Consider the following 72,089-nt stretch of genomic DNA (forward strand, 5'->3'; position numbering starts at 1 on the left):
GTGAGTTATCATAAATCGAATCTAACTGTGATATATTGATTTTGGAAGAAGAACCATTCATACTTGTAATGAAAAGTCTAATAACTGAGTTAACAACAAACGAACAAACGAAATTTAATTTTGCACAAAGTATTAAAAACGAATGATTGATGTTTGACAAATTGTATTGCATTTATAACAATGACGTATTTTGTGAAATAAAATCCCTAAAAAAATTCTTCTTTGATTGCTTTATCATGATGCCAGGAATAAAATGGTGGAGCAAATTTATTAGATTCATCATAATAATTTTCCATTAAAAAGAGTGGAAGATCAAGTTGATATGATAATCATCTTATAAATAGTGGTAGACGTAGCAAACTCGAATTTTCATTTATGATTTCCCTTAGATTATTGAACAGATAAAGTACATTAGTATTATATTATAAAGATTTAGTTGATTCATCGTTAAAAAAAATATGAATTTCCCTTACAATTCAAATTGCCATTTATGATCAAATATTTTTATGAGCCAAATAATGGGAAACACGATTTTTAGTACAAAATATTGTGTTCGGAATTTTGTTGATTTAATGGGCAACTTTTAAAAACCTCATGAAATCATAATAATTTTTTAATAATTTATAATGATTTACCATAATTTTAAATTGAATAGTTGTTGGTTGACTCGAATAAAATATAGTCAGTAACTTTATAATACAATAAAATAGCATAAATAAAAAAAAGTTATTGTAACATAATCGAAAAATGAAAAAAAATCACTAATGAAAAATACTCACTCGAAATTAATACTATAATTTCTAGTATTATTTTATTTTAATGATCATTAAAACAACCAAATTGTGTTACTGTTGAATCTTACAAAATGTTATTAGTAATTGTTTGATAAATATTTCAACAACACTGTATTCGTAGATAGTATAACATCTCCTTGGTTTATGTTGATTTCTTGAAATGGAACCCTTTCAGCTTTATGAGTTTTATTAAGATTACAATGAAGAATGTGTAGTGCCATATATTCTAAATCTAAAATAATTCTAGAATCCTTGATCGTAGAAAATACATATTAAGTCATATACCATTTATAAGTATTTAAGTCTTATCCATTGTGACATCTGTGCAAAATTGGTAGAATCTCAAATTACTTGAATGAAACATTGTTAACACCATACTTTCGTGATCTAAAAAATTTGAGTCTTCCACTTTAGGATGTCAAATCTTTAACCGTGTAGGTGAAAATGATTCATCTAGAGAACCATATTCATTCTCCATTCGGCCAAAAAAATAAGATGTCTGGTTTTAAGGGAATGATTTAGTGTCTATGAAATATGTTGTAGTACAATGAAATATATGTAGGATATTTATAGTGCTAGATTATAATTTTAACAATATTTACTCAATTTGATTACCTAATATTAAAAGAATCAATTAGTACAATAACTTATTGCAAGAATCACTCCACTACCTAAAATAAACATATTATTATTTATATTCATGATTCTTACAATAATTTTTTGCAATAAGCACTCCACTACCTATAATAAATGTATTCCATTTTAGTTACATAGTAACATATTGTCATCTATATTAGGAAAGTTTAGTCCAATATATTTTTTCTTACAATCAATCTTAGGAATATAATATTTTTTATTCAAAAAAAGGTAATATTATGAACCTTTTTTTAGGATGTTGTTTTGGATGATGCATTTAGTGGAATAATAAATTGGGACAATTTATTGGGATAATAAATATGAAACCTTCATTAAAAAAAGTTTGCATTGCATAGGGAGATCTCAATTTGTATATATTATGTCTTTAAAACGTAAAGTGACCAAAAAATATAAAAAAAAATTATAACAAAGCGATTTTCAACACATATACATTCAATTAAAAACACCATAATATAAAAATAAAATAGTTCATAATTAGACTTACTTAACTAAAACAATTATTAATAAGAAAAACTCCCTTGAAAGAAAGGCTCCTCTTCCCCCGTTGGAAACCCTACCATCCCCGGCCGCCCCCCGCTGCGGCGGCCATCGCTCCTTAGCATGGCTGAGGAGATTGCAACCATAGTTTCAAAACTAAAAATTGATGACGAAGAAGAAGTTATCCTTGAACTTGATGCTCTAAACCCTAACGAGGATCGCAAACTGTCCTTAGTTATTTTTGGGAGATTGTTGACAGAGAGATCCTTTAATATTGAAGCGTTTAAACGTACCATCACTGGTGTCTGGGCGCCCTCTCATGGCCTTGTCATTCGGGTCCTCAGCCCTAATTTTTTTGCTTTCCAATTCTTTCATTGGAGGGACATGAATAAAGTCCTCGAATGTCGGCCATGGTGTTTTGATAATATGTTGATATTATTGAAGGAAGCGGATGGCGATGAACAACCCGATCAGGTAATAATTAACCACTCTCCCTTTTGGGTTCGGATTAAAAATCTTCCTTTTAACTATCGTTCTGATGAGATAGTTCGTGCCCTAATCGGGAACATGGGGGAAGTTTTGGAGATAGAGGAGGATGTATTGGGTATTGGTAGATACAGAAGGATTAAAGTGATGTTTGATGTCACTAAACCGCTGCGCAGGTTCCGTAAACTAAAAGACAAAAAAGGCCGAGAATTTCAGGTCGACTTTGCGTATGAACGTCTCCCATATTTTTGCTTCGCTTGTGGTGTCATGGGTCATTCTGAGAGAAACTGGCATATTGTTCCGGAAGAGGATAAGCAGGAAGGCCTTGGGTGGAGTTCGGTTCTGAGGGCAACCCCTCGAAAAGGTAGACAGAAAGAGATTGAGGAGAACGAAAAGTTTCGGACCAGCAAGAAGGTGCTATTTCCAGATTCTAAATCCGATGGAGGGTTTTTAATAAAGCCTGCTACAACCCCTGAACTCTTGGAGCCGGCATTGACATTGGATCCTGTGCCTCCTCAAACAGCTTTAATGAAGCATAAATCCTTGGATCAGGTAGAAGCTGTTAATGATGGTAGCATTAATAACCCATTATTACCTTTACAAAAAGCGGTTGGGGGAAATGCTTTTCCCTTGGAGTCTGTGCCTTTTGATGTCCCAGCTGGAGTGAGTATAGTTGCGACCCAGGTGGAGATTTTTGATGAGAGTAGCAATAAAAGCCAATCATTTCCTTTACTTACTGGTTGTGCCCCCCCCCCCCCGCCAGTTATGTCTAATGATGATACCTTCATTTTTTCGAGCTCCAAAAAACCTGTAGCTACTGTGGGAGTAAAAGCAAAATCTTGGAAGCGTTTAGCTCGTGGATCCCTAGAGGAGAAAGGTGGGTCTGATTCCATGGACACTGATTGTGAAGTTTCGAATAAGCGTTCTAATTTCTGTGACTTGATTGTTGATGATGTTGGGGGTATGATGAAGCGCTAGAAGTCGAGTTCCCCTAGCTTTTCAGATGCTATCTCTGAGGCGGTGGTTGGTGATGACCAACCCCGCCGAGCATTATGAATACTTTGTGTTGGAATTGTCGAGGGGTGGGCAACCCTCGAACAATTCACCAGCTAAAGCGTTGGAGTCATTCTCTTGCCCCCGACATTATCTTCTTGTCGGAAACCATGATAAAAAAGAAAGAAGCTGAAGATATCAAAATAAGACTGGGGTTTAAGCATGCTTTTGCAATGGCTAGTGTTGGAAAGGCGGGCGGTCTTTGTATGTACTGGAGAGAGGATGTGTCTATTAGTCTTGTTTCTTATTCCCAAAACCACATTTGTGGGGATGTTGGGACTGGTGATGCTAAGTGGCGATTTGTTGGTGTTTATGGCTGGCCAAAGGAAGAAGATAAGCATAAAACATGGAGTTTACTTCGGTATCTTTGTGATATTCTCCTTTCCCGATTTTAATAGGTGGTGATTTTAATGAAATAATGAGTTATAGTGAGAAGGAAGGTGGTGCCGATAGAGTTAGGAGGGAGATGTTTTCTTTTCGAGAAGCTGTTGATGATCTTCTTCTTCGTGATTTGGGATATACGGGTAACTGGTACACATGGGAGAGGGGAACTTTAGCTTCGAACCGTATCAGGGAGCGTCTTGACCGATATCTCTGTTCGGCCTCATGGTTAGATCTTCATCCCAATTTCATTGTTGAACACACCTTCCGATATAAATCAAACCATGTGGCAATCTTGCTTCGTCCTCAACATTGCAGCAGTAGTAGAAGCAAAGGGCGTGGGTTTCGCTTCGAAACCTGCTGGCTCCTCGACGAAGGGTGTGAGGGCGTGGTGAATGATGCGTGGAGTAAGTCTGTTGGTGAGTGTATTCCCCAGCATATCTCGGCTATGGCCCGTCAACTTGCTGGGTGGGGCTCTACAAAATTTAAAAAGCTGAGCAAGCTAATTGTTAGAACCGAGAAGCAGCTTTTATTAGCTCAACAACAACCAATATCAGATACTAGTGTTTCCACGTGTGCTGGACTTGAAAAACTCCTTGATGATTTGAATGAAAAACACGAGGCTTATTGGTATCTTAGGTCACGTGTTTCGGAAGTTAGGGATGGGGACAAAAATACTAAATACTTCCATCATAAAGCTTCGCAGAGGAAAAAACGGAATTATGTGGCGGGTTTATATGACAAGCATGGTACATGGCACGAAAAGGGCGAGGAGGTTGAAGCGATTTTTGAGGAGTATTTTCGTGATGTTTTCACTTCTATTGAGCCGTCGGATAATGATTTCCATGCAGTTCTGCGGCATGTTAAGTCTGTGGTCTCTGATGATTGTAATCGAGCTCTTGGGCCTTTTACAAAGGACGAAATCTATGTTGCGTTACAACAAATGCACCCCTGCAAGGCCCCTGGGCCCGATGGTATGCACGCTATCTTTTACCAGCGTTTCTGGCATGTTATTGGTGATGATGTTACTTGTTTTGTTAGCAGTATTCTTCATGGTAATTTGTCTGCTAGTTGCATAAATAACACCAATATTGCTTTGATCCCCAAAGTTAAACACCCCACTGGAGCAGCGGAATTTCGTCCTATTGCTCTTTGTAATGTGCTGTATAAGCTAGTGTCAAAAGCTATGGTTATTCGTCTGAAGGACTACCTCCCTGATATTATTTTTGAGAACCAGAGTGCCTTTGTTCCTGGGCGTCTTATTACTGATAATGCCCTTATTGCTCTGGAAATCTTCCATTCTATGAAACAAAGAACTCGCAGCAGGAAAGGTGTTATTGCCATGAAGCTTGATATGAGTAAAGCTTATGATCGGGTGGAGTGGGTTTTTTTGAAGAAGTCGCTACTTACTATGGGCTTTGATAGTCGCTGGGTGAATTTGGTGATGGACTGTGTGACTTCTGTTTCCTACTCTTTCATTGTTAATGGAGGAATTTATGGTTCTGTGATTCCTGGTAGAGGACTCCGACAAGGTGATCCCCTCTCTCCTTATCTTTTCATTTTGGTTGCTGATGCCTTTTCCAGAATGTTACAGCAAAAGGTTTAGGAAAAACAGATTCATGGTGCTCGTGCTAGCCGTAGTGGCCCTGAAATCTCCCACCTTCTATTTGCAGATGACAGCCTTCTTTTTGCAAAAGCAACCCGTCAGGAATGCAGTGTAATTGTTGATATTCTCAACCAATATGAATCAGCATCTGGGCAGAAAATTAACTATGACAAGTCTGAGGTTTCTTTTAGCAAAGGAGTTCGTGCTGATTGCAGGGAGGAGTTGGTGAGCTTTCTTAATATGCGGCATGTGGAGAAACATGAGAAGTACCTTGGTATCCCCTCTATAGGTGGTAGATAAAAAAAAAACTCTTTTTGATTCACTACTTGATCGAGTTTGGAAGAAACTCCAAGGATGGAAAGAGAAGCTACTATCAAGAGCAGGGAAAAAAATTCTTCTCAAGTCTGTTATTCAAGCAATGCCGACCTACATCATGGGGGTGTATAAGATCGCTGCTTCGATTATCCAGCGGCTTCATTCGGCCATGGCGAGATTTTGGTGGGGTAGTTCTGATGACCATAGAAAAATCCACTGGAGAAGTTGGGAGTCTTTATGCACTATGAAGTGTTTTGGGGGTATGGGTTTTCGGGATTTGCGGGTTTTTAATGACGCTCTACTTGGGCGTCAAGCATGGAGATTGGTGCGTGCCCCGCTCTCTTTATTTGCCCAAGTTTTTAAAGCTAAGTACTATGCTAACACTGATTTTCTTGATGCAAAGCTCGGTTATTCATGTAGTTTTTCATGGAAAAGTATATGGAGTTCCAAGGCTCTAATTAAGGAAGGATGTTTGTGGCGGGTTGGGAATAGAGAAAAAATCCGTGTGTGGCAGGATCCTTGGGTGGTTGCAGATGATGGGCGATTTATAACAAGTCCCCCATTACAAGGTATTACTTGGGTAAAAGATTTAATCGACGAGGAGGTCATGGATTGGGATACTAACATCATTGAGCACCATTTTCATGAACGTGATATAAAAAGTATCCTTGCTATTCCGTTGAGTTCGATGAATATACAAGATGAGTTAACTTGGGCTCTTACAAAAGACAGCCTCTATTCTGTCAAAACTGCATATATGTTGGGCAAAGGAAGTAACCTTGACACTTTCCATCAAGCCTGGGTGGATATATGGGGTATGAACGTAAGTCCGAAGGTACGCCACTTTTTATGGAGAGCATGTACTAATTCTCTTCCTACTCGCTCTCTTCCTAAGCACCGGCATCTTACTGATGATGACTCTTGCCCTTAGGGCTGTGGTGAGGTTGAAACAACTAGTCATGCCTTATTTAATTGTTCTCGGGTGGTCGGGTTATGGGAAGAATTGAGCTGCGTGGCTCTTTGCAAGAACTCTATGACTATGAGTATGTGTGATTTGGTGGAGAGCTGGCGGCAGCTTGACACAAACATGGTCTTGCGTGGTGTTACGCTGGCATGGTGTCTTTGGTATGAACGTAATATGTGGTTGTTTCAGGGTAAAAGCACCCCCCCTCAATGCTTTGGCACTTCGTGTCTTGCGTCTTATTGATGAGTATGATATATACTCAGCTCGCATATACGGTGCAAAGGGGCCTGTGTGCGTGCCCAGCTCGAACACTTGGATTGCACCTCCAGAAGGCATCCTAAAAATCAACGTTGACGCGTCTCTTGCAGACGTTGGTTGGGTGGGGTTAGGTGTTGTGGGGCGAAACTCGGTGGGTGAGGTTGTATTTGCGGTGGTTCGTCGGGTCAAGGCGTACTGGAGTTCTGAAATTGCGGAAGCCAAAGTGTCCAGATGGCAGTGCGGCTTGGTAAACAATATGGTTTTAATGAAGTGATTCTTGAATCGGATTGCCAGGTGGTTATACGAAGACTTTCGAAGCATGCCCTCTATCTATCGGATCTCGACATTATTCTTCATGATATCTTAGCTTCTTGCTCTTCTTTTACTTCTCTTGTTTGGTCACATGTTAAACGTGATGGAAACTTTGTAGCTCATTATTTAGCACGGCTAGTTCTTTTTGGTGTTGAACAGATTTGGGAAAACCACTCCCCCCCGGAAGTGGCGCCCTATGTACTTATGGACGCTTTGTCCTTATCTTAATCTACCCTTGCTTTTCCCCTAAAAAAAAAAAAAAACACCATAATATATTATATTAATATGATAGCGATTAATACAACTTAAATCATGACATGATGAAATTGTGCTTGTGGCTATAATATTGTGTGCTTTGCTTACATTATTTTATAGTATGCTCACACAACTTTCACCCTTATATGAATATAATATATATAATAGTGGAACTCTTGTGCTGTTAGTTTGATTGTCCTTATAACTTGTAAGTACAAAACTACAATACTTCGTCTTACTTCTATATATTTAGGTTAGTTTATGTTCGATATTATCCATATAAATTATATCTATATATTCATGTCTCCAAAACTATTGAGGTAGAGAAAGATATAAAGTTACGCATTGCAGCATAAAGCTACACTTTTTGAAAGTTCACCAAGTTAAATATTGGAAATTGTTTCATAGTTTGCATTTTTCTTATTATATACTTATATAGATAGATGTAATATAAATATAGATATACTCAGTTTTCGAATGATATATTATGCACCCAAACGGACTTTATCACAAAAAACAGACTAATATTTGATATATCATTCGAAAAAACTGACTATATCAGAAATTGACTATATTATACATAAAATTACTATCTAAAAGGTAATTATATTAAACGAAAACTGACTATATCAAACGAAAACTGACTATATCAAATGAAAATGGCTATATTATATGGTTTTTCTTACACAATAAATTAAATCCCATCCATTCAAATTTTCTTTTTTCACAAAGCTGATTAGTAAAATTGTGATATCAAATATTACAATTTTTCTTGTAAACATTTTTGTAGAATCTCAAAGCCACAATTTTTAAAATTTTTCTCGTGAAAATTACTACACCCATAACTTTCTCTATCTTGATCTCTAACTTTCTTCGCCTCCTAATAACTAAGCCCTCTACCTCTTCTCCCTCTTCTTCTCTCAAAAATGGCTTCTCAATTTTCACTAAAATGGCTTCTCTAAAAATGGCTTCTTTACGAAGTAGGCCTATAATGAGTTATGCACTTTAAATGTTGTTTCCTATGCATCCTATAGTTGATGAAGATGGGAAAAAATTGGAGTAAGTTTTTATGAGGTTAGAATTAAGCTTCCCATCGGTGAATCTTATGGAAAGCTTTTGAGGTTTCATCATACGATGAGTTTTATTTAATTTTTTTAGTTAGTGGCTTAATAGTTTTTTCTTAATTTTTGAAACATAATTTTGAAGAAGAGATGGAATATCGAAATGGGTGTATTCTATCTTGTGTTTTTGTTTGTGCAGTAGAAGGATGGAGAAATCAAACTATGTGAGAAAGATATTTACAGTGTCGGATTTGGTTCATACGAATGTATACAATAATATTATAGATGATATGATTTTCTCGAAAATTATGCTACCCATTTTAAATTTCCGGATTTGGAGTGCTAATTAACATTACCATCCTGATTGATTCAATTAACAACACGCACTTCCAAATTTTAATAGTTGATGATGAATCATAAAATGCAAATTTGTTCTAGGCCATTGAATTTATATTGAATCAGTTGCTTCAAATAATGAACTATAATTTTTCTATTAATATACTTACCAAATCAGCAAGATTCATATTTTATCAACTTGCTTTTGACACCTAAGTTATACATTATTGCTTTATAGTACTCTATGTAGCTAAATAGATTTAATTATTTAAATGTCTTTTGAAAATGCTTAAAAAAAACAAAAAAAGTCTTTTAGCAGTTTTTTTATACTTGGTCCCGGGACATAATTCAGTCTCCACTTCAAGAGAATCTGGCAATTCACCTCTCCTTAACGTCACTGTACTCTGCAGTCTGCGCCACAACAATGGAGGCTCGACATACGATCATGGTGACCAACGACGATGGCATCGACGCTCCTGGCTTGCGATCATTAGTTCGAGTCCTCGTATCCACCAATCTTTACAACATTCGAATCTGTGCGCCAGATTCGTGAGTTTTCTCGCTTTTCTGCCTTCAATTTCTTGTCATTTCTTTGAGTTTTTTACTGCATTCGCCTCTAAAATTGAAACACCAACCCTAACATTACTACTACTAACTTGACGTTGCGCTTCGTAATTTGAGCAATACAAAAGGGTTCTTGTAATTTCAAAGAAACGTAATTTTCTTTGTATTTGAATTAGGATAAAAAAGTCTGAAATCATGTTTTGGATTTTTGATCGTGTCAACTTAAACTTCTGGTTAAGTTAATTCTTTCGCGGAACATGCTGTTATGGTGGTCCTGAGCCAGTAATAGTCTTTGGATATCTGAGTGCTTGTTATTTTCATACTTTACTAGCAGTACAAAATGTATAAGCTAAGCACAGAGACGATATTGCACGCCTGACACTGATATCTCTTCTATGTGATCATTTGTTAGCTTATAGTTGAGTGCTTTGGAGTATTCATTTTTTTTCTGTGATATTATTGTATAAGCAAAGGTCTTTGTTGCAGATATTTGTGATGACTTTTGTTGTGTGTGACTCCAATTTTTATTTTTTTTTCCAATTTTGGAACTTAGTCTTGTCTCAAATTGCCTCCAGATTTAATTCATATCATATTTTTGGAACTCCCAACCAAAATGGACTTCATGTATTCATTCCGTTCTACCTATAAATAATCTTGCTTAAAGTAATCACTTGTACGTGTATTTGGTGTTGATATTCAGCTTCATACTGGTAGGTTTTGAACCTCAAGCGACCATGTGTAGTGTGTTTGCTCCTTGCAATAGTTTTCTCCTTAGGGCGGACTTTCTTTTTTCACCTTTTCCCAATTAGAACAAGAAATACTTTGAACATTTTTGGATATTGTTAATAATGCTTTGAGGCAACATAAAATGAGGCCCAATCACATAAACAGCAGATTATGGCGAAAGCAACTATTTTTGTTCGAGATCTACCAACTGTGTTATTTGTTTAGGGAGACTATTGGAATTATGCATTAGATGGCTTCTCTACTTTAGTTGACATTAATCACAAAAAGTTTTGCACAATTATTTTTGTTGAACTTCCCTTGATAGGATAATGTGTAAACGCTAGTATAGATTTAAGGAAATCATAGAAGCTATGTCCAATACATAATGGGTGTTGCTTAAATTATTGAAATGTTATTCTTCTCACTAGAGATACTTCCATAGCATTTTCTAGATCTTTTATGTATATATTTTTATATTAGAACTTAGCCATTTAAGCCAACATTTAGTCATGTTAGAAAGAGCTTAAACTTTGCCAAGTTGTATGGTTTGAAAGGTGCCCTTCTTAGATCTCGCGACTACCTTCTAATTCCACATCACATGTCACTTCCTCTATGTTTTTGTAATGTTTGGATTCCACACATGCATGTCATAAGTTTCAATCATCCCCTTGACTCTGCAAGGGCCGTCTCTGCAAGGATTTAGTTAAGGTAATTCGTTGCGGCATCAAAACATTGCTATTATGAGACTACCTAGAGAGCTGCCTTCACTTGGTGCCATTCCTTCATAGATTTGCGGATTTCACCCTTACACACTAAATTCCACATTCCCGGCTATTCTGCTAGTCAAATACCGTTGTTTCCTTAGTGACCTCAGCTTCTTTACCTCATGCTCTTTCTGCATTTGATAATTTCATCTGCAAAAATGATGTACTACATGACAAAAGAAATCTCTTAATTTCTATCATTGAAAAATCTACAAAATACAAGAACACATAAGCTTAAACATATACTTAGATGGTGGCGTATAAGGTGTGAATACCTTATGGGACGTGATTTGGGAGTGTGTATGTAGTTTGTGTTACATTTAACATTCTCGTCAAATTTGACGTGTAAAGGATTTGAATCGAGGTGCTTGCTAGATGTGTAGTGTTTGGGTTCAAATTGTTTATTATTGGCTCTTAGAGCTAGCCGGGGATGGATTTGGTAGAAAAGCTGGAGAGCCAATAAGTGCATTAATTGAAGCGTGTAGTGTTTGGAGATGACACTTTATAGATTTTGAAGGCACTATTGCCAAGTCTAAGAGATGCAATTAAGGGCAATTGTTGGTTAATTAAACATTATTAATGATCTGAATGTTTTGATGAGTGTTCTTTTGAATTTTGCTATCGTTTTACGAGAGTGTCATTAGCTAGATGGATGCCAAGCAGTTTTTGTGATGAGATGTGCCATGCCAAAGGCTTCTTAGATAGTTTTATCATACTATAATACTAGATGGAAGCCACGTAGCCTTTGACAAAGGCTTTGATATTGTTATTGCTGTTATCATCCTCGTTAAATTAGAAGCTCCTTGTCACCATCACCTGCATCAATAGCTTTTTTATCAACAAAAGTCTCAGTTTTGTGTTTGGTTTAATAAAAACCCTTTTAAGCATAAACTCAGAATTTTTCATGAACTCAAACCTGATGAATTAAGCCACAAAGTAGCTTCTAAATATGCTTAAAAAATAAGTGAAAAGAATCTTGAATGGTTTGAGAAACAATCACAACAAACTCCTGTCAGATACTCTCCCAGGACGAATCCTAGTAGAAGTGTAGAACTAGGAAACAAATTAGGCTAAGGAAAGTGTCTGCCTTGTTGGCCGACCGTATGCATGTAAAAATCATTCCCTAATCAGCCCACTAAGCTAAATCAACTCATAATCTAATCCAGTAAATAAATTTGAACCAAGCCCATGAGTTGGATTTGGCCCATACACATAAGTTGACACGCTGAAACAGTTTAAGGCCTTTTAACTAAATCAAACTAACATAGCAACAGATACTACGTCTTTCTTGCTACATGTAAAACCTCTTTCTTCAATCTTCTTTTGAATATTATCATCACACATTTTTCCCTTAAGTTATTCTCAAACATCTATCCCAATTCCCAACATATGCATCTCTTCTACACTCATCTTCTTAATATGATCCAATCTTAATGCCGATACTCCACGCATATGATAAAGTTAGTTTTAAAAGTGGTCCTAGAAAAATTCCCTTTAACCTTAGAGGTATTATACAGTCGCATAATATCCTAGTTGGTGCTCTCGTTTGAGCACATAAAGTCAATTTTGTAAGTCACATCTAGGTTGAATCTCCACCCCTCTAGAGCATTCTCTCAAGGTTCTTAAAACTTTAACTTAGGGACGCTTCTTTAACATCTAAAATCACTACACAATTCCCTCCCCCTTTCTATACTAACTTGGATTACTTTTTCGAGTTATTACTCTCCCATTCAAAAATAAGATGGAATTTAATATATTTTTGTTTTACTTTTTTCATTCAGTGCCGTTTTGAATATTTCTTCATCTTGCATTGTAATTGTATTTTTTTTCTTTTAATATTTATATAAATGACAATGTAATGAACAAATGCTATTCAATTTTGAAGTGGATTAAATGAAATATATCCGAGCAATAATAAGAATATCAAGTCTTACTCCTAAAAGGATGGAGTTGGCTACTTAGACGAATATGTCATTCGCATGAGTTGGTCCTCCCTAATAAGACCTTGAGGAACCAATTATCATAGGTTCCTTGGTTGCTTTCATTTAGGTAGTCTCTGGTTCCCCATCAATTTCTTATACTATCTTCGTTATTCCAACTTTCCATTTGAGGAACCTCGATCTGTTGGATAAGACCAAATCACTGCAATGGATTCTTCTTCACCTTAGCAATTGGAACTTTGACCCTATGGCAAATTTTGATATGAACTTAACCTCTTTGTTAGTACACTCACCTTTACATAACACAAACATTATCTTTTCGTAAAGGGTAACTTTCTAACTTATAGCAATGTTGAATGAACAAGTGATTCATAATAATCCTTTTATCTTTAAAGGAACATTATTGTCGTACATAATATCAATGATCGAGTTCTTAATCCCATGTAAAACATCTTGATTAATCTTGTCCATATATAATGGGAAACTCAGATAAATTTTGACATACAAGGATCCTTGCACTTATGTTTAAAAAAATTGATGTATGCTAATGCACACCAAAAGAAAAGAGGAAATAATGAATTTTATTTTATATTATCATCTCAGTGTGGTTGCTTTTATCCTTAAATCAATTTAAAAGAGAAAGAACGGTGTTTCTAGGAAGAACTATATAATGTTAGTTTTCAGTTGCTAGATCTTATAGATAACAGTAATTCATTTTTTTTTTTTTTTATTGATCTTCGATTCGGTCATATAAATTGCGTTCTTAGGAGCTCTATTTTCCCTACTTTTAATTTGAACTGCTTAGTACATAAGGGTTACAACGCTATTACAAAGAATCATCTCGTTTTTCTTTAAAATTTCGGAACCGTAGACAACAAGAGGTACTTTGTAAGCAAGAAAATGGAAGACACTATGGTGTATGCTTTACTGGGAACTCAATCATTTAAAAAATTTGGTTACTCGACCTTTATTATTATTATTATTTTTTTGAAATGGAGTATAAGTGAAGTAACATACTTTTTTGGTGATTGGTCTCACTTATTGTCATGTCACTACAGTAATATACTGCAACCGTAGTCCATAGATGAAGCTTTCAAGCAATAGGATTCACTCTATCTGCATTTGTTGTTATGCTAGAAATATATTCCTGGCTGCTCTTTTATTATGCAGACTTTTAGTTTGTACCTTGTTGAACATGAAACTTTGATTGTCAAAGTCTTTGCTGTTTTGATTTTGATAGGTTAGAGGTGAATCATGTTTTGATTTGAAAGGTTCAATCACTATTATTTTACTTTATTTTCTTACCTTTCCTATATATTACAAGATATGTCTTATGGTTGTGGTTTTGATAACTTGTTCAAGCTGATGAATGAAGATCTAGACCATTGGTTCTTAAATATAAATGCCAGGGTCTTATATAAAAGGTTAATGAAAGACCTAGATTAGGATTCTAAAATTAGCGTTTTGGAGCTGTTCTTGAAACACATGCCCAAGAAAGGCCATATCTCCTAGTTGTTGATAAGTTCGAACATGAGATTACCCAATGGATCTGTTAATAGAATCATGCATCGAAGGATTTCTAGATTGCCAACATAAATAGCTTGATGGCTGATTTAAAATATGTGGAGAATATTTGGGAAATGAAGGGAAATTCTACATCATCTTAGCTGAATTATGTTTGTTATCCAATGACACCACCGACCCCAATAATTGTTTTTATTGTTTAAGAAAGGTTGGATATTAATTGCTTTAGAATTATTTTGAATAACTCCCTTAAGTATTTGAGTGATTACTTGAGACAAGTTTGTAGTGCTAAGAGTATTCTTATCTTGCTTAGGAATAATAGTAGATATATTTTTTCTTCTTGATATTTAATTGCAAGTTCTTTTCCTTGTGGTGCATGATTAATATTAGAGAATTATAATATAGCTTTCTGATTGGTGATACATATAAGTGATGGTTTACTATAGTAAAAGTGATTATTCTTGTCTAATGTTTCATTGGAGTAAATGAACATCCTTTTTGTCATTGGTGTAGTTATGTGATAATAAGCATATGATGGCTAGCATATCTATTTAAGGAGGCTTTATGTAAGTCTTATATAGTATTTACCATTCTTATTAGATCAATATAGTGTGTGGAAATGGTAAAAGTAAATCTGTAAGTAGATCGTGGGCAGTGTATTTGTCATGTGTTTCTATGAGTTTCTCCAAAGAAATTTATTTTTCTCATAATCTGCTTTTGACCCTTTGGGATCTGCAAAAGCCTTTAATTCAATAACATTAAACATTTTACCACCTGGACAACAACTACCAGTAAAGCAGTAACAGACTTGTGCGTGCAGCGAACAATCAGCTGTTAGCCATGGGATAACTTGGCGTCATCCTATTTCTGCGAAGAATGTGGATATTGAGGGGGCAACGGCTTTTGCAGTTACAGGTTTGCTTTCTGCTCATTTAGTAGTTCTGCATGCTTTGTCAATCACCATGTCAGTTATCTAGTTCGTATAGTTGAGGTGTGCTATGAATTAACATAGTTTAGACACCAATAAATGCATGAATTGAGGAAAAAGATGAAGGTTTGATTGAGAAACTGAAAATTATAGAAATGAAAGATAGATTGCCAAGTATTCGAGTGACTTGACACACTCCCAAATGAACTCTTAAAAGCTCCCTAATATTCTCAACAATTTTCAACATACTTTCTTCTCTCTAATTAACCCTATATATAGAGTAATTTCCTTAGTATAACTACTTAGCTTATTCCCTAAGCTACTCATTAAGATAATACCTAAATTACCCTTACCCTAAAATATCAGTTCATAGCAAGGTGCTCAACGCATAGGATTTTTATTTTTTTTTGGGAAATTTGGTCGGCAGTGTGAATCATAAAGATTATTTGCTCCTTTTTTCTTTTCTACTTTTTTATTTGAGTATAAGTTTGGGAGAGGCAAATTTGTTTTGCGTATTCAGTATGAATCAGGGAAAAAAAACGCGCTCGCGGTCGCGTTCGCGGGAACGGTCGCGTTGTCGCGGGAACGGCTTGTAACGGCGAAATAGAACGTTTCGCGGCCGACGCGGCGTGAATTTTTTTAAAAAATTCACATTAATATGTTTTAACCTTATTTGCATTTTTTTAGTTTATGAAGCATTATTACAACATAATATAATCAAATCTAATAGAATATCATGTTTCCTCAACTATATAATTAAATCATAAAAAAAAATTGGCCAATGTTTGAAAAGAACGGATGTAACGGGGATAAAATCGTTCTAACGCGGCGAGTTCGCGTTACGGAACGGACAACGCGGCGAGAAGTACGTGAATTTTATTATGGCGTTCTGTAACGGGATTTCGCGGAACGGCAAATCCAAAATCCGTTATAGAACGGCCGTTCTGTAACGGAACGGGAGAGTTTTAATTCCCTGGTATGAATTTAATTGCCGTTTGCAACATTAGGCTTGCCAATTTTGGTCAAGTCTCAATCATCTTAATGCATATCAAATGAGATAGCTTAAATGGAGATAGATGATCTGTTAGAATATCAGAAGTTATGGTTGTCATTTTTAAATATTCCCTCAATACTTTATTAATTGCAACAATTTGACTTTTGTGGTATTATTAGGTCAGTGTGTAAATTTAATAATGGCAATTTCGTAATAGAAGTAAACAAAACTTTCCATTTTGAGCTTGGTCTCATTTTCTAACATTAATCACTTTCCAATCAGAGTTGATTCTTCAGGGTGCAGAATACATTATGTTCAGATCCTGTTGTAAACAATTAAATATTTTCAGTACGACCGAATGCTAGTTGCTAAAATGGGTAAGGATTTAAAGTCAATTGATGGTCTACTCACATGTATGTCGGGTTGGTGCTTGGTTGAGTATACATGCTAGGATTACATGCTTACCAGATGTAATCTTGCCAGGTAATTGAGATTTTGTTTTAAAATACTCATGATGATGGTGCATACTCACAGGTACACCGGCAGATTGTTCATCTTTGGGAGTCTCTGATGCTCTGTTTCCATCAATTCCTGATCTGGTAGGGTTCTGCTTTTTTAATTTTTAGGTTTTTTTTTTATCACTTAAGAGCTTATTATTATTCAAAATTTTGTAGCACACTGATGATGGTGTCGCTTTATATATTGGATATTAACATGCAACATAAAAAGAACGAATGCTGTTTGGTACTAAAAATTGCTCATCTGGTACTAGAAATTGTTAATTGGTACCAGAAATTGTTCCAATAATACTTCTGGTAGTACTCAAAATGCTTGTATAATACCTTTTTTATGAAATATTGTATTGATACCAGGCAGTGTTTTTTAGTACTAGAAATTGTTTAGTTTGGTACTCGAAACTCTTTTAATAATACTTGTGGACTTGTGGTAGTGCTAAAAAGTGTTTTGATGGTACCATTATTTACAACTTTGTGTGTTGGTATTGGGAAATGTTAAGTTATACTCCCTCCGTCCCATTTTATAATCCTGTATTCTATTTTGGGTGTCCCAAAATGGTGTTCCTATTTCTCTTGTTTCCATTTTAAAACATCACTTTTTGCTCTCTCTCTCCACCTTTTCACATGAGTTTTTGACACCATCATTTAGTGCTCCTTCAATTTCATTGGTTAGATATAAAAGAAATCATATTTTACTCACTCTCTCCTCTTTTCACATGTCACCCATTTAGTGTTCCCAGTTTTTTTATGACAATAATTCCAAAAAAAAAAAAAACTCCTTATGTAAGTACATCATAATCGTTGTTTCCTTAATTCCCGTGCCCAAAATGAAACGGGAACATAAAATGGGACGGAGGGAGTAATACTTTTGGTAGTACTAAAAGGTGTTAGGATGATACTGTTATTAATTCACATTTTTTTCGCCTTTGTGAAATGTGTATACACTATCTTGCACCCGTTAGAGTCCAATTTTGGGTTCCGATTTTTAGTTGTTGAGCTTTCCTCATGGGTTGATTGCACTGGAAGCAATTTTATATTTTGTTATTTGTGGAGAATTAGTTGATGATGTCTTCTTTCATTTATTGACTTGATCTCCCTTCCCAATTTTTAGTTACAAGTGTCTTGACATGCCAATAAGTGTTTTAAGGAGGAGCAGTGTAAGAAGGTGAAAGCCATAGACGGTAAGCTATGCTATATATAAAGCCAATACCCCTTTTTGGTAGTATAAATTTCACTTTCCGAAAATACCCCTAATAACCTCTTTTTTCACTCTTACCTATTTCATTTTTTTCCTTGTAAAAACAGTTTTCTTAGCTTTCATATTCTTTGTTAATTCCAAGAAAAAAATAATCTTCCCTTGTTTTTCAATTTTAATTTTTGTACCAAACCCTCAAATTATACAAATGGTTCTAACTTTTATCTATAACAATTAGCAATAGCAATTATATTAAATAAATATAATATACAAATTTACGATGTTATGATATTGCACATGCATTGCTTTTGTTTCTAAAGTTGTAGAGTTACACCAAAAAAAGGCTACATTGAAACAAGTGTTCCATTTTTTATGGGATTAAGATTGGAAAATAAATGTTTGGAAATGTTGTCTGGGAGCAGTGCTGGGAAAGGAACTACACATTCAATATCAAATATAGAAATGTGAAGTGAAAATTTCTCTTGTGCGGACTGTAGCTCAAATTTGAAGTAAAGCACTCATTTTATGATTGAGGGAGCAACAAGTCAATTCGTAGAGTGAGAGATATGACTCTTGAACCTTTGAATATCTCGTACAAGTAGGGAGTATTATGCAATCTACTTGCTGGGACCCGATCAGACCACTGCCTAAACGGGTTTAGCAAGTGACACCACGGAATTAAAACTCTCCCATTCCGTTACAGAACGGCCGTTCTGTAACGGATTTTGGATTTGCCGTTCCGCGAAATCCTGTTACGGAACGCCATAATAAAATTCACATACTTCTCGCCGCGTTGTCCGTTCCGTAACGCGAACTCGCCGCGTTAGAACGTTTTTATCCCCGTTACATCCGTTTTTTTTCAAACATTGGCCAAATTCTTTCTATGATTTAATTATATAGTTGATGAAACATGATATTCTACTAGATTTGCTTATATTATGTTGTAATAATGCTTCATAAACTAAAAAATGCAAATAAAGTTGAAACATATTTATGTGAATTTTTTTAAAAAATTCACGCCGCGTCGGCCGCGAAACGTTCTATTTGCCCGTTACAAGCCGTTCCCGCGAAAACGCGACCGTTCCCGCGAACGCGACCGCGACCGCGTTTTTTTTCCTTGAGTGACACCCCCCCTCCCCCGGGTTTTCTGCAGCAAAGGAGATCTTCCCATGCTCAAATCTCAAGAGCTAACAATTTGAGCAATGATTGTGCCCTAGTCGTATATTCTAGAATCAGATGCTGATAACTCCTTTTATGTTTGCCTGCAGGTACTTAGTGGCATAAATATGGGAAGTAACTGTGGTTATCACATGTAAGTTACATTTCAACAATGCAACAATCCATTTATGATATGTTATTCTTTCATTTGAATTTATATCGAGTCACCTCAGGACTTTTGTTTCTGGTGCATTGTATTTGGTTTACGTTAAAATGTATGCATTAGTAGCAGGAAAAATGGTTAGACAAATATACTTATAAGAAAAAGGAAAAAAAGGAGTAGCTATTAGATGATAGAGATCTCGTCTTGATACTTGATATATGGTGTTGGATGCTGATGCTTACACATGTAGGCTGTAGCTCTTTCCATTCTCTCTTTTTGCTGTGCTATGTGGATGTAAGGTGTTGCTGAGTGGTAAGGAGGTGCTATGTCGATCTTGGAGATGCTTATTGCAGATTTGCTGCATAGAGGTTAAGGCTTCATGTTGATGATCCTGTTGCAGAAACTTTGGCGCTTTGCACTAGTGCACATATAGATGATTGGGGCTTTTAGGTTGCTTATGAGTATAGTTTGTATTTCATCTTCACTGTTTCGGCGGTTCTTTTTGACTGCGAGCAATCAAAAGTATGTTCATAATGAGTCTTGAGAATGCTCATACTTGGTAACACACAATATGATACACGAGCTTATCATTCTGTATTTGGTGATTATAAGTTTCTTCTTGATGTTTACTTGCACTTGCGGGCTATGGCACATGCATGGTGACAATGATCATACTTGGTAACGCACAATATGATACACGAGCTTATCATTCTGTATTTGGTGATTATAAGTTTCTTCTTGATGTTTACTTGCACTTGCGGGCTATGGCACATGCATGGTGACAATGATTTTTTCCATATTATAGATTAAGGTCTGAAATCGACAAGGGGGACATGTTGGTTAATTGGAACTCTATAATTGTGTCAGCTGTACGAACAAATGGTAGTGATAGATCAGGTTGTAGGTGTGTTAGACCATCTTTACTGGAATAATATGACCTGTGGCAGAGATTTCAGAGCAGTAGATCATGTACTGCAGCTGAAATGGGATGACCTAAGGTGTGTTTCCCTTTTACATAATTATTGTTGACGAGTTTTCTTTTCTTTTTTTGATAATAAAAGATTATAAGTGATTACAACAAAATAGTTCAGGGAGTCATATGAATACGTGAAAAAGGTTTGAAACATACTTAATACGTTGATTCTGTGAAAAAACAAGATTAGAAAATCCCCAAATAGTAGCATTAAAGCAAAAGCATTAAAGCAAAGCTAGAAACAGTATGCTATCCCACAGTTTTTTGTACCGTGTACTTCTATCCAGGAAAATCCCATCATTCTTTTGCAGCCTCGAGACCTACATACTTGTCAGGCACACCGATGTCAAAAGCAGCTTTCTTCCCTTGTTCCATCCTGATCTTTCAACAGTTTTGTGCAGTTGTGCAGAACAGAGAGTGGAGAAATCCATTGTTCACCCATGTTTACAAACAACTCATTTCAAAAACGCATTATTAATTCGATACAATATTTTTATTTTTTGAACCATTTCCATTTTAGTTTGCACATCCTTTTTTCTTCAACGAATAATGAGTCCATGAAAAGATGGTTTCCCAGTGTCATGTGCTATAAGAATGTTAGGCACAAGATGCATGCGAAGATCTGGACATACAGTAGTTAGTTGGTGAATTGTAAGATTGTCTTGAGTGCTATACCGCACCAAGAAGTTCATATATCCAAGGCTTCACCTTCTTTGTGACCTTAGCTTCCTAAATAAAGGAGGTTGCTGGAGAAGTTGGCAAAGCTATATAAATGAGAAACGAAAGATTACAAGAGAAAAAAAACCCTGATGAATCTTCCACACACCCTCATATCTGGAAAAATGGGGAAAACCGAAAAATACAATTCTGTACCATCTCAAGTAATTAGCTAATTTACCTAATTCGTGGGAAATAAGTTCCTTCGTGAACATCATCCTTTGTGACTTGGAATGGGTGCTATTGGGAAATCGTATGAAGTGCAAAGATGACAGAGGTGACTAGGTGAGAAAGAGACCAGATTCCTCCAGAGTATGATTCTTATACTCAAAGCGATAACTGACCATGGGAAGAGCAGAGATTATATCTGGGATACATTCTTGGCTCTGCAGGATACATGAGTTCTTACAAGTATGCTTCACATCCGTTACACCGCAAACAATACCTATACTTGTGTTTTCTTGGTCCATAAGGAATTTGGGCTTTGGCTAAGAATAAATCACCATTACCATTTCCTCACCAAGAACATGATTTTGACCCAAAATTTGTGAGAGCCATATTTCCTCGTTTTTAGGTGTAGAGAGTGGAGACTCCCATATGGTCTCTTCTGTCATTTCTAGATGTAAACAAAGGGAATCTCTCGAAATTTCGGTCGAATCACCAAACTGTTGATCACATTATATAGCCTTTTGAGCTTAGTGCAGTACAGCCATGGTGATATTAATCCACGACGGTCTGAAACCATCCACATTGTTCGCGGAAGTGGTTCCGCGACCATTATCACAATAGTGACTGCATGTGAGATTAAAATATTTGCCCAAGTCATTATCACAATAGATACTTCATTATACCATCTGTTCTATTTCCCTAATCACCATTTTTATGATAAAGAGCCTTCAGCTTACAAGTTTCATTTTTGTAGGTCACCTTTAGCTTTACATATAATTAACGATCTTCTCGTTGAAATGAAGGTTTCTTAATAGCTTACATGTGAAATGATCAAGAGACGTAATTATATTTGTGGAATGCCAAAGTGATTGAGTCCAATTGCAAACTTGGATATGGCGGAAACCCTAGTCTATGAACTTCTGTACACCTGGATCTTGAAATCTATTGAGGTTTCCTGGTCAAACACACTGAATCTGCTCATTAGAACCTTAGTGTCACACTTTTCTTCTCCTCATTACAATATGTTGACTGCTAGCTACTTTTCATTTTGTTTTTTTTTTTTTAATTTGTTTTGGTAATTTCTGATGGATATGTCCTTTTGGGATGCTTTTTAATTTCATTATTTACCACTTGAAAAATTGCTTGTGTTTATTATCTAGGATGTCACTTATTTCATATTTCACTGTTGATTAGGATATTATCTATATTCTTATTGATGCTTTTACATGTTAAATTAATATATCACTCGATTGGATTTTAACTTAGGAGTCGTGACTTCATTTGCATGGTTAATATGTTTCACATTGGTCGTAGCCTGCTGTTCGATATGTGAATAACTTTTCCGTTCTCTTCTGTTGCTTATTCCTCAGTACTTGTGATTAGTGCTTGCAAATCTGTAAGGCATCACTCTCATGTGTGATCCAATGTGTAGTTGGGCAGTATGTTTATGTTGAAAAAACTATTCTGGACTTCAGAAAAATCAGTTGAATCTGTTATAAACTGGATTTTTAAGACAATTTGAAAGGTCCAATCGATAAAGTAAAGGAAAATGGATAGTAGATTGTCATATTCATGCTATGAAATCACCTTCTTCTATACAGTCATACCTCAGAGTGGATGGATACTCAAGCTACAATGAGGAAATTAAAATTGACAAAATATTAGTTTGATCCCTTACAAGAAAGATGCCTCCTATATATACTGACGTCTAAGTGAATCTCCTTATTAATTAACTCTGCCAGAATTGCCACTAACTTTTGCAAGGAAAAAGCTAGCAGAATTAAAATGCTGTGATCAAACTGCCCTTATTGCTTTTGTTTCTTACGCATAGCATAGGTAAAGCGAATCCGAGGTTTAGGTTGATTGGGTGGAAGCATGACAGCATGCATCAACGTGAACTTTATCTATCTATCTATCTATCTTCTGCGTGCTGTTCTATCTTTGAGTAATGTCTAGAATAGCTGTATTGTACTGCTTCATCTTGTGGTAATGCTCTTTACATTCATCATTGATGGGGCAGTGTTTACTCTGGGACTGTAGCGGGAGCTCGAGAAGCATTTTTCAATAATATACCAGCGATATCGCTGTCATATGATTGGTAAGTATCTGAAGTATCGCCATCTTGTTTCTTTTGCCAAGTCAAAATGTTACTAGTGTTATCCTTATTTTCTCTGTTATTGTTCTTTTGAAATGCACATGCGTGCTTTTCATCAGGAATTGCTGAGCTTTTTGTTATAATTTTGAATCATCTTGATGATGTCCTGGACTCTAGGGACATCTTAAGCATCCTATTCCTCGGTATGCTTCGATAAAAGTGAAATAGAAAGCAAAATATTAGGAAATTCATATATGATTAACTGCTACGGTGTACATATTATTAGGGTACACTATGGAGTAAAAATTTGTTCTGGCCATTTGTGCACAAACCTGAATCAAGTAGTGGTTCTCTTACTGTGGGCAATTCAAATATATTCTGCAATATGTTACTCGGACCTTTGTTTCAACTCAGATATACTTGCCAAATCCTTGATATTCTGACTTTCATAATGACACTTGACACTTCTTGGACCAGAAATATGGCGAGTTTTCATGAAATTGTCGAATCTGACACTTAACGTTTACCCGTGTCTAACACTAGTGCTCAAGTCTGAGATGCAATTGAACCAATTCTTCGTACCTGCGAGCAAGTTCGACTTCTTAAACTTCACACTTCTTGGTATATTTGTTGTAATTATTTTACCCATTACTTGCTGTTTTCTTTTCCATGCTACAAGCAGCTAAAAAGCTTTTAGGAAGCATTTTTGGAGAAGGGCCAATTGAAATTTATCTGTGTTGGGCTCTTAGTTCTTATAATCATCTTCTTGATGTGGCATGTATTTTGTCATATATGTAGTCAATTTAGTTATGAATCAATGGTTTTGATTATCATTCTATGCATCTAGGGTTGGAGGTGTGAGCAACATTGATGATTATACTGTAGCTGCTGAGGCGTGTCTGCCAATCATAAATGCAGTGCTAGCTGAGATAAAAAGTAAAACCTACCCACAAAGATGTTTTGTGAACATAGACCTGCCAACAAATATCCGGTGTCACAAGGTACTTAAACTTATAAAGCCATATGTAACAGAGTTTACTTTGGAGAAATAGATGACCTTGCAGAAGCTCTTCATTTGATGTTTTACCAGTTCTTATAACTTTCTAGAAAATCTGATCGTTCACTTTATTATCAGGTTCCATCGATGCTCGGAACATATGTGAAAAAGGGACCTATCCATGTCTCAAATGTCCAATGTCTTTATAAGCTTAATTTTTTTTCTGTCATCCACTTAACAAAGCTTCTGTTACTAATATTTGTCATTTTTATTTGATTATTTAGCATTTAACATTATGTGCATTATCTATGATTTACTTCTACTACTCCTGCGTTATATATTGGAAGGGACTAGCTTCGCATATATGATTCCCAAAAGATCAATTGTTTCTTTAGTGTTATGTCACTTGACTTGCCTATATGATTCCCAAAAGATCAATTTTTTCTTTAGTGTTATGTCACTTGACTTGCCTTTAACTCTTCCCCTCCATCCTTGCCCAGCAACATGACAAGTGTTTATGTCAGCTTACATCCATGAATGCTAAAGAAATGTACCATTACATATTGCTAGTGGTTGCAAGAGCTTTTCATCAGCATCTACTTTAAGGTACTTGTTCTGATACGGTCTTCCCTTTTTTCCGGAATAGAAACAAAATTTCCTATTCTGAAAGTATTTGGTGCTGCTCCTTGAAAATTGACACTCACTCCGTCTCTACAAGATTGCCCCCATTTTTCATTTTGGATTCTCCCTAAAAGATTGCTTCGGTTCTTTTAAGTTAACATGGTCCCAATTCTTTATCTGCTTTTCTCCTATCCTACATGCAATAAGACAAATCTACCTCCCCGTTCGATATAAGGCTTTAAAAGGTTGAAAGGAGAATGGCGAAAGAAAATCGGAGAGAGGGAGTAGTAGGGATCGATACTGGTATTGCCATTGTTGGATTAATAATAGCTTATCAATGTCACTATATTATGGTCATTCAATTTTTAAAATGTCAAATATTGCTCACTATTCTTTTCATGCATCGAAATCTAACTCCAAGCAATTTGTCACATACTTATTGCTTAGTTTCTTGAATACAAGAACTTACAGCTTTCAAAGAGAATTTGAACTTATCTATTAAATTTGATGATATATAGTTTATTATCATTTCCATGGGCAGGGTTACAGATTGACGACGCAGGGTAAAAGTATCTACAAAATGGGGTGGCGGCAAGTTACTTCTACTGCACAAGGAAAAATGTTGTCAACAATGGTAATGGATATGAACTCATCAGAGTCTCTCGATGACAGTTCGTCAGCAGTGTCTCGAGGCCAAAAATTATTCAGGAGAGTGGTATGCTTCCTAACCTTGTTGCCTTGTTTCCTTGATATAACATTTACCTTGTTTTGTGGTTTTCATGCGTTAAGAGCATGAAGAGCATTAGCCTTGAATTTGACTTTGAAGCACCCACTTCTGCTACTCATTGAGGCTCTAAGCCTCTAACACTTTCTAAAAATAAATTAAATCTTATAAAAATATATCTTGGTCAATGAAAAAAGTTATAAAAAATATGGGTTAATCAATAAATTAAAATAGGTCGAGTCCTTTTTCGCAAAAAACATCGTTTTCCAGGTCCAAACACCTTTGTGTCTGGCTCGGGATGTTTACCACTTTAAGTTGGCAAATTGGTACTTGGTTCAATTGCATTCTTGTGATTTGTGTCCTATAATGGTGGTCGACATGGTCAATTTTTGCAAAAAAAGTCATTTTCGAGCTCAAAACACCTTTTGTTCAGCTCGGGGATGTTTACTGTAAAAATTGGTGAATGGGTACTTGTTTGGACCGTATCTCATGATTCATACCCTTTACAACTCGTTTGGTAAGAGGCCATAAATGGTGGGAATGGTAATGCATTATAATGTAAATTTGTATTACAAATCCAATGTCATTATTTGTGGTAATGCTATTTCATTCCAAGATATCCATTTTTCTCCTAAAAATTCATTACCATCCATTACCACTTGGGAAGGTGGTATTGGGTGGTAATTTATAAAGGAAAACCCATGTTTTGTGATAAAGTTTCATTCCCATGATCATTGGAATGAGAACTTCTTTACACATTTATACTATATTTCATTACCATTACCACTATTTATAACTACTAACCAAACGGGGAGGTAAGGATGGTTGGCATAGTCCGTTTTGCAAAAAAACGTTGTTTTTGGGTGAAAATCACCTTTTTGTCTGCTTTGATATACTTACCGATATGTATATGTATACATATATATATGTGTACACGCACACGTATATATAGAGGCAAGATCACATGAGAATGCTCCTTACATGAGAAATGAGAATGAATCTCAACCACACGATTGGTTTAGAATTACAACACTTATTCATTAGAGTTATATCCCTCTAAAAAAAATTGAATTCAAGTTTTTTTTGTTTTTTTTTGAATTTTGAAAATTCAAATATTTTGTTTTTGGAGTTACATCACTTATTCATAAGAGTTATAGCTTGTAAAATTCATTCTCATTTCTCATATAAGTATGCATTCTCATATGAACTCACTTCTATATTATATATATATATATATATATATATATATATATATAATAAAGGTGTCAAAAAATGGGCTGACCTACAAGTGAATCCGCATGCGACCCAGACCCAACCTATTCCGAGCCGAGAGTGGTCGATTGGAAAGACGACCCATTTCGACTCAGCGTCCACCCGTGCCCAGTTGGACCCGTGAAATTGGTAACCGAACCTAAAGTGGGTCGACCCACGTGGACCGTGGCCACTTGCACCCGTGAACGACCTAGATCCAACCTGTTTCCGACCCAAAACTAACCCGCACCCAATTTCACCAGCCAATGACCCAGTTTAATCCACCCAGTTATCTCCCAACCCAGTTGGCATCCAACTCAGTTGTGACCTAACCTAGTTATCACCGCCACCCAACTAAGTTACCACTCAACCCAACTAAACCCGACCCAAAACCATTCCGACCCACAACCATTCCGACCCAGTACAACACGACCCATAACCATTCCGACCTTTATCATCTTAAAATACGTGTCCTAACAAGTGTTCAAATTATTCACATGCAGTACTTGCAAGGTCCAAATTCCTTCGCTATACATAACTTTAGGAGTTTTTTGCGGGGATGTATCAGGGTAATAGGGCATTTTATGGAGATATACCTCACTAAATTTTTTTTGCGGGTATATACCAACCTAAATTTAAATTTTGTTAAAAGGTATCAAAAACACTATTTTCGGCGAAAAAGTCAAAATTTCGGCCTTTTACTTGGTAGGAACTCGCAAGTGAGGAGGAAGTTGGAGGAAAATAAATGTAATAGAAGCAATTGAATGTCACACACTATACAAAGAGTAATTAATCAAGTCAGGGGCTGTAAAGTGACTTTCTTGTAGTCGACTGATAATTTTCTCAGAGTGGCCTAATTTTCATGACGTTTGAACAACCTTATATTTATAACATTCAATAATATGTCAATACTATATTTTGAAAAGAGAAATCCAAAAAAAAAAAAAAATATTGGCGAGTAAATTTGCGGAGGAAAATATGATGAAGTATATATAGATATCCCAAAAATTACTTTCTACATTATAGAACATTCATTTGATTTTTTTTAGCTATAAGGGTTCCTTTGATGGAACTTTAAGATGGACATTATTTTGTTTTGGGCATAAGTAAATTCAAAACTTTATGTTATTTGGTGCAGAGGACATGTTGTTTGTGTCAAAGATTATAGATGCTTCAAATTTTTATGCCCTCATAAAGAAATTTTACAGTTTTGGGCCTTTTAGCAAGATATTTGCACAGATTTTTTTTTCTTCAGCTCTCGCATCTGGACGTAAGATGCTTTGATGACTTCAACTTCTGATATGATCAGAAGACTCCTAAAGGAAATGGTGACTCTATGAATCTTCATATTCCTCAAGAATTTTGATGAAATTATCTAAATAAGTAGCTAATATTCTATGCATAGGAGGAAAACTAATTCTGCATGGAATCGACACAAATGGCTGCACAAGATGAATCTTCATAAGTAGCTTGTTCAGAGACATGACTACATTAAAAGAAACAATTTAGATGTGAGGATGGTCGTTTCACTTCAGAACTATCAAATTCTTCTCCTAAATAACATAGGTGCAATACCTCCTTTGGAATTTAGAATTCACTTGCAGATAGTTTGAATTCGAAGTGTAGATTTTTCCTTCTTTTCCTTTCTATGTATATCTTTATATTAATCACTTTTTACGCACTATAAATTCATTTTGCAATAGAGGCACAGAAGTTTGTTGCATATCTACATCTTTATATTAATGGCTTCTGCTGTCCCCAGTCATCTGCTGAACCTATCTAGTTTTATATATCTTGCTAACTGGAGTGTTCCTCTCATAGGCGATAGAACACTCAATTGACGACACAGATATCGACGCTCGATCTTTGCAAGAAGGATATGTACGCAAGCATTTCCAGTAATGTTCTACTATCATTCCTTTGAAGAGAATATCATTAATGTAGGTTTATGCATGTCTTTTCAGATATCAGTTACTCCTCTGGGTGCAATCTCGCCTGCAGAGCCAAATTGTCAAGCATACTTTAAAAATTGGCTTCCAGGTGTCCTGGATCGTTCATTTTCAGCCTTGTGATTAGTGCGCTACATATCTCAGCAAACCCATATCATCCATTCATAAATACTCTATATTGTTTATGATACCTAGCTCTGTTTCTATCATGTGCTGCAACTTGTAGATTCAAGCAACTCATTGCCTTGAAGCTTTAGTTAGGTTTCAGTTCAAATAGGGTTTGAGTACCTGAAATGTAATATTTCCATGTCAAATTATTTTGTGGACAGTTTCAAAAAAGGGTAACTTAGAAAATGACGAGAATGAAGGCTCTTTGTGTTTTCTTTTATCTCGTGGTCCTCATAAGGGTTTGAGAGGATTAATGTCGGATCCACAAGGACAAATGATTGATTTACCTACTCAAAACAATTTATGCGAAGGACCCTCTTTAAAAGAATATATCCTTTCTTGCTATGGTGCCCGCAAAGGAGTTGTGGATACTACTGTACGAACATCAGATGTTGGATATCTCACGCACATGCTTGTCGAAGTATTAGGGACACCGAAAAGACAACCATAGGGACATCCACCACGGCTTGACGAATGACTTTCGTAACCACAAGTCATACCCAACTATCATCGGCATTAGCAACACGATGTCTTTTAACTCAGGTTTTTCCCCCTTAAACACACTGCGGTAACAAGGTCGGAAGCATCAATTAGAGATCTAAGGCTCAGTTATGATGTTGTGAGCGACAAGCCAAAGACACTAGGGTCCCCTTACAGACAACACAATTTCAAAAGGCAAGCTTGTTACTAGTCGCTTGCAAGGTTTTCGAAAGGTGAGCCCTTTATTTATTGTGAACTGATGTTCGGGAGTCACCATCCATCGCAGCACTAGGGATACTTTGTACCCGATCAACGTTCAGTTTGAAAGTCATTGTACGACTTTCGAGAGGCATGCCCGTTACTGACCATTAGCTAAAGTGTGTGGGGATCACCATCCCACCAAAACGCTAGCCCCCCCCCCCCTAGTGACAACACACGACTTTTGAAAGACAAGCCCTCTACTAATTGCTTGCGCGACTTTCAAAAGGCATACCCGTTCTTTACCATGAATTGATGTTCCGAGGGTTACCACCACTAATAGATTGGCCTCCTTAAATGACGCATACACGACTTTCGAAAGGTAAGTCCATTACTAATCGCTTGCACGACTTTCTAAAGGCGTACCTGTTACTTCCCGTGAACGGATGTTCAGGGGACGTGGTACGGGTGAACAAGCCCTTCACACTTGTTTGAGGCTTTCGCAAGACAAGCGTCTTATTGGTTGCTTACGTGGCTTTCTAAGGGTAAGCCATCTACGACCACAAACTTGTGTTACAAGGATCCTAGCGTGGGTGGGTAAACCCCTTACGTACATAGAAAACGACTTTCAAAAGGTCGCCTGTGACTTATCGCTCGACTTTCAAAAGGCAAACCCTTTATTTACCGAGAACTGACTTTCAAGAAGGCAACTTGAGCAACCTAGTGTCGTCAACGGACAAGCCCCTCTACTAACTTTTCTAAGACTTTCGAGAGCAAGCTCCTCTGCCAACCGCTTGCGCAGCTTTCGTGGAAGCAAGCCCCTTACGAACTAAGACGCGATGTTTAGGGGTTAACTTGGGAAAACTATCATCATCGACTTTGTTTTTTCACAACAAGCTTCCCAGGCCTTGATTCAATAATGGCACCTTCCCCCCCCCTCTTCCGAGGTGTTGCCCCATACCCGCCGCTTAGCGACAAGAAAGGCGACCCCAATAACAGCACAGGTCGTCGAAGTGGCATCAGACCAACCGAGTGTCAAATGGTGGCAACGAGGGTCTTTCTGTCAATTTATTAGTTTTCATGCATAGCTTGGGAGCATGGCATGGACCTTCCTAATGGGTTGGGGGTGTTGTGTAGCCTAACAGCCACGACCCCTGGGCAGGCTTTGTGCATCAACAATCACTACCCCCATCGGAGGCAACAAGGGTGCTTCCGTCAATTTCAAATGTTCTCTAGCAGTCGCATATCGTGTTTGCTATAATTAAATTACTTTACTATTAATTTGCTTACTTCCATCTTAAGTTTCCATAGGAATAATCCTTGTGCCCGGATTAGTTGATTACCCACCCAAGTAGTAGTGTGCATGCATGCATAAAAAAAGACGTTTCCCCTTTTCCCCCCTCAAACAATTTAAGCTAGAGTATGTTGTTGAGAGGCAAATCTTGTCTCTTGGATATGTTCCTTATCCAAAGACATCCTCCACGTGGAAGGCCAATTTGAGTGATCTTTACAAACGTATTGTTGGCGCTTATTAGCCCTCCATGATGAGAGAAATGACACATCTCAAGAACATGTGAGATCTCCTCATTTGGCATACATCTAAATGTTGTTATTAGTGTGAAGAGGGTAATCGAAAGACGACAAAGAAGGAACATGTGTATCATTGCACGTAGACGCCGTCTATGATTGGGTTCATTTATCTCATCTCGAACAACGAGCCATAGCAGCGATCAAGGCAAGAGCTAGCTAGCGAGCAACGAGCATAGTACAAGCATCATGTAGTAGCTGGCCACGGGGTTTGTGGCTTGCGGCCGCTGGTTTAGGCGTGTCAAGGCACAATTGTTGCTACCAGCCCACGGGATTCAGCGCCCAAATTCCTTCCTTGTTAAGAGTTTTCCTTTGGTGGCTAGGTTTATTAACTTTGTTTCTGTAATATATAAATACTCGTTAAGGTTATTTAACATCACTATTATTCTTATAAGATTAGAGAGAATAGATTGTTACGAGAAATCTTTGAGAGATTTTGTAATTAACATTAAAACATCTTGATTTTTACTGCATAGTTCGTGGTTTTTCTCTATGTTCTAGGGTTTCCATGTTAATTTCTTTTGTGTCTCTTTTATTGTTTTCTACTTATTCTATTACTGTTTGAGATTGCTTTCTATATTGATAGACATGCATTAGAATTCACACGAAAAAAATCCAATCAACCATCTCTTAACAAGAATCAGACACCCAAATTTGCTTTCATTTTCGTGGTACAATTAATAATTTCTGCGTTGCCTGCGCATAAGGCCTAATCCACATGCCCAAGCACTTGTAAGGAGGAGGGAATGATAAGGGAAATCCTCCTCCAAGAGGCTCTCACTTGGTGGGATTTGAACTCTTGATCTTTACGTCATGAGACCGATACCCCACCAAGTGAGTCAAGCTAAGATTGATGCTTGACATCATATACGAGCTTTTGATACTGAAGTCGTGAAAGGAACTTTTCCGCAAGCTAAGTATGACAATGTTCGACGAACTAAATCTAACTAGTATTCAATAGCATACAATATACCATATCTTGAATTGTCCAATGTCAAGAGTCGAAGCTCACGCTCTTCATATGCTTATCCAAAACGCCATCGCAGGGCTTGTATCAAAATAGAAAGTAGGGAAGGAAAATATAAACGAAGGAAAAAAGCTTAGAAAGTACTTCCTCCATTTCAAAATAGATTACAATGTTTGACTTTTGTACTATTCACACACTCTCCTTTGACTCTATATTGTATTTTTATGTAAAGAAAATAATAGTATGTGGGATCTTGTTTGATTTGTCTTGATATATACTTTCATAATATCAACGTTTTATAAATTTTACGTGTAGGGAATCAGAGCTATTAATAGTTAAAGTTATGCGTTGGCAAGCATGTCCAAGAAAGTGTGTCAAGTATTTTGAAACAGAGGAAGTACATTATTTCCAACATTCATTAATCATAAGCCTCTACTAATATAAATAAATAATAAAATGATGCAAATTAATGAAAATAGTTTTAAAAAAAATATGCATGAAGACTGCTTTATGAGTGAAATTTCCAACTAAAAAAACAAAGGGAATTTTATACTTCCTCCATTTTTTTTACGTGTTACACCTTTGAAAAACCTGGTTCTCTAGGCAAAATATAATTGAAGACTAAGCAAAAGTAAGGGTGGGGGATTAAAGGGAGTGGGTACTATTGCACATGGGATCGAAGAGAAGGGAAGAGAGAGAAAAGGACCATTGTCCCATTTCCCTCGTGATTTCCCATGCCCAAAGTGGAGGGAATCAGGAAAGGGTAATTTTTGGCACCAATTCAATTCCCTCAAGAATGTTGGCTTGTTCAAATTTTCACAAAATTTAAATTTTTGGCCATTCAAAACCAGTTAGCAAATACAGCTCTAAGTACTCTCTCTTCTATATATACCCCTAACCTTTAATGAGGAGTTTTTACACAAAATGAAGTAGCATGGTTTAGTTACATTACAAGTTAAGTCTAGTAATTAGTTCACTGCACACAACACATTAAGTAGCCATATATTAATCATCTAAAAAATTTACAGATTGAAATTTCCAAAAAAAAACTTCAAACTTCAGTCTTCTTCTTCACATTTTATCTAACAAAATGGAGTTAGATGATGTAGAAGATGCAGGGTTCTTTAGCCTTCAAGAGCTGCTGGAAATTGAATGCAAGAAGGACGACTTGTTGCTGCATGAAAGGGGAGAGCATTATGAAAGCGACGATGACATTTACACTGACAGTGAAGAAGCAGCCATAGAAACAATACAGGAATCACAACAAGAACAACAACAAGATCACCACCACCAGCCACAATCAGAAACACAAATCAATGTAAGTTCTACTAGGAAAAAACCAATGCTATGTTTAGGAAAAAAGGAAAATATTGGGTCGATGACTTCTTACCTTAGAAACAAAAGGGAAACTTGCATGAGGTCTAAAAATAAAATTATCAACAAAGTATGACATGCTTAAGGTGACATTAGATAGAATATGGAAAGACGCCAAAAAATAGAGAAAAAGTGGGAAACATAATCTGTCAGAAGCAAAAAAAAATAAATAGGCAGATTTAGCAAAAAACTAAAAGTGTACGATGAGGCATGGCTTCAATCAGTCCCACTTCATCTAAGGACAAGTATTAGGGCATTTGCTGGTTATCTTAAAGTCCCTTCATCCACTATGTATATACTGCTAAAACAGAGAAAGCTTAGAAGTAGGGATGTCAACGGGTAGGGTCTGGACCAGATCCTCTAAGATCCAAATATGTTTTTCAAGCGTGGATCCGAATTCTACCCGTCTTCGTTGGGTAATAAAATTGAGGATCTAGATCTAATGGGTCCTACGGATCTGGGTCCTAAACGGATCCAAAACGGGTCCAAACCTATATTTTTCAAACGACCCTAATTTTCACAATAATTAAAGATTTTAAAGAACAAAACAACGTCATTTAGCATCTTCATTTGTCGATGTTCAAGTAAACAAGCATTCAACCTTAATATAACAAATCCAAGCATAAATAACATTAAGAATTCAACATTAATTTTTACCATGTATTTATAAATAACTTTAAAAAACGGGTAATAGATCCGGATCCAAGTAATAATTAAGGACCCAATCCAGATGCTTTTTAAAAAGTAGGATCCATATCCTGCTTGGATCCCTAGGGTTCAAAATTTGAGGATCTAGAAGTCTTTAGTCTTTTCCTAAGAATCTAGATTTGATTTAAAATTGCAGGACTGTTATGATTTCTTTGACCCAGAAGTGTTGAAGTACACTTGGTTGCAATTGTAGTATGTCATGATAGAAATACTCAAATGCAAAGGAGAAAACAATGCAAAGGAGAAAACAATTACAAGAATCTACACTATGACAAAAGAAAGCTAGAGAGACAAGGAGTACTTACAAAAAATGTTACAGTTGAGCAATCAGTCATAGATGAGGCAGTGACCTATCTCAATGACGAGTCCACTAATGTAGGTGAAGCTTTTGAGTATCTAGATACAACTGAAGAGTAGTGTGTGGAGAAGATGAAGGTAAGTTTTTGCACAACTTTTTGGTATATATGAAGGAGAAATGCAAGGGTGTATAAGAAGGTATATAAGAAGGTACAAGTATATAAGAAGGTGTATAAACAGGTATATAAGTAGCAACACTTTTGGGTTTGCTTGATGGAGAAGTTGCGGCAACACTTCTAATCAAACCAGAATGTTTTTGGCTATAAGTTTTATGTTCTACTTTAGTTGTGGAATTTTTATGTTCGAGGATTTGTATAAGTAGTGTTGCAACAATTATGATTGAATATGAAATGAATTATGGTTTATGTTTATTGTCATCATGCAAGCTTTGTATTCAATCAATGGCTTTAAAGATTATCATGTCAACAAGTTGATGGCATTTGTCTTTATTGAAATCCATCAAGGAGAATTGTATAGCTCATTGAGGAAGTAAAGGTGATTTAAATTAAATCCTCAACTTACTCTTTTACACCAATAAGGAGAAAATCATCCATTACTCCTCAAGATAAGATCATGAATCCCTTCATCACTTGGATTTATGTGCACATGACAAAGAGACTCTTTTAACACAAACACAAAAGCAAAACTCAAAGAACTTAGCAAATTTGCCCAAACATTTAGGTTTCAGGATGCCTATGTGACATCATTAGCCATATACCTCACCATACAAACCAGTGACCATCAATTCAACTAATGTAAATCATAAGCAAACCTCTATCTCAAATCGATAAGTAACCAAATCAGTTCAATATATTAATATCATTAGGCAACCAATTCATATCATGAGGTAACAAATTCATATCATCAGCCAACAAAAACCAGTGACAATCAATTCAACCAACGAAAATCATCAGCCAACAACTATTATTCAATTCCACCAACAACTAATCATGGTAGCTAGGGGACTCATAAGCATACCCATAAGTGAGAATCATGGTACTAACAACTCAGAATCATGGTATTAGGGGGACTCATAATAATACTGTAATAGCCCTGTTTTTAAGAGCGTTTATTTAAAAACTAATTTTACTAATTATTAACTTAATTATGTTTCGAATATTCCTATTTTATTTTGGTTAAGAATATGAATATTTAATTCTGTCGTGTTTGCAATATATCTATTAGTTTAATTTTATGAAATCTTTGAATATATATTTGAATTTTAATGATTTGAAATTAGTTTAGTGGTATTTGGGCAAATAGTATGTCAAATTTGGGTCCTTGTCTCATTTTGTTGTCGGTTGGAAGATTTGGGCAACAAACCCTTTGTCGGTTCATTCATAAAACAAAAACCCAATTCCTCATTTTTCTCATCTCTCTCGTACCTGAACACCCAGACCCCCGATAAACCCCAAAACCCAGACCACCGAATTCTCTCGCCTGCGCTCCTGCCTCGCCGGAGCTTCGCCGTGTTGTTTCCCCCACGCGGTGCTGATGCTTTAATTCCTTCGCATCTCTCTCTCTCCTCCCGTGTTTGTCCCTGCTCGACGCTGCTCTCGCATCACCTGCGCCGCCTTGCCGTCGCCGGTGCTGCTGTTGTGCTGCTGTCGTTGTTGTTCCGGTGGCTACTGTTGATGGCGGTGTTGCGGCTGTTATCGCCGTCGCCTCCTGTGCCCTGTTTTCTCTCCCTTGTTCTTGTTCTCGTTGCCGCTGTTATTGGTTGTTGCTGCCGCCTTGCGCCTGATGCCGTCGTCGACGCCGTGTATGGGTGTTCGTAATTTGTCGAGTACCAAAGGTACTAACCATTCTAGTTTCTTTTGTGAATTGAATTTATGTTCCATTGAAGCTATAAAGTTGGGTTTTGATTATGAAAGTGTTCGATGGTTGATTATGTGAATATAAATGTTGAATTGTTATTTGTTTAAATTAAAAAGAACCAATATTGTTGTTTTGTTGATATGTTGTTGTGGTGGTGGCAGTTGTATTGTTGTTGTTGCGTTATTGTTGTTGTGTTATCGTTGTTTGTTTTGCTGTTGAGGTGGTGGTGGTTATGGTTGATGTGTCGCTGCCTTGGGCTACTGTCAATCGATATAAACCTAAGTCCTCTTCGTCCTGTTTTTCTGATTTTAGAACTCAAATTCAGTGTTATGAGAATATAGTGGTTTGATAATTTTAATAGTTCAGCTTTAATGTTGGTGAGAAGTTGCACTAGGAGTGATGATTTGTGATTGGAATCTAATTACTATGTTGTGAAACTTTGTTGTGATTTTGGATTTCATATAGAACTCATTAGTGGGTGCATATCTCACCTAATGGAATTAGTTGCAGGAGTTAGTTGAGGGATTATTGTATGATGAGATGGTTTTGGTTACCAATGACATTTAATCTGATTTTTGTTCTATGATGCAATTAGTTTTATGAAAGGAAGGAATTAGCTAAATGTTAATATATCAAGATTATTAGAAGGAGTATATAGCTCATGAAGTCTAAGAGTGAGGTTAACATGTCAATATATCTGAGTTAACATGATAGGAAAAACTCATAAATGGATTAATACAGTAGTTAGAACACCTATTTGGAGTTACAACAAGGGAATTAGGATGCTCATTTCCTTTAGTAATGCTTACTAAGTAAATCTAGTAGTTCAGTAAACTACTTTTATTTGGTTAATGCTCTAAAGTATATTATTAGCTACTTACTTTGTTAAATGATTAAGAGTGGAATTAGTTAAAGTCAATTTGTAAGAGACTCACTTGAATTGACTCCTAAATAAAAGATGCGAGTTGGTTAGAGCTAGAAATAGTTTTGATAAAGATTAACTAATCATCGCTAACAATGAGGATAATGGGATAGTTTAATAAATTGTGGCCTAGACTACGAAGGTGGTGTTTTTAGAAAGGGAGTTGATTTGATAACTATAATAGAGTACTATAAATGAATTAGCATGTGAACTTTTTGTAGATGAGTAAATACAAGGGTAATGATTATTACTTTAAAAGAGCTTTAATTATTTGATTCAATTGTTCTGTAACTAGGAAAGGAATATACTCATTAATGCAGGTGTGAGTATGGTTCCTAAATGGGTTCATTGTCGATCACGTTAATTAGAATTCAGCTAATGGTATGACTAGAACCATATTTAGTCATTGAAATCTACCTTTGATTGGTGAACCTCGAGTTATGAAGTTTGAGTTAACTCTCCTTAGTTAATTCTAAGAGAGAGACTTATTGTAATTGTTGATGGTGTTTAATAACGGTTATTATCATTATTGAGATGAGTCTACATAAATATCGGTGAAGTGAAAAAGAATATGAACTATCTATATGCAAAAGTATGTGATGTGTGAAATCGGGATAGTAACTCTCGCTAGTTAATTCTAGCTGAGAGACCTATTGTCACTATGGTAGGGTATTTTACAGAATATGATTGGTTACTTGTGTGGTAAGTATGTTTTGTAATCGTAATTGAGTTGAATCGAAATGCATAACTATATTGGCCTCCAAATACTTAAGTGATTATAACTCTCTAAAGAGAAAGCCTTGCTTGTTGTTCAATGATTGTCAAAGATTACTATAACTATGGAATAGTTCTAAGAATGGCGATTGAGTTATGAACGATAATTGAAAGGAATCAGGGGAAAGTAGCCTCGTCTGAGTCGACGGATGAGGTGACATGAACAGTGCCCCATGGACTGTGAACCTTGGGGGCCTCACAGGGAAACCTGCCCATTACTTGTGAGGCGATAATCGGGCGATATATCAGGTAATGTGAAACCTGTGGATGGCTGATGAAATCAGCGGAAAATGTACCCCGGACTAGTCGCGGTTATTGGCCAAAAGTAAGCGAATGGTTGGGTGACGACCCCCACTGTCGGAGTGTAAGCTTTGTCTCCTCCGCCGCGTTCTCTTTCCCCCTAGTTAAAAGGAATATTATTTCAAAGTATGAAAGTTATATCGATAGTGGATACCCGATAAAGAATCGTATCATGGTAAGTTGTTTCGATATCAGATTCCCGATAAGGAATCGTATCTTGTTATGTGGATTCCTGATAGGGAATCATATCTCGTTATTGGATTCCTGATAAGGAATCGTTATGATGAAAGTTGTGTCATTTATTACCTGATAAGGGTTTATGTAAGACAGTATAAGGAAATGATTGATAGAGTATGAAAACATAAGTTTGGAGTTCTGATAAGAAATCAATTAAAGGAAATAAAGTATATAGCTTGTATCAAGGTTGGTGACCTCATATTCCTACTATGGAATCGTGGTAAGTTGAAAGGTTGATTAAATGAGAATATATGAAACATGTTATTGCTGGGAGTCACCTTATCGTGTTGTTACTATGTGATTAGTGTTGTATTAGGAAACATGAAATTGAAAATATAATATGTATGTTCAACAAGAATATTGCTGCTAAGCATGCCGTGGTTGATGTGATTATTGAACTCATGTTGATTATGTGAGAGTCATTTTCAAGTAAAAGCCACCAAAGCATGTGTTACTCTTGTTTATGGGTTAGTACTAGCTTTGCTGATGTGTGTACGTTGTTTTGTCATTTCTGTGGCCTGTCACTTGGTGGGTGGCAGTATCTTATATGTTTCAGGTTGAAGCCGTGAGTTATTCTTTTGCAAATGAAGCGGATACGAGATGGTACAGTAATTATATTTGTTATTAAAGTGAGGACGCTCCACTTGTAATAGTTAATCGTTTAATTTCTATAATATATTTTCTTTATTTAAGAATCGCTAGCTAAGTGCTCCTGATTCTCTGCTGGTTGTTGCTCCGCGAAAGCGTTGAGATTGTTGAGCTTTGGGATTTGAAAATATTTATTTATTAAAATTGTAACAGGTTCATATTATTTTTCGCTTTAGCGTTGTCCTATTTTCAAAGGAAACTCTGCCGGATTTTCTGTAGAAATTCATGAGAATAGAGTCTGAGAATCAGAGCATAGTTATAACAGTTAATTTATTTGAATAGAGTTGGGAATTGAGTTCCACACTCTCCGATGTAGTTCGGTGAGTGTGATGGTAACAGTTCGGGTTATCTCGACTAGAGTCTCTTCCTTGTGCTTAATCCTTTGTAAGCTGGTCGGGAGAATTCGGGCTGTTACAAGTGGTATCAGAGCTTGATTAGTTTTGGATACACTGTGATCTCCATATCATAGTGTAAGGGTTGAGAAATAGGTTTAAGGGATTGACTAAAGAGTTAGGTGTAAATGAATCAAGCCGTATGAGTGTTTGCGCTTATGCGTGTGCTATATGGATCTATTCATATGAATAGGTGTTACTTATGGGTATAGTTGCTAATGTGTATAACGTTATCTTGGTATGATTTGATTGTCTCTGATATTATTTACTCAAAAGTGTGTATTTCGAGAAAACTTATATGATTTGCTTAAGTAAATAATTTTCAAACGAGATCTCTATGAATGAGATGATTGGAATCTTATGCTGAAAATTTTGCTCCTTTTGTTTTCTTTGCTCCTTGATTTTGTGAGTCAAGTCGAAGTAGAGATTTTCTTTGCTCCTTGATTTCACGAATCAGGTTGAAGTAGAGAATCAAAAGATGATGGTAGAATGGAGGCTGGATGCCTAATGTCTTGCGAGTTTGAGATTTTGATTTTATTCAAATAATTGTTTGCAAGTTTCGAGGACGAAACTTTTGATAAGGGTGGTAGTATGTAATAGCCCTGTTTTTAAGAGCGTTTATTTAAAAACTAATTTTAATTATTAACTTAATTATGTTTCGAATATTCCTATTTTATTTTGGTTAAGAATATGAATATTTAATTCTGTCGTGTTTGCAATATATCTATTAGTTTAATTTTATGAAATCTTTGAATATATATTTGAATTTTAATGATTTGAAATTAGTTTAGTGGTATTTGGGCAAATAGTATGTCAAATTTGGGTCCTTGTCTCATTTTGTTGTCGGTTGGAAGATTTGGGCAACAAACCCTTTGTCGGTTCATTCATAAAACAAAAACCCAATTCCTCATTTTTCTCATCTCTCTCGTACCTGAACACCCAGACCCCCGATAAACCCCAAAACCCAGACCACCGAATTCTCTCGCCTGCGCTCCTGCCTCGCCGGAGCTTCGCCGTGTTGTTTCCCCCACGCGGTGCTGATGCTTTAATTCCTTCGCATCTCTCTCTCTCCTCCCGTGTTTGTCCCTGCTCGACGCTGCTCTCGCGTCACCTGCGCCGCCTTGCCGTCGCCGGTGCTGCTGTTGTGCTGCTGTCGTTGTTGTTCCGGTGGCTACTGTTGATGGCGGTGTTGCGGCTGTTATCGCCGTCGCCTCCTGTGCCCTGTTTTCTCTCCCTTGTTCTTGTTCTCGCTGCCGCTGTTATTGGTTGTTGCTGCCGCCTTGCGCCTGATGCCGTCGTCGACGCCGTGTATGGGTGTTCGTAATTTGTCGAGTACCAAAGGTACTAACCATTCTAGTTTCTTTTGTGAATTGAATTTATGTTCCATTGAAGCTATAAAGTTGGGTTTTGATTATGAAAGTGTTCGATGGTTGATTATGTGAATATAAATGTTGAATTGTTATTTGTTTAAATTAAAAAGAACCAATATTGTTGTTTTGTTGATATGTTGTTGTGGTGGTGGCAGTTGTATTGTTGTTGTTGCGTTATTGTTGTTGTGTTATCGTTGTTGTTTTGCTGTTGAGGTGGTGGTGGTTATGGTTGATGTGTCGCTGCCTTGGGCTACTGTCAATCGATATAAACCTAAGTCCTCTTCGTCCTGTTTTTCTGATTTTAGAACTCAAATTCAGTGTTATGAGAATATAGTGGTTTGATAATTTTAATAGTTCAGCTTTAATGTTGGTGAGAAGTTGCACTAGGAGTGATGATTTGTGATTGGAATCTAATTACTATGTTGTGAAACTTTGTTGTGATTTTGGATTTCATATAGAACTCATTAGTGGGTGCATATCTCACCTAATGGAATTAGTTGCAGGAGTTAGTTGAGGGATTATTGTATGATGAGATGGTTTTGGTTACCAATGACATTTAATCTGATTTTTGTTCTATGATGCAATTAGTTTTATGAAAGGAAGGAATTAGCTAAATGTTAATATATCAAGATTATTAGAAGGAGTATATAGCTCATGAAGTCTAAGAGTGAGGTTAACATGTCAATATATCTGAGTTAACATGATAGGAAAACACCTCATAAATGGATTAATACAGTAGTTAGAACACCTATTTGGAGTTACAACAAGGGAATTAGGATGCTCATTTCCTTTAGTAATGCTTACTAAGTAAATCTAGTAGTTCAGTAAACTACTTTTATTTGGTTAATGCTCTAAAGTATATTATTAGCTACTTACTTTGTTAAATGATTAAGAGTGGAATTAGTTAAAGTCAATTTGTAAGAGACTCACTTGAATTGACTCCTAAATAAAAGATGCGAGTTGGTTAGAGCTAGAAATAGTTTTGATAAAGATTAACTAATCATCGCTAACAATGAGGATAATGGGATAGTTTAATAAATTGTGGCCTAGACTACGAAGGTGGTGTTTTTAGAAAGGGAGTTGATTTGATAACTATAATAGAGTACTATAAATGAATTAGCATGTGAACTTTTTGTAGATGAGTAAATACAAGGGTAATGATTATTACTTTAAAAGAGCTTTAATTATTTGATTCAATTGTTCTGTAACTAGGAAAGGAATATACTCATTAATGCAGGTGTGAGTATGGTTCCTAAATGGGTTCATTGTCGATCACGTTAATTAGAATTCAGCTAATGGTATGACTAGAACCATATTTAGTCATTGAAATCTACCTTTGATTGGTGAACCTCGAGTTATGAAGTTTGAGTTAACTCTCCTTAGTTAATTCTAAGAGAGAGACTTATTGTAATTGTTGATGGTGTTTAATAACGGTTATTATCATTATTGAGATGAGTCTACATAAATATCGGTGAAGTGAAAAAGAATATGAACTATCTATATGCAAAAGTATGTGATGTGTGAAATCGGGATAGTAACTCTCGCTAGTTAATTCTAGCTGAGAGACCTATTGTCACTATGGTAGGGTATTTTACAGAATATGATTGGTTACTTGTGTGGTAAGTATGTTTTGTAATCGTAATTGAGTTGAATCGAAATGCATAACTATATTGGCCTCCAAATACTTAAGTGATTATAACTCTCTAAGAGAAAGCCTTGCTTGTTGTTCAATGATTGTCAAAGATTACTATAACTATGGAATAGTTCTAAGAATGGCGATTGAGTTATGAACGATAATTGAAAGGAATCAAAAAGGGGAAAGTAGCCTCGTCTGAGTCGACGGATGAGGTGACATGAACAGTGCCCCATGGACTGTGAACCTTGGGGGCCTCACAGGGAAACCTGCCCATTACTCTGTGAGACGATAATCGGGCGATATATCAGGTAATGTGAAACCTGTGGATGGCTGATGAAATCAGCGGAAAATGTACCCCGGACTAGTCGCGGTTATTGGCCAAAAGTAAAGCGAATGGTTGGGTGACGACCCCCACTGTCGGAGTGTAAGCTTTGTCTCCTCCGCCGCGTTCTCTTTCCCCCTAGTTAAAAGGAATATTATTTCAAAGTATGAAAGTTATATCGATAGTGGATACCCGATAAAGAATCGTATCATGGTAAGTTGTTTCGATATCAGATTCCCGATAAGGAATCGTATCTTGTTATGTGGATTCCTGATAGGGAATCATATCTCGTTATTGGATTCCTGATAAGGAATCGTTATGATGAAAGTTGTGTCATTTATTACCTGATAAGGGTTTATGTAAGACAGTATAAGGAAATGATTGATAGAGTATGAAAACATAAGTTTGGAGTTCTGATAAGAAATCAATTAAAGGAAATAAAGTATATAGCTTGTATCAAGGTTGGTGACCTCATATTCCTACTATGGAATCGTGGTAAGTTGAAAGATTGATTAAATGAGAATATATGAAATGTTATTGCTGGGATCACCTTATCGTGTTGTTACTATTGTGATTAGTGTTGTATTAGGAAACATGAAATTGAAAATATAATATGTATGTTCAACAAGAATATTGCTGCTAAGCATGCCGTGGTTGATGTGATTATTGAACTCATGTTGATTATGTGAGAGTCATTTTCAAGTAAAAGCCACCAAAGCATGTGTTACTCTTGTTTATGGGTTAGTACTCAGCTTTGCTGATGTGTGTACGTTGTTTTGTCATTTCTGTGGCCTGTCACTTGGTGGGTGGCAGTATCTTATATGTTTCAGGTTGAAGCCGTGAGTTATTCTTTTGCAAGCGGAAGCGGATACGAGATGGTGCAGTATTATATTTGTTATTAAAGTGAGGACGCTCCACTTGTAATAGTTAATCGTTTAATTTCTATAATATATTTTCTTTATTTAAGAATCGCTAGCTAAGTGCTCCTGATTCTCTGCTGGTTGTTGCTCTGCGAAAGCGTTGAGATTGTTGAGCTTTGGGATTTGAAAATATTTTATTTATTAAAATTGTAACAGGTTCATATTATTTTTCGCTTTAGCGTTGTCCTATTTTCAAAGGAAACTCTGCCGGATTTTCTGTAGAAATTCATGAGAATAGAGTCTGAGAATCAGAGCATAGTTATAACAGTTAATTTATTTGAATAGAGTTGGGAATTGAGTTCCACACTCTCCGATGTAGTTCGGTGAGTGTGATGGTAATGGTTCGGGTTATCTCGACTAGAGTCTCTTTCGCTGTGCTTAATCCTTTGTAAGCTGGTCGGGAGAATTCGGGATGTTACAAATACCAACAAGTAACCATATCCACAAACATAAACATAAATATTAAACGCAAAGTAAATGGAGTTAGGATGATGGAACCTCAATGACTCATTTTATTGGCTTTACGCCGAAGTAGGAAGTAAGGAATTCCCTATCCAATTGAGAGCTAGTACAAGGGCTCATAGGGACATCAAGATCATCATCATCAGCTTTAGAAGTAGAGACGATGTCTTCAATCACGTCAAACACATAAAAACCCCGTCGTTCTGCACATACATGGCATATTTGCTTCCCTCTTCATCATACACATGAAAATCTATACCGTAACCTGCCATAGAATCCTCATTATCCTTCATCTCTTTCTCTTTCCGTTTCACCTCTTTCTCCTTGCCTTTTTTTTGGAAAACCCCTTATGGACAGAAGTAGAAAGATAATATTCAAGATCCCTCAAAGCACATACGATCTCTTGGGTGGCCCTCAAAATAACCTTACCCTTACCTTTTTTCCCATCTGCCCCCCCTTACCTTCCTCTACATTAACCACAACCTTTGTCATCGAACAGGGTCTAGGCCTCAACCTCCTAACTCGACTTTCTGGTGGTGGTTGGGTCAAGATCTTGGCTACAAGGGGACTCGTAGGTTGTGGTAGTGATGATGAGGGAAGAAACTCTCTTGGAAGACTAGTGTCCTTGTAACATTCTTCAACAACAACACCTAAAGCCTTCAAAGCATAAGGGTAAAACACATGTTCAACATCACCACCGTTGTACAGTCTTCTAGCCTAAGGAAAATTATCTTCGAAAGCATGCACCAACTACTTGATGATATCAAACTCATCACCATCACTCATTTCAAAGAGAGCATCAACAAGTGGGTGGAGATCTGGGACATACATATTTGTAGAGAATTAGGGTTTTTGGGGAACTTCGAAAACCAGATCTACAAACCTTGAGATGATGAAGATGAAATCGAAGTGAGAGCGAGAGGAATTGATGTGATGAAGTGAGAAACTGAAGTGAGATAATGCGAATTCGAAGTGACAGAGACAAAATTAAAAGGAGGTAGAGGCGAATTGAGGACCAAGAGTGATGAATTGAAGAGAGAGAAAATGGAGGTGATGAGAGAGAAATTGAACTCATGAAGGGAAGGAATGGAAATTGAATGAATTAGGATTCTGGGAAGTTGAATGTGTTGATGATAATGTGGTTGAGGGTTGATTCAATGAATATGTGGTTGATTGGGGGGCTTTAATCTCTAATGGAATTTATGAAAGCTAGTTAGTGGGGTTGATATTTTGGTGGGAATTGTTTAAATAAGATTAGGTTAATACGGTTAGATTAAGTGGGATTTGTTTTTGTTAATGGTTATAAATAATGGCAAGTTCATAATTTTATAATAATAAAACTCTCTATTTTGGGGAAGAAAAAAAAGTGTAATATGTATTTTACAACACTCCATTTAAGGAAAGTATGAAATCTCGATGTGAAAAGCGTTCCAAAAATCGGGTGGAGCGTTGCATATTTATAGGAAAAATAGAAAAATAAGATAAGATCTGGTGTTGGGCAGGGTGCAAACCTGATGTGTGGCGCACAATAGTGATGCGTCGCTCGCACAACTATGCGCTGACGCATCCTGTTGTGGGCTGATGCATCCTGATGTACGTTTCTAGATTTTGATAAGACTGTGTCGCAGTTGCATGTGCATAACAAGCTACACCAGACGTATTCGCACAGCGCATCCGCAGATCTTGACAGTTTTAAAGATTATTCATTCTTTAAAGATTCTTTTTACCTCCATTAAATATTATCATTCAAAATTCAAAAATCAATTATATAAGAAGAGAAAATATGATTTTCATAAAGTCATTTTTCTTAGAAAATGTATATTAAAATAATAGTAAATATAATCAAATATTAGGAATAATTAGTTGGACTTTTCAAAATAATGGGCTAAAAAATTTAATTAATTATCATGAATAATTAATTGTGCTTTTAAAACTGGATTTGGATCTTTTAAATATATAAATTGACTTTGGGATCTTAAAAAGATGTTGGGCTTAGCTCTTTGGACTGATTTCCTTCCAATCGGAAGAATTAGGACGATAGTATGTATCATCATCATGTACCAAAACAGGAAGGCATAATTACAACTTTACAGTAGATTGAATTGAAAAGGAGGATCATATTACAACTGCTTCATATGTATATAGAACTGAGATAATTTTATACAAACAACACAACACAAACTTAAACTTCTCCTCATCAAGAATTTGTTATAACGGATAGTTTTTTATTGTTCCTGTGATAAAGGGGATACAAATTAAGACTATATGAAGTCAAAATAGTGATAGACTTTTATAATATTAAATATTAAATATTAAATATTAAAATTTACTTTTTTCTATCTTGTAAATTATATCACACTTATCTTTGAAGATTGGGTGATGTATCATGTATCTCTTTCTCAAAAAAAAAAAGTAAATTATCATCATTTTCCTACTTAGCAATTTAAGTTTGACATTTGCTTACAATAATATTAGGCTAATAAACTTTTTTTTTTATTATGTTAAGATATTTAAAAATTTTAAACCGTGCATAACAACACATTTCAATCGTAACACTTACGATATTTATTTAATAAATATAACTTTTTGGATAATTGGTCTCAATAGTTATGAAATTTAGTTAATTGGTTATCACTTCCCCTATCCTATAACATATTGCTTATTTTTTTAATGGAATTTAAGGAAAAAAAAGGGAGTAGCAAGAACGTCTTGATCGAGCTTTTGCTTCAGTGGAATGGCTGAACGACTATTCGCAAACATGCCTCCGCAATCTACCGATCACCATCTCAGACCATGGGCCGATTTTCCTATAAACCTCCTATGAAGGGCCAATGGCTAAAAGACCATACCAGGTCGAGAACTGGAGCTTGCGTTTTCATGAGGTACAAGGCATGGTCAATGAAATATGGCAATTCATTATTGTTGGATCTCCAGCTTATATTTTGACTCGATGTTTAGCTATGCTTCGGAATCGTCTAAAGGCTTGGTGCCTTGATAGGAAGTTGTTTTGGGGAATAAACTGGAAACACCTTTTTGAAAACTTACAATATTATGGCAACCAAGTTCAATCACATGAACAAGGTGTGGATTTCATGCACCATCAGCGCTCTATGGTTGAGGACACCTCGCTTGCGTTTACTTACTGGCGCCAAAGGATTAAATCAAATTCCATTCAGTTTGGCGAGCTTCGATCCATCGAAACTGCTCTTCCGATGCCTTCGTCAGAAACAACAACATAATGTCATTCATATGTTACAGAACGAAAATGGTGATTGGATAAGTCATCAAAATGAACTAGAGACACTGATTAAGCAACATTTTACCACAGTGCTAACCTCCAATGGCGGGGATGATAGTCTACAGGCGCATCACAGTGAACAAATTGATTTAGTGCTACGTGAGCTGAATCTACATGTTCTAAGTAACATGGAGGTGTCAATCTTGATGCAACCTTTATCACAGGAGGAAGTAAAACACGCATTTTTCTCTCTAGCAAATGATAAATCTTCGGGTCTGGATAGTTTTAATGTCGAGTTTTATAAAACATATTGGACAACGGTCGGAGATTGTGTAACAGAAGCGGCGCAAAAATTCTTTGCTACTGGACATTTTTTGAAGGAATGGAATCGCACGCTGATCATTCTCATACCTAAAATCAATCCGCCAGTTGAGGTAAATCAATTGCGTCCCATTAGTCTTTGTAATGTCCTCGATAAGTGTTTGGCTAAGTGCATGGTAAATCGTATGAAGGGCTTATTACCAAATTTAATAGATGATTTCCAATCTGCTTTTATTCCGGGCCGTCATATGGAAGATAACATTCTGGTTGCCCATGAAATTACTCATTTCATAAACAAGCATCGTAGAGGTTGATCATCTGGCAGCTCTTAAACTTGATGTGAACAAAGCTTATGATAGGGTCCACTGGGTATTTTTGATAAAAGTGCTGCGTGCTTATGGGTTTCCTGAACATTGGGTGAATATGATTCATGAATGTATATCAACAGTGGCGTATAGGCTACTAATTAGTGGAGTAGTAACTGATCCTTTCACTCCGACCTGTGGTTTACGTCAAGGCGATCCTCTGTCGCCTTACCTTTTTTTGTTAGCATGGATATCTTGTCTCGGACGACAACTCTGGCTACTGATATTCGTCAGTTTCAAGGTATACGCATCGGGAAACAAGGACCACAGATCCCCCACTTGTTTTTCGCGGATGAGTCAATGTTCTTTTTCAAAGCATCTCAAGCTTCTTGTTGTGCAGTGAACATTGTAGTTCGGAGTTTTTGTGATATCTCGGGCCAAATACTGAATCTATAAAAATATTTTGTCAAGTCCAGTCCTAATATTCAAGATACGACACAACAACAATACAAATCAATACTCGGGGTGGAAGTAAAGTCATCACTAGGTAATTATCTTGGTAGTCCAATTGATATGCAAGGATCTCGAACATTTTACCCCCCTGTTGGACATGACTGCGAAGCGGATCACTTCCTGGAACCACATGAATATCTCACAATCAGCAAAAGTGATAATCATTAACTCTATACTCATCGGCGCTCTCATGCACTATCTTGCGATGTTTAGAATTCCATCCACCATTGTTAGTAAATTGGATCGCATGATAGCGGTTTTCTTCTGGAAGGACAATCAGGGAAAAGGATTACATTGGAAGAAGCACGCGCTCATTCAGACACCACGGGGACAAGGGGGTTTGGGGATCCGAAATATAGGTATTTTTAACTCAGCATTACTTATGAAAAAGGCTTGGCGTGTTAATCAAAATCCACATCTTTTACTATCAAGAGTATACCATCGTAACAACAGTCCGGGACACTCCCTTCTACGACGTTTTCGGCAATCTTCCTGGGGGCGGAACAAAATTGTTATGGCTGCTGACCTGCTAGAGCATCATAACTGCTGGAAAGTAGGGAATGGACGCAATATTGGAGTTTCTTCTCATCGCTGGATGAATGGAAAACAACCTACTTTCAGAGATCACGCACCGCTTTATGAAGCGCGTTATCTAAAAGTGGCCGATTTAATTCAGGACAATCAACGAGGATGGAATCTTCGCAAAATTAACAGACTTTTCGAACTTTCATCGGCTCGTCAAATTAAAAGTATTGAATTACCATCTTCTCCGGATAGTAACGATGATCAATTTTGGCCATATAGTAAATCTGGGTAATATACTACCAAATCGGGGTATGCAACATTACTCCAACAGCAAAATGAAATATGTACCATGACATCTACCTTGGATATGAAATTCTTTTGTATTATGTGGGGATCGCGCATCATGCCTAAATGGAAGCTCTTTCTATGGAAATTGTGGCACAACGGTCTGGCAACAAAGTTCAATCTTTACAAACGTGGGATATGTATCTCTAGTGAATGCCCAATCTGCTTGGACAACAGTGAAGACACACAACACTTGTTCCGCCGATGTCCATTAGCAATTGAGGTTTGGGCTAATCGACAGTTAGGCCTCCATCTGTTGACAGGTAATATATAATGACTCATTTAGAGAGTGGCTTAGCTACTGTTTGCTTCGTTTTTATCAGGAAGATGGGTATTATGGATCGCGTATCTCTTCCTTCATCGGCACCCTTTGGGCCATCTGGAGATCACGAAATGAGCAAGGCTTTCGACAGAGACGACAAACAAGAGAATCTATTCATAGCCTCCTTCAAGACAGTGATAAACAACATTACATTTTTATCACTCCCGTGCATGATTCATCACGAAACCCGAGGGACCCAAATATACCACCAGGGTTCAATTGTGCACAATTAGGTAAACAATTAACGGGAGGGAGGCCTCTTTTGGTGCAGATTGACGCTTCGTGGGATAAGGTTCAAATTTCAAGCTGTATAGCCTGGGTGACCAGCTCACCAACACATACAAACCAAAGACATCAAGGTCATTTTTGCTATGCCTCTTCGGATGTCGTCGCAAAATCTATGGCTTGCCTTAAAGCGATCACATGGGCTAGTTCCGCAGGTCACAGGGAGGTTGCGATCCTAACGGACTTTACTACCTTAGGAAATCTTTTATGCTCGGCAAATAATAGGGATGTCTCCATCCGATGGACTATTGAGCAATTTCGAGATCTAGTTGGCGCTTTTACTACATGTTAGGTTATGAAGGTATTCCGTACACAGGTACGACAGGCGCTACTGTTAGCACAATGGTGTCGAATACATCGGGTGGATGTTGGTTAAGGGTTAGCTTGTTAGCGGTCTTTTTGTTTTAGTTCCTTCATTCCTGTATTATCCTTCGATGTTAAAACACTACAAAAAAGAGTCCATTTAGAGACGGACAAAATCCGTCCCTAAATAGGTCAAATCCATCGCTATATGGGCTTAGAGACGGATTTAGAGACGACTATTGTCCCTCTCTAAAACCCTTGTCGCTAATTCGAGTTAGAGACGGATTTCGAAAATCCGTCTCTAAATTCGCTGAAAATTTAAAAAATATATAAACGAAATTAACAACACGATAGTTCCTAATATTATCATGATTATATTTAATCACCTATTATTACCTAATATTATCATGATTAATTTAGAGACGGATTTTCAAATCCGTCCCTAAATTAGAGACGGATTTTAAAATCCGTCTCTAAATTAGAGACGGATTTCTAAAATCCGTCTCTAACTTTGAGACGGATTTTTAAAATCCGTCCCTAAATTAAAGAAGCGCAATAAAATATTCATATTTGAATTTAGAGACGGATTTTTAGAATACGTCTCTAAATTTAGAGACGGATTCTAAAAATCCGTCCCTAAATTAGAGACGGATTCTAAAAATCCGTCCCTAAATTAGAGACGGATTTTGAAAATCCGTCTCTAAATTAAATACGTGCAATAAAATATTCATATGTAAATTTAGAGACGGATTTTTAAATCCGTCTCTAACTTTAGGGACGGATTATCAATATCCGTCCCTAAGTTAGAGACGGCTCTAAATTTATTTCGAGACGGATTTTTAAAATCCGTCTCTATTTTAGGGACGGATTTTTAAAATCCGTCTCTATTTTAGGGACGGATTTTTAAAATCCGTCTCTAAATAAATTTAGAGACGGATTATCAATATTCCGTCTCTAAATTAGAAACGGATATATATCCGCTTCCAAAAATCCGTCGCTATATAAGCTTTTTTTTGTAGTGAAAAAAAAAAAAAATTCCTCTATCACGTTTGTCTTGGGGATACATATACTAAATCCACTTTGTGTTCATATCTCTTTTGTCCAACCTAATTTTCAGTCTAAAGCAGGTTTTGAACTGTTAGACTTATATGGTTGAGACTTCGAGAGATAATGGTTTCAATTCAATCCATGGCTTACTATATAAGGGGATTTTCTACATGCACTAAATATGGAAAGGGACAATCATTTAATGAATAAAACTTAATTTAACTCAAGTCAAGGTGTAATGGAACTTTAAACTGTCATAGGGATATACAATTTTCCTCATGGAAATCATTGAGTTTAAACATTCATTGAAGATTTGTTCTTGTGTCATTGTCATCTAAGATTTGTGCGAAGGACTTCAAAACCTTATAAGTTGTCCCATCTATTCCAAGGCACATCTTATGTGACTTACGCAAAATCTTTGAAGGGCCTTAAAAAGAAACAACTGCTTATCCACCGTTGAAACTGACAAACTAACAATATGCAGCTACAAGTTTGAGAAGGTCGCTTTAAAAATTCGTTGTGTATTTTAGCAGATTGACGAGTGACGACAAATAATTACAATCCTTTTCGAGTTCTTTTTTTTTTTTTTTTTTTTTTTTGATAAGTAAGAGATGAGTATATTACTTTCAACACCAAAACCAATACAACCTAAATTCCTCTAAACATCAGAGGAACAACACAAAACACCTTACAAAGCTTCAAACCAAACTTTATCACTACTGTTCGTTTTCTTTGGTAAAACATGTCTAACTCTACATCTCACTAGCTCCTGTATCTTCTTTACAGTATGTTCTATTCTATTGACTTTACCAAGCCATAAAGCCTCATTCCTTGCTTGCCATGTCATATATACTACTGCTTCCACTGCAGCACTTTGGACTGACCTCTGGAACTTAGTTCCTCTTCTTCTTCTGCTTAGCCATTCAATAATTTGCGGGAGTGTATCTCTTTTAGTTCTCAGATCACACCAGCTCTTTACTGCCTCAAGACATTGACTGCTAAAATGACAGTTAAAGAAGAGATGATTATGGGTTTCCACCTGAACACCACATAATAAACAGGTGTTATCTGCACATATCCCATATCTAGACAAGTGGTCTTTTGTCTGTAATTTTCCTTGCATTGCTAGCCATGAACAGAACTGATGCTTTGGTAGACCTGTTCTCCCCCATATTACCTGACACCACTGCAATTTTTCATATTCCCATGTTAATTTTCCATAAACCTCCTGGATAGAGTAGCTGTGCATCTGCTGAAGTTGAGCTACAGTAATGAGCCCTTTCAATTTCTCTTTTACATTACACAGTTGCTTCCAGTACCAACTACAAGTACTATTAGGCACATAATCCCACCAAATTTCCTGTTTAATGTAGATATTGTGAACCCATTTCACCCACAAATTATCAACCTTTTTTTCCACAGCCCAAACGTATTTACCAAGTGCTGTAATATTCCAGAAGTAAATATTTTTTACCCCTAAACCCCCTGCATTCTTAGGAGAGCACACTTTACTCCACTTCACATATCCTGACTTTGTGCTATAGGAAGCTCCTGACCAAAGAAAGGCCCTACAGATTTTACCAATGTCCTGCATTACAGTCTTTGGGATCACAAACACTTGTGCCCAATATGAATGCATACTCAAGAGTACTGAGTTAATTAACTGCACCCTTCCAGCAAATGATATATTCCTGGATCCCCAAATTTTAATCCTTGCACTGATCTTGTCAGATAGCCTCTCACAATCTGCAATGGAAATCCTTTTGGAACAGATAGGGACCCCCAGGTATTTGAAGGGGAGGGATTCCCTCACAAATCCAGACCTATCAAGAATTCTTTGTATTTCTCCATTCTCCATGCCAGTGCAGTAAATGGCAGACTTTTGCTCATTTGCTTGAAGCCCCGAGGAATCAGAGAACAATTTGAACCCTCTCAGAAGTAGAAGAATAGACTGAAAGTCCCCTTTGCAGCACAATAGTATATCATCAGCAAAACACAAGTGTGTAAGGCCCAGGGATGTACACTTAGGATGAAACTTGAACTCAGTCTTTTCACTCACTTTTTTCAAGACTCTTGAGAGATACTCCATACACATCACAAAGAGTAAAGGGGACAAGGGATCTCCCTGTCTTATTCCTCTCTGGGAAGCAAAATATCCCTGTAAACTACCATTTATCATTAGTGAAAATTTAGGGGATCTAAGACAAGTCATTATCAAGTCCACTATCTTCCCTGGAAAGCCAAGCTCTCTCAACATTTCCTCCAAAAAATCCCATTCAATGGTATCATAAGCTTTCCTCATGTCTATCTTCATCAAACACCCAGGGCTAGACTTGTTTCTTCCATACTGTCTCACTAGATCTTGACATATCATAATGTTATGCATAATATATCTACTATGCACAAATGCACCTTGGTTTTCCATGATAATGTCAGGAAGAATTTCTCTCAGCCTATTACAAAGAATTTTGGTAATGCATTTGTAAATCACATTACAGCAAGATATAGGTCTGTAGTCCCCCACATGACTAGGGCATAGCACTTTGGGAATAAGAGTGATGGTAGTAGAATTTACCTCCTTTAGTAATTTCCGATGAATAAAGAAGTCAACAACAGCTGTTATTACATCAGGACCCACAATGTGCCAGCAAGTTTTATAGAAATGACTCCCAAACCCATCCGGTCCTGGAGCCTTGTCACCATGTATAGACCATAACGCCTCTTTCACTTCCTCACCAGAAACAGGTCTTAGAAGCATTGCAGCTTGTTGTGTGTTCACTGCAGGGCCACATTGAACAATTCTTGACTTCACCTTCCTTCTCTGCTGCATTTTATCACCCAAGAGATGATGATAATAATCCAGAAATGCCTCACTAACTTTGTCCGGTGTATTAACCCATTCTCCTGCTGCATTATGAATGCCAAAAATAGCATTTTGAATCTGTCTTTTCTTGAGACTTCTATGAAACAACTTCGTATTCATATCACCATCTTTGATCCATGATGATTTTGTTTTTTGTTTCATAAAAGATAAGTACCTCTCCTGAGCTACTTTATACTCTTTTGCTGCCTCAGTTTCCTGCTTCCTCAGGTTAATATTATCAGGTTGTTTATGTAACTGAACCTGACAATCCTTCAAAGCTGCTGCACTTTTGATCTCCTTAGCCTGTAAATCATTGAAACCCTCTCTATTCAACAGCCTTAGAAAGGCCTTCACCTTCTTTAACTTCTGAGTAAGTCTAAACATTGGGGCACCACGCACTTCTGTATTCCAGGCATCTTGTATTATCTGCTCAAAGTTTTGCGCATGCTTCCACATATCAAAGTACCTGAATGGTTTCTTTCCATAATTCTGTTGTGGATGTGCAGTCAAAATCATAGGGCAGTGATCAAACTCCCCCTCTGGTAAGAAATTGGCCTCTGTATATGGATAGGCTTCCATCCAATCCATGTTGCACATAACCCTGTCAATCTTGGAGAATACCCTTGTATCCTCTCCTTGCTTGTTATTCCACGTGTAGAAACACCCTGTTGCCTTCATGTCTTCCATACTACAGCATTCCACACATCTTCTGAAATCTTTGCATTCACTAGCTCTAACTGGAGCCCCCACCCTATCCTCCATATTCAGAACATTGTTAAAATCACCCATCCATATCCACGCTGCATTATCAACTCTTAAATTCTTCAAATCCTCCCACAATTGCTTCCTTCCTCCAGCATAATTAAACGCATAAACAAATGAAGCATAAAACTCTGCTTGGCCAGCAGTGGGTTTAATGTGACAATGTACTATTTGACTAGAACATTTAATAATGTTCACATGAAAAAAATTCGGATTCCATAACAACACAATTCTACCTCCTTTATGGAATTGAGAATTTGAAGTAAAACACCATCCAGGACAAATATTTAAGTAAAGGTTCCCCATGTTGCTCACCTTCACTCTTGTTTCTAAAAGGCTAACTAACCCAGTGGAGTAGTTCTGAATAAAATTCCTAACTACTTGCTGCTTCACAGGGCTATTTTTAGACCTCTTATGTTCCAACATAGAACTCTATTCATGAGGGTCTGGAGGGTTTTCATCCCTCCCAACTCCATTCTCACCTATTTCACACAAGACATGTCCTACTGTCACTTCTTCCTCCATCAGTGCCTGAAATGAATTCATAGTAGTCACTGGTTGTACCTGTGTTACCATCTTCCTGGTGGCACTCTGAACCACCTGAAAAGCATCCTGTTTCTCCATCTGCTGCTGAGCAGATTGTCTTCCTATGATACCAGTTTCTACTGACTGCTTTGCTTTCCCTTTTTCCTTCCACACTTTCCTGACTACATCCTTCCTACATTGTCCTGAGTTATGACCAAATTGCTGACATATCTCACAGACTTCTGGTTTCCACTCATACACCACCTTCACTTGAATCTTAATATCCTTCTCATTGACAAAATAAATCGTTTCAGGGAAAACTTGATTCACCTCTGCCTCAACAAGGAGCCTTACATATTGCAACCTTTCCCTTTTCCTCGTTGCCTGATCCATTTTCAAGGGCTTCCCAATCTGACCTGCAATCTTAAACATACTTTTCTCCCCCCAGTATTTGATATCCAGGTCATGTAATTGAATCCACATCGGAACAGCAGCTGTAACTTCCTTTGTGAGATCCATTTCAGGCGACCAAGCTTTGATAATCACTGGTTTTTTATCAAAAAACTGGTAACCACCATTTAAAACCTTGTCTCGATTCTCCATAGTAGTAAATCTAACTATGAAAACTCCTTTATTCACGCTGGCCACTTTATCAACCCCCATATTTCTCCATATACGCCTAATAAAGCCTTCCATTACGAAAATGGGAGGATTAGCACCTAAAACATAACAAACCACAGCAGAATTCCAATAATCTACCTCCTCCTGAATATCCTCAATTCCAATTTTCACTTCACAATTCATTGCAATATTTCCATTCAATTCCACATTCACATCAGTATTCAATTGCCTACCATTTCCAATATCACAAGTATTCCTTCTATCATTAATACTATCATTCAAACACGGAGAATGAGATTTACTCCTACCTGGATTCATTTGAAGCACCGGGGTTACTGTATTGTTACTCTTTATCGCCGTCATCCATTCCGAGAATAGAGGTCGAATCTCCGATTGCTGTTGCAATTCTCTTAATGATGATCGTGGTGATAAGTGTTCTCCCAATTCCTCAAGGGGGTCATCATCCATTCGAGTTCTTTTTTGATGTACATACATACATAAGGTAAATAAATCTTATATATACTTGTTAAAAATATGATTTGATCTAATATTATCCAATCTGAATTTATAGTGTGTGATATTTTGTTATTTAGTTTTTGCTGTCAATCAAAATTAGGGCGGTGCTTGACAATTTGTAAGCCGGGGTGAAATAAAAAAGACCTCTTATATATAGCCATATAGATGGTGGTGGAGCTAGGATTTCACTACCAATAATTACTTTTTTCTAGAGTAAGTAGAGTATTTTATGTAAAGCTATGTTGCTCAAACTCGAGTACCTATGTTTAACACGGGTACGTGTCGAAGTGTCTAACTCAACTATTTCTTGGAACTTTCTCAATCTTTTGGCTCTAAAGAAAGTATCCAAGAGTCCGACTTATGCCCGAGTGTCGAGGTTCCAACATAGGTACTTGAGGTGAAATGAGAAGAAAGTAAATATTAATTTGAAACTAGAACTTATTAATCCATATCACATTATTATGATGTTAAAAAAACAAGATCAAATATAATATATTTGAAGTACAATACTAGTAGACTAATGCTAATGTTTATAAAGAGGTAAATAATTTTTTTAAAATACTAAAAGAAAAATGTAAAAAGAAGTGAGCTAAAATGTAAAAGGAATTACCGTACATGTAAAGGAATTTTGAATATGAATTAAAGAAGAAAAATGTAAAAAGAAATGTTAAAAAAACTTTTTATCTCATGAGATTTGAACTCAAGTCTCGTGGGTGAAATAACAGACAAATAATCGTCAAATCAAACGAGTATTTATTACATATAATTATTGTTGCTTTCTTTTAATAGAAATCCTTCAAAAAAAAAAAAAATTGGACCCCTTTCTTATTTGTGCCATGGGCGGTTACACCTCTAGACAACCCCTAGGGCCGGGCTTGGTCAAAACTGACTTGACCCAATCTAAAGATTAATAATATGAATTTGCAACATTCATTATAATAAATTAATTATTAATAGACTTAAATGTCAGCATTTAATCCAAACTTGAATTCTCAAATCATCATTATCATTATATATATATTACATAAAGCTAGAAAAAAGCCTATGTGTTAAACAACCAGAGAGTTTCGCCAAATGGCACAAAAATATAAATTATACCACATGTAAGTGTGAAGGAATGAGTGCTACGTCTCGTTGTTGCAAAACTATAAAATGTTGATTCAATCCTTTAATTTATGCAACTAGAAAACATTAAGCGTCTTTTATTTATATATATAGATTCGATAGTTGGGTAATTAAATCAATCACCATAATGTTCGTCATAAATTATATCATATCATATTTATATATAGCAAGAAAAATCTTACCATGTGTCATTTAAATAAAGTTTGTCATTCATTTTTAAAAAATTGCCAAGTGTTAAGTTGTGTCTCTACATGATAAAATGATAGACCTATCTATAGATAGATTAGTGTTCCATGTTTGCATTGGACATACTAAGTGTTGTTTTATTGACATTCTAATTTATTCCATGGGAATTCCCCCTCCATATGCTCAAATATAAGTGTTACTATCATTTTCGAATGTCAAGTAACATTTATTATGGTATATTTAATCGAAACTCAAAAGGTTTAATTTTTGCTTTAATATAAGAACCCAATAGAATTATAAAGCCCATTAAGCGAAGTCAATAGATTTCAAAGTCAAAAGAATCCAAAGGAAGGTCATCAAGATTATCAAGAGATGAAAGTCAAGAAATAGCAACTAAAAGAAGATCATCATAGGACGATTCAACATGAAGATAATCGTGCATTCGAGAGCTACAATTATTCATCACTAGAAAACAGTTAAGGTTTGAATCAAATATGATTCAAACATTTTCCCTCCACAGCAAGCATGGAAGTTACATGTTACGATTTTCTGTAAATAGAGAAACTATTATCAATAAAGCACAGACACAATCCATCAAACTCTAACTTGTCTTAATATCCTAGCGTAGCTTAGCACTAACATAGCCCAACCACCTTTATTTTTCTTCGTTTAATCGTTTCATTTCGTGTTTTGCATGTGATTCATGGATTTCAATTCAGATCTAAGTTCTATGGAATTGAGTTTTATTATCTGTTTTAATATCATTTCATTTTTTTTATATCTAATTATTTTTGTTTATTTTTATGGCATTTATATCTAATTATTTTTGTTCATTTTTTCTCGTTTTCAGATCTGAAATTTTCAGTAAAAGGATGGTATTTTCCTAGTCCGATGAAGGTATTCCAGCAATCTACCTCGAAATTCGTTCATGAACTTTGATTTTGATTCTTAATCTTTTCTCCTTTGCACCGAGGTTGAATTTTGATTGTTAATATCTTTCTCATTTTCAAATCTGGTTCTTCTCGACTGTAGTTGCGTTTGAGGTGAAGATCTGGATTTGCACCACCATCTGAAATTTCAATTGTAGTTGCTATGAAATTCTTTCTTTTATCATTTGGATTTTCAGTAATTCTGTAATCTTCTCTATTTTTCTGTAATTTTATTTAATTGATTTTCTGTAGTTTGTGTATTCTTTTTTATGTAATTATCTCTTTTTCTTTATTTTATGTAATTTATTATTATAAATCTACATTTTTTTGTGAAGAAACCGAAATCTTTATTGCAAGTTTGCAACAGCCTCATTCCTAGTTTTTTAATTAAAAAACAATTTTTTTTAAAAAAATTGCAATTTGCGTCACACGTAGCCCAAGGTGCGACGCAAATCACTCATCTGCGTCGCACCCTAGGCGATGTGCGACGCACATTACCCTTTGATGCTTGGTGTTGGGCTGGGGAGAGCCATCTGCGTCGCACCGTATACAACGTGCGACGTAAATAACTAACTAATCTGCGTCATTTTTGCATACGACGCAGATCAATTTCAGGTCATATGCGTCGTAACCTGTGACGTCGGACCCAAGTCCGATGCAAATAGGGGTCCAGGTTCCGACGCAAATCAACGTTTTTGTACTAGTGTAAGCACAAGCAACTACCTACTGGAATTTCTCTCCACTAACGGATAATGGGAGCTGCTATTTAACCGTTGTCATACTTGTGGAACATGAGTAGCAAATTTAGGCCATGATTCACACGATCTTACAAGCATGAAATCAGGACATCATGGAGTAGTAAAATTCCGGTAGAAAATGGATGATTTCAACAGCTATATAAGAAGAAGATTTGTCGAAGAAAAATATAACTTTCTAGCTCTAAAAAGACAATTATTATTTATAAAGTTTTTCTGTATTTTTCTTCTTCCACTAATCCTTGTAATATCTTAAGTGTTTGGGTGAGAGAAAAAATTAAGAGAATATCTTTGAGATAAAAAGAGAAAAAGGACGAGAGAAAAGAGAAGACTTCTAGTGAAGTCAAAGTGACTCATCAATTCAGGGAAAACTGAGTGACTGGGAACAAGTTCCTAAAGGAACATAGAAGGTTCTAGTTAGGTTGTAAAGAGATATTCTTTTGGCCTATTTCATTAAAAAAAGTTGAGATTAAAATCCCTTTGGGTCAAGGTTCCTATTGGGCCTAGGATTTTTCGCTCTAAAATTTGGTGTGTCTTTTCTCTTAAGTGTTAAAGTTATTTCTATTCCGCTTTATAAATTCGAAAATTTCCCCTCAACTAAAATTCAACCCCCCTCTTGTAGTTGACCCAGTGTTCATACTAGAACCACAATTGGTATCAGAGCCCAGTACCTTCAAAAATCAGTTAATCCTGAGAAGCTGGTACCTGGCACCATGAACACTACAGGTGAAAAACTTGATGAAGGATATTCTACTCAGCGGCCTCCCATGTTCAATGAGAAGCACTATCCATACTGGAATAATCGTATGAAGATTTTTATAAAAGCAGAAGACTATCAAGTATGGAGAGTAATTTAGTTTGGTGACTTCGAAGTTACTAATAAGAATGATAAAGGGGAGTTTATCCCAAAACCCCTAGAAGAATTTGATAAAGAAGATTTCGAAAAAATGAAGATGAACAACTAAGCTAAAAAGCTACTTCATTGTGGTCTTGGTCCTCATGAACACAACAGCATCATGGGGTGCAAGACTGCGAAACATATGTGGGAACTCCTTCAAGTTACGTATGAAGGAACAAGCGAAGTGAAAAGATCAAAGATCGACATGCTCAAGTATAAGTATGAATTGTTTCAAATGAACTTGAGTTTCTTGGAAATGTTATCGCTTTTCGAACATCATAAATGAACTTGAGTCTCTTAGAAAAATCATTACTCTAAAGGAACAAGTTGGAAAGATTCTAAGGAGTCTTCCCAGGATGAGAAGTGGATGGCTAAAGTAAATGTTTTATTATAAACCCAAGAGTTCACTACATTTGATGTAGAGAAGTCGTTGGCTGGTTCCTTGATGACCCATGAATTGCATCTAGGAACTCATGAACGAGATGCTGTGAGAATGAAAGCTCTGGCTCTGAAAATAGATGATCAAGAAGAGTCAGAAATAGATGACGAAGAGGTTGTTATGATAGTACAAAGATTCAAGAAGTTCTTTTAACAAGAACTATAAAGGGAAGGTGACAAGGAAGCCTACCAAATTAAGTTGTCACAAGTGTGGAAGTCCATACCACTTTATCAACGAGTGTCCTCAATGGGATATCGAGAAGGGTAAAGGAAAATTCAAAGAAAGGAACAGGGATTAGCCAAAACCTTTTTCAAGAATAGAAATGAAGAGAGCCATGGTTGCTGCATTGGGAGAAACTGATTATGAGGAGGAACAGGAACATGGAGAAGAAGAAACTGCTCACCTATATCTCATGGCCAAAACTGAAGATGAAGGATATTCATCTAATACTAAGGCTGAAGTGAGGGGGAACAACCTGTGGTTCATCAATAGCGGGTCTTCCAAGCATATGACCGTTGATTAATCCAAGTTTGTCTTACTCTTAGTATACCATGGAGGAATAATGACTTTCGGAGACATCCTAACTGGTAATATTGTAGTTGTTGGTAAGACTGCTAAGTCTCTATTACACTCCATAGATAACGTGTTTTTGGTCGAGGGGTTAAAACATAATCTACTCAGCATTTCTCAGTTTTGTGATAAAGGGAATATAGTGAAGTTTACTAATAAGTCATGTGTTGTTAGCAATAAGAGTATAGGAACCAAGATACTTGAAGGAACAAGGAAAGGAAATACCTACATGGTCGATCTCAACCTTGTTCCTAGGTATAATCTCACATGTCTAAGTGCGATTGAAGAGTGTGGTTGAAGAAGATCCCCTATTGTGACACAAGTGTTTTGGTCATGCCAGCCTGTCCCTACTAAACAAACTAAATGGGAAAGACTTAGTAGTTGGACTACCAACAATTAAGTTCACGCACCATGGTGTTTGTGATCCATGTGCAAAAGGGAAGCAAGTGAGATCCTCATTCAAATCAAAGAAAATTGTAAGCACACAAAGTCCATTGGAACACATTCATATGGACTTATGTGTCCATGTACACATTCAAAGTCGATTAGGTAGGAGATATTTATTGGTAATTGTAGATGATTACTGAAGATATATTGGGTTATCTTTCTTCATAGAAAAGATGAAACATTTAATGAATTCTAACGTTTGCTAAAAAGATTCAACGAACGAGTGATTACAAATTAAAACATCATGACCATGGTAAGAAGTTTAAAAACTCCAAGTTTGACGAATTTTGCAGCAATGATAGTCTAGATCACAACTTCTCAGCCCCACGAACACCACAACAAATGGCGTAGTAAAAAGGAAGAACAGGACCCTAGAGGATATGGCAAGGACAACGTTAATTGCAACTAGTCTTCAGAAGAATTTTTGGGCGGATGCAGTAAACACAACATGCTACATCATCAATAGAGTCATGCTAAGACCAATTACATTGAAGACTCCTTATGAGCTGCTTAAAGGAAGAAAACCAAATATTTCTTACTTTCAAGTTTTTGGATGTAATGCTTTGTACATAATAATGGAAAGGACAATTTAGGAAAGTTTGATGCTAGAAGTGATGAGGCTATATTTCTAGGATATGCCTCAAATAGTAAAGCTTATCGTATTTACAATAAGCGTACAATGTGTGTTGAGGAAAGTGTCTGTTACGTAACGTAAAACTAGTAATTAAATATCACAACTCCCAATGATAGGTTCTAAAACTGGAGACTTGTGCAACAATGATTAGCTCAAATCCCGATGCAAACTTCTGACCAGCAACCTGCAAAAAAGGGATCCACCCTGGAGGTTTGGGTGGTATTTCCCCCTCCGATGCTTAAGTCAGATAACCGGGATGTGAAGGAACTTTTAGAGAGAGAAAGTAGAGAGAGAGAGAGAAGAATTTATGGCAGAATAACAGTACTATGCTCTGAAAAACGTACAAATAGTACTTGAAATCAAGGACTATTTATACTGTTTGAAATGACTGCTGTACCTTGATGTCACCCTAATTTGGGAGCATCTGATTGGCTAAGCAATAATATTAGGACACGTGGCTAGCGCTGATTGGTTAGTACATTTTACCTTTTAGTTGAATCAGGCTTTACTTCAGTGGGCCTAAGTACAATTTTAGGGCCATAAGGGAGCTTTTCAGTACACATTTTCGTCAGAAAGGTGTACTTTAGCCCACAAACCTGCAGGCCTTTGTACTTTCCTTGGCCTAAACAGATGCCACATGTAGGGCTGAGATAGCGCCACGTGCCATAAGGGTAGCCGTTGATTTTTAGGCTACAACATTTGCCCCTTAAAAGAGGGAGTTATTTTTACTCGGCGCCAAGACGGTTAATCTTCCTCTTTTAACCGACCTGGAACTACCCCTCTCTTTTTCAAAAAAGAGGCGCCATTTTGCCGGTCTCCACAGGTCAACTATCAAGAGCAACGGTCATTTCACCCCTCTATAAATATGTGACCTTGTCGTTTCTGGAATCATTTTAACATTGCTGAGAAATTTTCTAGAGAGAGAGACTCCGCAATTTTTACTGAGCTTTTAGAGAGAGAAACTACTCCCGTCCAAGTTCTTGCAAACTGCTACTCCGCTCGTCCGAGATTTCAACTCGTCCTTGACATTCATCTGAGCTTTCATCTACAGGTATTTATTCATTCATTTCCTTTATATTTTCAAGCATATTTTAAGAAAATGGATTCGTCCTCTTCATCGAACAATCCCGGCCGCTCAAGGGTTGGTGCTAACCCTAGAACAGAGGGCCTGACTTCCTCGGCATCTTCTAGAGTTGGACATATCTCAGCCGGACATGCATTCTTTTTCTTTAGCCATGGACGGCAAAGTCAGACGACCCGGTCTTTACCTGTGCAGGGTAATCTGGCGCGCGTCAAGCAGACGGCTCGTATCAGAAGAGGGGTTAACATGCCAGCCTCTAGTTTAGAAAGAGAGGAATCAACTGGACGGATTCCCGCTAATGGAGAGCGAGAGATCCAGAGCGCTAGTCCTGCCAATCAAAACCTATCTCCTGACCTCGTCCAGGAGGAGTCTGAAGTTCAAGGCTCTCCAGAGCCTAACCCGTCAAATCCAAGGGTGGCCTCAGATGAGTCGAATGAGGCCGAAAGCTCTTCTGCTGCTGGTAGCGGCTCAGACGAGCCATCCACTACCTCTTCTGAGATAAGCCGGCGTCTTGGCCCCTTGTCTGACCCTGGATACATCCTGGCCGAAAGTGGCTGGTTAGGACGAGTAGGTCGCCATCTAGACCACCTTTCTTCAGCCATACCCATGCCGGGGTATCGGCTTGTTCTTCCTGGCCGGTAGGACACTATACTTATGCTCCTGCTGGCCATTTTGCTGTTTATCGTCTGGCTTAGATGCCGGACTTCGCTTTCCTCTTCATCCCTTCATCACTAGGCTTCTTTATTATTACAATATAGGACTCAATCAAATTGCCCCCAATTCATGGCAAAATATTTTAACTTTTATAGCCGTCTGTGAGCTTAAGGGCGTCGAGCCGTCCATGGTGGCCTTCTCACAAATGCACTACGTCTCCAAGGTTCCCAAAACTGTTAATGGGGCCTGGGTGAGCGTTTGCAATCGGCAAGGCTTTATGACGTCTTGGGACAAAACGTCTAAGATGCATGCTTGGAAGGCCGAGTTCCTGTTCGTCCAAGCTCCAAACGAGGCGGTAGCCAGACGGTATCGCTATACAGCCGGAGTGCTACCAACACAGGACGAACACGTCCTTTCTGAGCTGGAGAACAGCTCGGCTAAGCACCTGATGGAATACTTTAGAATTTCAGAGTATTCCATCGATGACGTCTCCTTTAAAGGTCCGTCCAACTGGATTCCTTTCAAGGAGATGTTTTACAATGACGATTTCTTGGTCGCGGCCGGGTTGAGGCCGGCCGCGGATAGAGGTATATTCTTTAAAAACTCTAAGTAAACCCCTTCGTCATGAATTTGAGAATCTCATCCTGCTTTCTCTTCTCATGCAGATTTGGCCAAGGCAAAGCTAAGAAAGTCTTGGAAGGGAGATATGAGCGCGTCCAAGTTCACCGACTCCCTCTGGAAGGAGTTCAACAAAACTGGTGCTGAAAAATGGGCAGACACACTGGTACAAATTTTCTTCTTCCTTTTTTTTTTTTCTTTTTTTTTTTCTCTGGACGAGTTCACTCCTTTTGGAGTAAAGCGTCATTAGATTCTTCTGGACGCCTTGCTTCTACGAAGAGCAAACTGTCCTGAATCCATCCTGGACGCTTTGCTTCTTCGTAGAGCAAACCGTCCTGACTGGGTCCTGGACGCCTCGCCTCTACGAAGAGCAAACCGTCCTGAATCCATCCTGGACGCTTTGCTTCTTCGAAGAGCAGACCGTCCTGCCTGGGTCCTAAATGCCTTGCCTCTTCGAAGAGGAGACCGTCTTCAATCCATCCTGGACGATTTGCTTCTTGGAAGAGCAGATCGTTCGAGTAATATTTGGACGCCTTGCTTCTTTAAGAGAGAGCACCTTGAGGTAACCTCAGGACGAGTTCCAGCTTCTTATTCTTTTTTCCTTGGTTTTTTCAGAAAAATGCCCCAACGTCCAAAGCGTTGGCGGAGAAACCGACGTCTAAGAAGAGACCAGCCGCAACGGGTGACGCTCCTCCACCCAAAAAATCCAAAGGCTTTACGGCCAAGAAGAAGAAGCCTTCTCGGCCGATCCCCAAGGTCGAGATAGTCATCCCCGCTGAGGATTCTCCTCCAGCCGTCGAGGAGAGGGCTATGGTTACTTACACTGGCCCGATCAATCATTCTGAGCAGCCTGAGACGGTTGCTCCAGTGGACGGATATGAGGATAATCCTTCTCAGCCGGACACGACTTTGGACGGATCTGCTTTTACTGGGCCAGTTGCCAAACTGGTAGGGCAGATGCCGGAGGCTTATAGGACGGCCTCCCGTTCTTTTGGTGAGTCTTATTACTCAAATATTGTTAGAACACTGCGGGTTGGCAGGCGTCCGATGAGTCCGTCCAACAAACAGGTCGTGGTTATTCTAATCAGAAATATTGACGAGTCTAATCTTTCAGATAAAGGGAAGGGACCATCCCTTGACGGCTCTCCCATCCTTTCTGACGATGAATCTTCCGCAGCCTTTGGGAAGATGTCATCGGCTGACCGCGAGAAGCTCAAGTTGGAGCTTTTCAAGTGCTTTCCTGAACCTTACATCAAGGGTTTAAGGGGAGCCTCATCAAGGCATGTTGGCTACATGTCTCACCTGGCTGCAGAGGTAAATTTTTCCTTGGACGCTTTAATTTCTATACTTAGATATATATATTTTTTTATCGCATTCGTCCTAACTCTTTTGTCTTTCTCCTGTTCCAGCTCTTTGCTCGCAGCATAATAACTGAAGACTAGGCGAGGGAGCTTAAAAAAGAGAATAAGAAGCTCGTCCAGGACGTGACTGCGGTTGCCGACCATGCTCAGTTCTCAATGGCCGAGCAGGAGGTGTTGCACCAGCAATCCAAGATAGCTTGGAAAAAACGGTCAGCCGAACTTGAGTCCCAAAATAAAATTTATCTCCTTCGGCTGACCGAAATGCTGGACGAGAGAGCGTCCTTGGAACGTTTTCTTATGGACAAGAGAAACTCAGTCATGACAATGGCTACCGAGTTTTACCGAGAGAACCTCGTCCTTAAGGTTAAAAACCAAGCCCTCCGACCAAAGTCACGGCCACAGTTTGCGGCCAAGGAGGCTATGAACACTGTCATAGACACTTCAAAGGAATGGGCCGTGCAGACTTTTGGAATGATGGCCGAGGAAGAGGATATCCCCAGGTATGCCTCGGCTGGAATTTCAAGAAAGCCTGCACAAGGCCAACATCAAAGGGAAGACCCCCCGTCTTCCAAGAGTCTTCCGAGGACGAAGAAGAAGAAGATGACGTGGAGGCCCAGGACGAAGAAGACAATGCCCCTCCTGCCGCTTAGTTTCCTCATATTTTATTTTGGCCGCGAGCCACTTGTACTTGTACTTTTTTGTACTTTTGCCTTAGACTAGCTTGTAATCCTTTCTTCATTTATGAAAAATTATCTTTTTTCAATCTCTACTGCTTTATACTTTACTGCATAAGACTAACCCTCCAGCTCCTCTGGCCGAGCGTATTAAGGCTTTAATCAATATCCTAAACTTTAATGCGAGTATGAAAGCAATTCGTCATAACATACTTTGCCTGAACCTTTAGTTCTTTTCTGGACGTTCACCACATGCCCAAGGAAAAACTTGAGAAGTTAATAAGTTGCTCAGCCAAAAACTTGGTCAAACATTCGTCATTGGATAAAGACTTAGTCATTTCTAAATTATGCCCCCCTTCTTGGACGAGGAGTTTTTGATACCTTCCTCTGTTCAAGAAGGAGAAAAAGCCACAATTTTTTAAATAACTTGGATGTTTTATAAGAGTGATTGCAACTCGTCCATCTTTGTTAAATTATGAAATAACTTGTTCCTTTACTAAGGTTGTTATTTCTAAGTTTAAGGCTTTTGGACGGAAGGTAGGATACCTTTACTAAGGCGTCCTAATTCCAGCCGACCTTGTTTAGGAGATGTTTAAACTCTTTAAGCAAACAAGCGGCCAATATATGTAATTATCCCTTTTTAGGACGATAACATTTTCAGCCGATCTCCTAATAGAAGGTGCATTTTCATTTGCTGCTCTGTTATGTTTGTTAGCTTTCGACGATTAGTATATAACTTAAGCAAATAAATCAAACAGAGTCATAGAGAAGTAGAGCTGTATTATATGAATTTTGCTTGACGGATCGTAACACCCCAGAATTTCAAAGCGGAAACGAAAGAAATAATAATAGTATTAATAGGACGATGGCGGAAACATCGTCTTCTGGGAATGTCACTACTACAAGAAATGCGATGTCATAACTAAGTGATAAACCAACATAAGTAAATAGTATAAATAAGTTAAATTAATTAGAGTAATAACAAAAAGAGAAAACTAACTCTTCAACTAACTAAAAGTCTAGGCCTAAAACACCTAGCTTTTTAATGCTCACAACTCAACTCAAGCCCAAAACCAAAGGAGCAACCCATCAACATAACCTGCAAAATATACAACTTCCACAATCAGTGGGGAGTAACTAGCAGTCCTCCCAGCTCAAATAGAAATAGATAATGAACTTGAAAGAAATTAGAAGCAACATCAAAGAACACATTATCAAGATACCGTACTCAGTACGAGGTACAATATTCATAAGCAACCGACCGTACTCACTATGTGGTACAAATTATCATAAGCAACCGACCGTACTCACTACGAGGTACAATTGAGAACCATGCAACAAATGCGGTCAACATTGCAAACAAATGCAACAAATGCGGTCCACAAGCTCAAATAACAGACCATACCGCCTGTGAGTAGACTCATTGGACCATACCGCCCAAGGCCTCGTTGCATATTCGAGGAACCATACCGCCCTTTCGAATAGCTATAATCTACGGATCATACCACCCGTAGTAACCAATGGACCATACCGCCCACGATTTAGTAACCAAAGCCTAGGACCATACCGCCCTTAGGTTAGCGAGCATATATTTCTAGGACCATACCGCCCTTAGAATAATCAAACACAAACTCCTAGGACCATGCCGCCCTTAGGATCATCGCACAAATTCCTAGAACCATACCGTTCTTAGGATCACATATATCTAGAACCATACCGTTCTTAGAATCAGCTAACACAAGTTCCTAGAACCATACCGTTCACAGGGTCAATCAAACACAAATTCCTAGGACCATACCGTCCGTAGGATCAATCCAACTCAACCAAATACGATGTATACACGACAAGGTATACGCAAGATCCATCTACTCCAACATTCAATTGTATACACGAGAAGGTATACAAGCAAAATTCATCTAATCCAACATTCAAGTGTATACACAGCAAGGTATACAAGCAAATCAAATCTAACTAACCAACCAGGTTCAATCGTTATTTATACAACAAAGCATAAACCATCAACACACTCCAAACTAAACAACCATAGGCTACCCAACAACATAGGGCACATACCTTAATGTAACACTTAAGTCGACCAAACAATACTCAAACACCCTTGGTATACATATCTAAGACCACTCAAGCAAAGGTACACAAGTTGTAGACCAAAAGGAAACAAACACGCAACAGCACGACTCAAGAAGCAGACCCCTCGTCGCGAGGTGCGACGAGCATCGCGGGTCACGACAGCTAGCAGTCACGAGTCGCGACGAGGCTCGCTCGTCGCGGGCAGCCCACTACCATGGCCTGCGAGCTTCGCTCTTTCGCCCACAACAACTCCTTCGAGGCTAGCACCAGCCACCCACGCCTACTCCAACCTCAATGACACATCGACACACACGCCAAGCACTTCCACAAACATCCATACATCACCAAACACCTTCGTAACATTCATGACTCACCACCAACAACAACAACAAACTCCATCAACAACAACAACGACAGTAACAATAACGACAATAACAACAACAACAATCTCCAACACCAACAACAATAACAACAACAACCATCTCCAACACCAACAACAACGACAATAACAACAACAACACACCCCAGCACCAACAACAACGACAGTAACAACAACAAACTCCATCAATCACCACAATGACAACCAAGAGTCCAAGACACAACCAAGCAATTCAACCCAAAAGCACAACCACAACAACAACAACAAGGATACAACTAATCAACAACACTTAACAAGATGATCATAGTAGAAATCCAAGGTATGAAAACAACACCAACAACCATGAAACTACATGTAACTTCAATCATAAAATCCTCTAAGTTCCACCTAGCATGATACTACGTTCTCTAAACCGATTCTAACAACCTAAGTTCACAATCTATTCTCTATCGAACTAGAATAACGCTAGTTACCTCTTCCTTGAATGTTGAAAACTCTTATTTTGCACTGCTCAGTTCCGACTATGATTCGCGGTGATCAAAAGCTCGGAATCTAAATCGCTCCGGTCAAAGTAAATAACAAGATGTCATAAACATTCTTTCCAAATTTGAAGACTATCCAACGGTTAGATCTCCGGTTACGGTTATTTTCGTAAAGGTGCGAATAGGAACAAAAACCGGATGACTCGTCTGATTGCAACGAAAACTGAGTCGCGTCTTCCTCTTTCTTCAAAAAAAATTATACCACGAGCAAGATCTTTCCGAGTAGATAGATTTTGACTACACACACGCTCGATTCGGATAAGAAACGAAGGAGATATGATGGAAAGAAAATGGGTGTGCAGAAATGGACGAAAATCCGAGAAGAGAGAAAAACTCTTTCTCTTCCTCTCTAAGGATTGGACGGAAAATGGGGTTACAATGCAGCAAAAATCTGATTAATAACCTTCTTAAAAAATGGTTTAAAGGGTGATTACAAAGGTGGGTTAATGGAGAATTAAATAGGGAGTTACAAGAGACTCAAAGGTTAGCTTCATAAGCACGCACCAAAACTCTTCATCCTCCACAACATAATTGCTAGTTTTCGGCTAGCATGACACACCACATGCAATGCAACATTTCATCACCCAATTAGTCGGTCCAACAACGTTACAAAAATGCTATGCGATAAAACGGGATCCTAAACGCCTAAATAAATAATGAAACTAATATAACAACTTAAAATAAAATATATAAATATATCACAACATATAAATATATATACACATTTTCATAAGATGTTCCAAAATAATTCAAATGATAAATTATTTATTTTTATGAGAAGGAAAAATACCATTTTAAAATAAACAAACACCAAAAAATAAAGGGTCGAAATTACGGTGTGTTACACGGATAGTCAAGGTACATGTATACATTCTACTTTTTTCATTGTAATGCATTAAGAGAAGATTACAATTTGCCAAGATGCCCTAAACAAAGTATTTCTTCAAAGTATCAGAATTCCACGTCCTAGGAATGGATCGTCCGTCCATATCTTCCAGACGAAAGGTGCCATTCTGAACTACTTCGATTATTTTGTAGGGTCCTTCCCAGTTAGGGGTAAGCTTTCCTAGCTCTTTGGCTCGGCCGACTGCTTCCATTTTCCTCAAGACGAGGTCTCCAAGCTTCAATGGACGCCTTGCAACTCTTTTGTTAAACTCTCTGGCCATTCTCAACTTGTATAGCTGCATTCTCAGTAATGCATTGCCCCTGACTTCAGGGACTAAGTCCAAAGCCGTCCGAAGAGCTGCCCAGTTAGCATCCTCTGAGTACATCATCACTCTCAAAGTTGGTTCTTCAATCTCATAGGAAGGACGGCCTCAGAGCCATATACCAGCATGAATGGAGTCTCTCCCGTGGAATTCTTGGCCGTTGTCCTTATTGACCATAAGACCAGCTGCAATTCTTCTCCCAAAGTCCTCTCGGATTAGCTAACTTCTTTTTGATCCCGGCCGACAGAATCTTGTTAAAAGCCTCAACTTGCCCATTAGCCTGTGGATGAGCCACTGCAGCAAAGTGAGCTTTGATTCCTTGATCGGCCAACCATTGACGAAGCTTAGGTGTTTCGAACTGCGGCCCATTGTCAAAGACGACCGATTGAGGCATACCAAACCTTGTAATGAGGTTCTTCCAGATGAACCCTTTGACGTCATTGGTGGTA

General features: G+C 37.3%; 2 protein-coding genes across 4 annotated transcripts; both read left to right on the forward strand.

Moving 5' to 3' along the window:
- The first annotated feature begins 9,225 nt into the window (after positions 1-9,225).
- On the forward strand, positions 9,226-29,309 carry LOC104907010 (hypothetical protein). 3 transcript variants are annotated; one of them, XM_048641341.1, is made up of 9 exons: positions 9,226-9,504; positions 15,280-15,388; positions 16,930-16,994; positions 19,374-19,417; positions 23,305-23,382; positions 24,227-24,380; positions 25,539-25,712; positions 28,794-28,853; positions 28,937-29,309. In XM_048641341.1, the coding sequence occupies exons 1-9, from the start codon at positions 9,241-9,243 to the stop codon at positions 29,042-29,044; spliced, it is 1,056 nt and encodes a 351-aa protein (XP_048497298.1). In that variant the 5' UTR covers positions 9,226-9,240; the 3' UTR covers positions 29,045-29,309. The 3 variants fall into 3 exon arrangements, with proteins under 3 accessions (XP_048497298.1, XP_048497299.1, XP_010694161.2); XM_010695859.4 differs by having other exon boundaries at positions 9,274-9,504; positions 15,294-15,388; XM_048641342.1 differs by lacking the exons at positions 28,794-28,853; positions 28,937-29,309 and adding an exon at positions 24,877-24,982 and having other exon boundaries at positions 25,539-25,682.
- Positions 29,310-49,035: 19,726 nt separating this feature from the next.
- Positions 49,036-49,755, forward strand: LOC109136424 (uncharacterized mitochondrial protein AtMg00310-like). Its single transcript, XM_019252520.1, has one exon. It carries the CDS (start codon positions 49,036-49,038, stop codon positions 49,753-49,755), a length of 720 nt encoding a protein of 239 aa, XP_019108065.1.
- The last annotated feature ends 22,334 nt before the right edge of the window (positions 49,756-72,089 follow it).

Source organism: Beta vulgaris, chromosome 3 (assembly GCF_026745355.1).
Source record: "Beta vulgaris subsp. vulgaris cultivar EL10 chromosome 3, EL10.2, whole genome shotgun sequence".
Taxonomy (NCBI): domain Eukaryota; kingdom Viridiplantae; phylum Streptophyta; class Magnoliopsida; order Caryophyllales; family Amaranthaceae; genus Beta; species Beta vulgaris.

Excerpts from the sequence above, each read along its gene's own strand:
- LOC109136424 (XM_019252520.1), top strand. The coding sequence starts at position 49,036 with ATGACTGCGAAGCGGATCACTTCCTGGAACCACATGAATATCTCACAA.
- LOC104907010 (XM_048641341.1), top strand. The coding sequence starts at position 9,241 with ATGCTTAAAAAAAACAAAAAAAGTCTTTTAGCAGTTTTTTTATACTTG. Across the intron at positions 15,389-16,929 it reads AACGGCTTTTGCAGTTACAG|GTACACCGGCAGATTGTTCA; the intron begins GTTTGCTTTCTG and ends GCATACTCACAG. Across the intron at positions 16,995-19,373 it reads TTCCATCAATTCCTGATCTG|GTACTTAGTGGCATAAATAT; the intron begins GTAGGGTTCTGC and ends GTTTGCCTGCAG.